This window comes from Raphanus sativus, chromosome 9 (assembly GCF_000801105.2).
Source record: "Raphanus sativus cultivar WK10039 chromosome 9, ASM80110v3, whole genome shotgun sequence".
Lineage (NCBI taxonomy): Eukaryota > Viridiplantae > Streptophyta > Magnoliopsida > Brassicales > Brassicaceae > Raphanus > Raphanus sativus.
In genome coordinates, this window is record NC_079519.1 from 6,421,003 (window position 1) to 6,481,950 (window position 60,948).

General features: G+C 36.9%; 11 protein-coding genes, 1 long non-coding RNA gene and 1 pseudogene across 26 annotated transcripts; 5 read left to right on the plus strand and 8 right to left on the minus strand.

Annotated features, from left to right (window-relative positions):
* Window positions 1-6,473: 6,473 nt before the first annotated feature.
* LOC108824610 (peptide methionine sulfoxide reductase A3-like) lies at window positions 6,474-7,630 on the minus strand (annotated as a pseudogene).
* A 333-nt stretch (window positions 7,631-7,963) lies between these two features.
* On the plus strand, window positions 7,964-9,951 carry LOC108823550 (uncharacterized). Of its 11 annotated transcripts, none has more exons than XR_001945067.2 (7): window positions 7,964-8,098; window positions 8,183-8,304; window positions 8,395-8,479; window positions 8,654-8,802; window positions 8,936-9,083; window positions 9,181-9,242; window positions 9,344-9,951. It is a non-coding gene; the product is annotated as an uncharacterized LOC108823550 (long non-coding RNA). The 11 variants fall into 11 exon arrangements; XR_008938971.1 differs by having other exon boundaries at window positions 7,990-8,107; XR_001945071.2 differs by having other exon boundaries at window positions 8,001-8,304; window positions 9,344-9,437; window positions 9,507-9,951.
* Window positions 9,952-14,888: 4,937 nt separating this feature from the next.
* On the minus strand, window positions 14,889-16,274 carry LOC108826208 (peptide methionine sulfoxide reductase A3-like). The gene is made up of 2 exons (XM_018599591.2): window positions 15,651-16,274; window positions 14,889-15,346 (listed from the first exon to the last, which is right to left on the minus strand). The coding sequence occupies exons 1-2, from the start codon at window positions 15,957-15,959 to the stop codon at window positions 15,101-15,103; spliced, it is 555 nt and encodes a 184-aa protein (XP_018455093.2). The 5' UTR covers window positions 15,960-16,274; the 3' UTR covers window positions 14,889-15,100.
* A 1,338-nt stretch (window positions 16,275-17,612) lies between these two features.
* On the plus strand, window positions 17,613-20,821 carry LOC108824611 (uncharacterized). The gene is made up of 2 exons (XM_056994360.1): window positions 17,613-19,133; window positions 19,421-20,821. Exons 1-2 carry the CDS (start codon window positions 18,021-18,023, stop codon window positions 19,985-19,987), a joined length of 1,680 nt encoding a protein of 559 aa, XP_056850340.1. The 5' UTR covers window positions 17,613-18,020; the 3' UTR covers window positions 19,988-20,821.
* A 918-nt stretch (window positions 20,822-21,739) lies between these two features.
* LOC108823813 (uncharacterized) lies at window positions 21,740-22,786 on the minus strand. Its single transcript, XM_018597095.2, has 3 exons — window positions 22,499-22,786; window positions 22,185-22,420; window positions 21,740-22,084 (listed from the first exon to the last, which is right to left on the minus strand). Exons 1-3 carry the CDS (start codon window positions 22,709-22,711, stop codon window positions 21,892-21,894), a joined length of 642 nt encoding a protein of 213 aa, XP_018452597.1. The 5' UTR covers window positions 22,712-22,786; the 3' UTR covers window positions 21,740-21,891.
* Window positions 22,787-22,875: 89 nt separating this feature from the next.
* Window positions 22,876-23,973, plus strand: LOC108823743 (bifunctional bis(5'-adenosyl)-triphosphatase/adenylylsulfatase FHIT). Of its 2 annotated transcripts, none has more exons than XM_018597021.2 (5): window positions 22,876-22,986; window positions 23,064-23,175; window positions 23,248-23,396; window positions 23,494-23,592; window positions 23,678-23,973. In XM_018597021.2, exons 1-5 carry the CDS (start codon window positions 22,924-22,926, stop codon window positions 23,795-23,797), a joined length of 543 nt encoding a protein of 180 aa, XP_018452523.1. In that variant the 5' UTR covers window positions 22,876-22,923; the 3' UTR covers window positions 23,798-23,973. The 2 variants fall into 2 exon arrangements, with proteins under 2 accessions (XP_018452523.1, XP_056850516.1); XM_056994536.1 differs by having other exon boundaries at window positions 22,943-22,975.
* Window positions 23,974-23,994: 21 nt separating this feature from the next.
* Window positions 23,995-25,988, minus strand: LOC108823742 (histone-binding protein MSI1). Its single transcript, XM_018597020.2, has 6 exons — window positions 25,593-25,988; window positions 25,191-25,517; window positions 24,952-25,104; window positions 24,653-24,777; window positions 24,454-24,549; window positions 23,995-24,358 (listed from the first exon to the last, which is right to left on the minus strand). Exons 1-6 carry the CDS (start codon window positions 25,935-25,937, stop codon window positions 24,118-24,120), a joined length of 1,287 nt encoding a protein of 428 aa, XP_018452522.1. The 5' UTR covers window positions 25,938-25,988; the 3' UTR covers window positions 23,995-24,117.
* A 1,030-nt stretch (window positions 25,989-27,018) lies between these two features.
* On the minus strand, window positions 27,019-33,106 carry LOC108827811 (formin-like protein 13). Its single transcript, XM_018601305.2, has 17 exons — window positions 32,858-33,106; window positions 31,876-32,576; window positions 31,506-31,727; window positions 29,726-31,410; window positions 29,514-29,631; window positions 29,323-29,394; window positions 29,134-29,232; window positions 28,970-29,011; window positions 28,797-28,877; window positions 28,663-28,713; window positions 28,493-28,574; window positions 28,325-28,419; window positions 28,174-28,245; window positions 27,979-28,095; window positions 27,789-27,857; window positions 27,624-27,690; window positions 27,019-27,535 (listed from the first exon to the last, which is right to left on the minus strand). Exons 1-17 carry the CDS (start codon window positions 32,928-32,930, stop codon window positions 27,297-27,299), a joined length of 3,885 nt encoding a protein of 1,294 aa, XP_018456807.2. The 5' UTR covers window positions 32,931-33,106; the 3' UTR covers window positions 27,019-27,296.
* Window positions 33,107-33,779: 673 nt separating this feature from the next.
* Window positions 33,780-39,109, minus strand: LOC108828145 (phototropin-2). 2 transcript variants are annotated; one of them, XM_018601734.2, is made up of 21 exons: window positions 38,379-39,109; window positions 38,106-38,288; window positions 37,927-38,018; window positions 37,599-37,806; window positions 37,005-37,212; window positions 36,818-36,888; window positions 36,580-36,686; window positions 36,442-36,491; window positions 36,245-36,349; window positions 36,102-36,161; window positions 35,951-36,040; window positions 35,795-35,871; window positions 35,620-35,704; window positions 35,453-35,533; window positions 35,268-35,371; window positions 35,134-35,183; window positions 34,880-34,986; window positions 34,675-34,800; window positions 34,413-34,577; window positions 34,188-34,323; window positions 33,780-34,094 (listed from the first exon to the last, which is right to left on the minus strand). In XM_018601734.2, the coding sequence occupies exons 1-21, from the start codon at window positions 38,900-38,902 to the stop codon at window positions 34,018-34,020; spliced, it is 2,706 nt and encodes a 901-aa protein (XP_018457236.1). In that variant the 5' UTR covers window positions 38,903-39,109; the 3' UTR covers window positions 33,780-34,017. The 2 variants fall into 2 exon arrangements, with proteins under 2 accessions (XP_018457236.1, XP_056849997.1); XM_056994017.1 differs by having other exon boundaries at window positions 34,183-34,323.
* Window positions 39,110-39,865: 756 nt separating this feature from the next.
* LOC108827467 (protein REPRESSOR OF SILENCING 3) lies at window positions 39,866-42,484 on the plus strand. 3 transcript variants are annotated; one of them, XM_056994019.1, is made up of 5 exons: window positions 39,866-40,131; window positions 40,219-40,404; window positions 40,524-40,898; window positions 40,994-41,588; window positions 41,628-42,484. In XM_056994019.1, exons 1-5 carry the CDS (start codon window positions 39,928-39,930, stop codon window positions 42,365-42,367), a joined length of 2,100 nt encoding a protein of 699 aa, XP_056849999.1. In that variant the 5' UTR covers window positions 39,866-39,927; the 3' UTR covers window positions 42,368-42,484. The 3 variants fall into 3 exon arrangements, with proteins under 3 accessions (XP_056849999.1, XP_056849998.1, XP_018456373.2); XM_056994018.1 differs by having other exon boundaries at window positions 40,994-41,408; window positions 41,439-42,484; XM_018600871.2 differs by having other exon boundaries at window positions 40,994-42,484.
* Window positions 42,485-42,517: 33 nt separating this feature from the next.
* On the minus strand, window positions 42,518-43,976 carry LOC108827468 (uncharacterized). Its single transcript, XM_018600872.2, has 6 exons — window positions 43,694-43,976; window positions 43,558-43,611; window positions 43,386-43,466; window positions 43,225-43,294; window positions 42,914-43,002; window positions 42,518-42,822 (listed from the first exon to the last, which is right to left on the minus strand). Exons 1-6 carry the CDS (start codon window positions 43,847-43,849, stop codon window positions 42,688-42,690), a joined length of 585 nt encoding a protein of 194 aa, XP_018456374.1. The 5' UTR covers window positions 43,850-43,976; the 3' UTR covers window positions 42,518-42,687.
* A 167-nt stretch (window positions 43,977-44,143) lies between these two features.
* Window positions 44,144-51,200, minus strand: LOC108827469 (uncharacterized). Its single transcript, XM_018600873.2, has 24 exons — window positions 51,027-51,200; window positions 50,806-50,914; window positions 50,565-50,729; window positions 50,326-50,494; window positions 50,137-50,229; window positions 49,816-49,965; window positions 49,691-49,730; window positions 49,467-49,524; window positions 49,299-49,381; window positions 48,968-49,066; window positions 48,736-48,851; window positions 48,488-48,606; window positions 48,226-48,296; window positions 47,599-47,704; window positions 47,285-47,424; window positions 47,033-47,191; window positions 46,785-46,888; window positions 46,353-46,528; window positions 45,503-45,692; window positions 45,291-45,390; window positions 44,931-45,099; window positions 44,736-44,818; window positions 44,562-44,638; window positions 44,144-44,458 (listed from the first exon to the last, which is right to left on the minus strand). Exons 1-24 carry the CDS (start codon window positions 51,093-51,095, stop codon window positions 44,287-44,289), a joined length of 2,817 nt encoding a protein of 938 aa, XP_018456375.2. The 5' UTR covers window positions 51,096-51,200; the 3' UTR covers window positions 44,144-44,286.
* Window positions 51,201-57,682: 6,482 nt separating this feature from the next.
* LOC108828553 (glucan endo-1,3-beta-glucosidase 6) lies at window positions 57,683-60,054 on the plus strand. Its single transcript, XM_018602282.2, has 2 exons — window positions 57,683-58,150; window positions 58,737-60,054. Exons 1-2 carry the CDS (start codon window positions 57,816-57,818, stop codon window positions 59,842-59,844), a joined length of 1,443 nt encoding a protein of 480 aa, XP_018457784.1. The 5' UTR covers window positions 57,683-57,815; the 3' UTR covers window positions 59,845-60,054.
* Window positions 60,055-60,948: the final 894 nt, after the last annotated feature.

Sequence of the window (60,948 nt, forward strand, 5' to 3'; positions counted from 1 at the left end):
AACTTTTTGACTTTAAACCGATTAGTTCGGTTTACACCTAGATTACAACATTGTCTTTTAAATATTTGTTATATACAATATCAACAACCAGTTAGAAATTAATAGTATAGTCTTAATCATTCAGACTAAATCATGTAGTTATTGAGTATTTATTATAACTAAATTTTCAAAAGTTTTCCACAAAGATATGTACAGATTATTATATACATTTTGCTATAATAAAACGTGATTTACTCCTAAATTAAATACTTAGTTATGTTCCCTAAAATCAAGTGTAATTAATTATAAATCTAACCTCCCATAATATAATTTCCAATAGTTTATGAGTTTAAATACAAATCGATTATATGGCAATTAATCAAACGTGATTCTATTGAAATCAAACATTCCAATTTCCAACATTAATATTACCTTAATTCTAAACTGTTTATTTATGTTTTTAAGTATTGTATGTTCCTCATTTATTTTCAATATAAAATAATATGACAGACATATAAAATTAAAAAAGAAAAAAATATTTACCATAATATATTTGTTTTAGAAAAATAAATGTATTAGTATGCACAAGGATATTAAATGGTTAAATTTATAAACAAATACAATATAAAAATGGTCAATATAGTAAAAATGATCAAATGTATTTAGATATCATTTTGGTTAATTTAGCAGCTAACCACAATATTAACAACCAGTTCATTTAAAAATATATTTAATCTATCTGTAAATCATAACTAAATCACAATATCATCTTTTATAAGTAAAAAACATCTGTGCAGATCTAGTTCATCTTAAAACAACTGTTGTTTATATACTTTTAAAGTTCATATATTATATAAATATGGAATAAAGGAGAAATTAAATTAGACTATAGCGTTTTTTTCTTAAACTCAGTTTTCGACAGTTGACATAGTCTTCCATTCGATGAAAATTTAGTTTTTTCTTAAACTCAGTTTTCGACAATTGACATGGAAGTTGAAAACAGAAACAACGATCATAATAATCATTTAAAAAGTACATTAAAAATTGCTATAACATTTCATTTTCACCTATAAATATATGCACATGTATTCAGGATATCTCTACACACTTCAGATACAAGAAACCCACAGTAAAATTGAAGCTTTCTTTTTTCGTCATTCTTGTAGAGTTTGGAGCCGGGATCTCTGTTTCACAGTGCTGCTAACTTTCTCTTTCTTGAGTACAAGAGTAAGTTGTTTGGTTTCGTTGTTTTCCTTTCTCGGTTAATTAACTAGTCATCATCTTCTTACTTGTTACGATATCTAATCCGATACGTTATATGCTTATATATACATGTATATATATAAGTTATATAAATATTATATTGTATATAATTTTATAGTATTTTTATTTACTAAATTTACTAAGTTATTTATTAGAATTTTAAAATTAATAAATTTTATTTGTAATAAAATATTATTATTATTTTATCTTACCTTGGGATTTTTGATTTATTTTATCATTTTTAATTTATTTTTAAGGATCGAATCGGATATCCGGTAAAAATCTAAATTTTTCTGGATATCCGGAATACAGAATATTTGGGTGGCTATGATTGAATCGGATCGAATAATTGATTATTCTGACAAAATAGATCAGATCAAGATATCTCCAAAAACTCAGATATCTGATTCATTTCCATCCTTACATCTATATGTACAAACGCAAAAGTGTAGCTGTAACAATAACTAATGTACGGCAGAATGACAATTATATTTAAAAAAAAAATTTCAACATCAGTTTAATGTGAAGATTAGAATATCTAGTTACTTCCTCAACACGTGGCACCTAAAAAAAAAGATAACACGTGAAGATGTGAAAGAACATGCAGAAAAATTCACCTGATATTTTTTTTCTGTTCTTGACAATAGATGAGAGAGCTTAATCACACACACACATATATATATATATATATATATATATATATATATATATATATATATAATATATATATATATATATAATTATAGTTCTTTTTGGTTTATGATTTTTTTTAAAAAAATTAGAGAGTTTAATCACATATATAGATGTGAATAGTTATAGTTCCTTTTGGTTTATCATTTTTAAATAGTAAAATTAATTATTCATAAAATTTGAAATAATATTTCTACAAATATTTTTGATTAGAATTTGAAGTAAGAGAAAGTATTATTAAACACTCTCTTATGATTTTTTTTTTATGTTTAAGATTTTAGAAAAGGACAACTATGATCAAATAATTACTATCAAATTTTTTACAATATATTTTCTTTATAAACTTAGAAAACGAAATTAGTATTAAATAAATTATTTGATAAATATAATTTTGTTTAAAATTTTAAAAATAAAAAATTAGGGAAAATTACCATTAAATAATTCTAAACATACAATTAAAAAACTATATCAAATAATATTTTACAATTATCTTTTGTTTTGGATTTTATAAAAGGAAAATTAGTATTAAATAAGTTATTATACAAATATTTTATTCTTTAGGATTTTTTAAAAGGAAATTTTCTAGAAAATTACAATTAAATAGTTTTTAAAATTAAAATTTACTAAATATTTTGAAAATTATTTGTTCAAAATTCGTCTTTTATTTTATTAGTATATATTTTTAATCATGAGATATTCTAATACATGTCACAATATTAAAAAAAATTACTATCAAATAATATTTTGCGATTACATTTTGTTTAAGATTTAAAAAAATGAAAATTCCTATATATTTAATTTATAACAAAAATCGTTTTTATTATCTTACTATATTTATTTTTAATTATGAGATAGTTTTACACATATCACAATTTTAAATATATAATTGTCATGTGTCACAATCATGAACCAAGCTTATTATAGTATTTTACAAATTATTTTTCAAATATTTTTTTTTGTTTAGGATTTTACAGGAAAATTTATAAAATAATATTATTAAATAATTTTTAGAATTTCTTTTTTTACTATGAAATAAATTTCAAAATTACTATATTCAAAATTCATTCTTTTTTTATTTTAGTATATATATTTTATATCATTATAATTTTTAACCTATTTCACAATATTAAAAGGAAAATTACTATCAAATAATCTTATACAATTATCTTTTGTTTAGAATTTTAAAATGGAAATTACTATTAGGTAATAGTAATACTTACATTAAGTTTTAACAAAATTTGTTTTTGTTATTATCTTAGTATATATATTTTTAATGATGAGATAGATTAATACATGTTGCAATCTTAAAAAAAATTATTAACACATATCACGATCATGTTAATTACTAACTTTGAAGAAACAAGATTTATATAATAAGATACTAGGTGTTTTTCCCGCACATGCGGGCATAAATTCCTTATAAATACTTATTAGTTTATGTCTTATTAAACTAAAATCAGCATAATAAATTATTATTTATGTTTTTTAAATAGTTAAATCAAACATCAATATTTATATATGTCAAATATTTTTTTATCAAAATATATACTTATTAATGTGTTAAGTTTTTTTAAAACACTCATATCTTAGAGATAGTTTAGAAAATATTTTTAGATAGTTTAGAAAATATTTTTATATTTTGTTGGTTGATTAATATTTAATTATAAATTGTTTTGTATCTTAATTTTTTTTTTACAAAAAAAAATAAAAAATATTTTTTTCAAATAGGCACACAATATATATATATGTAAATTTAAGAATTATCTTTTTTTTATTACAATATATTTGTAATCAATTATTTAATATAGCATATATCATATAAACTTTATATCATTAAAGTAAAATTCGTTTTTATTTATGTATAAATTCATTAAGGGTATTATTTAAATTAATAAATTAGTGAATAGTTAGAAACTAATAATAAATCAATAACCTATCTAAAAGTATAAAACCTGATAAAAATATGACAAATAAAAAAAACTAATATAATATATAAATTTAATATTAATAAAATAAAATTCGTTTTTATTTATATACAAGATTCATCAAGGCTACTTTTTAAAAATTAATAAATTAGTGACTCAGCTAAAAAAATAAAATAGATAAATGATATAATTTAGCTTAAACTTAATAAAAACATGACAAATAAGAAAAAATTAACTAAAATCATGGAGAACATGACAAATAAGCAAAATCACTTCATAAATAATAGTATAGATTATAATTTTTAACCTATTTCACAATATTAAAAGGAAAATTGCTATCAAATAATCCTTTGTAATTATCTTTTGTTTAGAATTTTAAAATGAAAAATTTACTATTAGGTAATAGTAATACTTACAATTAAGTTTTAACAAAAAAAACTTTGTTATTATCTTATTATATATATTTCTAATAATGAAATAAATTAACACATGTCACAAATCTTTAAAGTTTTTATTAACATATGTCACGATCATGTAAATTACTAACTTTGAAGAACCAAGTTTTATACAATAAGATTTTACTGAGTTTGAGAACTCATAAGTTGAAGAACATTATGAACCTAGATATGGATGCTCACCGACTCTAGAAGACGAAGACCATGTCTAGTGGGCTCCTATAATGATAAAGATTGGCCCACTTAAACTCTTAAAACCCAAACCGAAATCTCACGGAAATAAACAGTACATGTGTCGTTGTTTCCTTGCCCGATTTTCTGACGTGGTAGAAAGAGAAGATAGTTAAAGTGTTTTTTATAGTAATATAAATAAAAATTGTATATTATGTTTCTTTAAAGTAATCAATTTAAATATATTATATTTAAAATAAAAAATTGTTTTTTAAATGGTTTATAAAATTTCTGACGGAATATGTTCGTCGGAAATTTCTGACGGAATATTTTTGAAAATATATCCGTAAGAATTTGGTCAGAAATTTGTCATACTGTCTAACTAAATTCCGACAAAATGAAAACGACTATTTTTTTCGTCGGAAATTGATCACAAATGGCTTATTCCGACAAAAGTTCGACAAAATCCTCGATAAGATTTCACATGTTTTCTTGTAGTGTATTGTGAACTGAGAATTTCAAATCAACAACACACACATGCAAACAAACAAAGAAGGATCAGTTGCAGATTTATCTACTAGCTTAGGCTCTTCTTGAGCATACAGTTGCAGGTAAATCTACTAACTCAGGTTCTTCTTGAGCTATCAATGGATCCATTTTGCTAGATCACTATGTGAAAGAAAGGATCAGAATGGTGATTTTCTTAGTGTTGTATTGTTGTTGATGGTGAAGCAAATGGCAATAAGAAACCTTATTCATCATATTATTTTTTCACCCATAAGATTCACTCAAATCTAAACAATCAATAATTCAATAACATCAATAGACATTTATATATAGTCTCTATGAAAAACCAAAGTAACTTGTTACACTTATTAAGGATTTGGTTGATGTTCATATTGCGTAACAAACAAGTCTCTAACATCCTCTGTTTTGGTAGATAAGCAGAAGAAACTCAGCATGTTTAAGCCGTAGCTATAGCTGTAAACTGGGCGTGTCCACGTCCATTAGCCCGTATCCATTTGTCCATTTATTGTTTGTGGACAAAGAGTGACCATGTCCATTAGAACCATATCCATTAAGAACCATATCCACTAAAATCCATATTTTTATGGGCTGTCATAGAGTCCATAATAGACCATATAAGAAAACTTTAGATTTTAATTTATAAGCTTATAATTATATATACAAGTTCGTAAAATTAAAATCAATCCATAAATACAACAATATATTAGTTCACAAATACAACAATTTTGGTTTTCGCAAGAAAACTTGATTTTGCGGTTTTAACGGAAAAATTCGATTTTATGATTTTGGCGGAAAAATCTGATTTTCCGGTTATAGCGGGAAATCCCGATTTTGCGGTTTTGGCAGGAAAACTCAATTTTGCAGTTTTGATGGGAAAATCGATTTTGCGGTTTTGGCCGGAAAACCCGATTTTATGGTTTTGGCAGGAAACCCTGATTTTACGGTTTTGGCGGGAAAACCCGATTTTTCGGTTTTGACGGGAAACCCCGATTTTATGGTTTTGGCGGGAAAACCCGATTTTGGGGGAAAACCCGATTTTACGGTTTTGGCGATTTTACGGTTTTAGCGGAAAACTCGATTTTTCGATTTTGGCGAGAAAACTCAATTTCCCGGTTTTGGGGGAAAAACCAATTTTACGGTTTTGGCGATTTTACGGTTTTAGCGGAAAACTCAATTTCCCGATTTTGGCGGGAAAACTCGATTTCCCGGTTTTAGCGGAAAAATCCGATTTCTCTGTTTTGGCGAGAAAACTCGATTTCTCGGTTTCGACGGGAAAACCCGATTTTACGGTTTTAGCGGAAAACTCGATTTCCCGATTTTGGCAGGAAAACTCGATTTTTCCGGTTTTGGCGGGAAAACTCAATTTTTCGGTTATGGTGGGAAAACTCAATTTCTCAATTTTCGCGGAAAACCCCGATTTTACAGTTTTTGCGATTTTACGATTTTGACAGAAAAAATTCAATTTCCCGGTTTTGGTGAGAAAACACGATTTCTCGGTTTTGGTAGAAAAACTCAATTTTTTTTTTGAAACCCTAGATTTTTTTTGTCCATTGGACAACCCATGTCCATGAAACCCAAAACCCGTAAAGACCATTTTTTAAATGGTCATCCATATTTTATCCATTAATAACCCATGGAAAAAATGGGTGTGTCCATATTAAGTCCATTTAAATATGGACGTGGACGACCAATGGACGACCCGCCCATTTGACACCTATAGCCGTAGCAGCGCTGCACATGAGTGGACTGCTACAGGCTATGCCACAGGACTGCCCACCCTTTGACAGGTACTGCTGATGATACTCCTCAGCTCTGTAGAATTTCTTAGCAGGTAAAATCTCAGTCATGATCTTACTCTCCATTTGTTGCTGGTGAAGTTCCATTGACTCCGCCGCTAGTTTCTCCTGCTCAGGTGTGTAGAAGTATATCCCTGATCTGTATTGGGTTCCCACATCTTTTTCCTGATCACAGTTCAAGAAATTAGCCACGATAAACTACATGTATTATGTATATGTTAATATCCCTTCACACGTCAAATGTTACACGATTTGGTATTGCAAAAGAATTGAATAACTAACAGAATAAAATAAAAAGATAAGTATTGATTGTTTGTGTTATGTATTCAGTTTGAAGTTTTCAAAAAAGTTGTAGTAGCTTTTTTTTCTGACTAAAAAAAAAGTTGTAGTATTTTCACATCTTTATTATGAAACCTTAGAATGACAAATCAACAACAGAAAAAAAAAAGTCTTTATTCGTATAACGTACCTGGCGATTCAAGGTGGTGGGGTCATGCCTAGACCAGAAGACGTCAAGCAAAGACTCAAAGTTGCACTCTTTGGGTCATACCGAACCCTGACAACCTCTGCATGGTTCGTTGTGTTCGTGCAGACATCATCGTATGAAGGATTGTGGAGGGTCCCTTGGGTGTATCCCACCTCCGTATGAGTCACACCGGAGACTCTCTGAAACGCCAGCTCCACGCCCCAGAAGCATCCAGCGGCGAACTGCGCAAACTCATTTCCCACCGCCGGAGCGTCATTGTCGTTTCCCTGAGTGATAGCAGAAAGATTCATGGCGAAGTTTTCTAGAGAGAATATATTAGAGTTTATTTTTTTTACTTTTTTTAGAAAAGAGTTTATGTATTTGCATCTAGATAAACTCCATACATGACCTATATATACCACCTGTATAGTTAACCACATAGTGTATATACTGTGTAAATCCGGCCAGATACACGATCTATAAATAACACATGTATAGTTATCATTAAAGACAATATTAGAGTGTATATACAATGTACTTCCGTCCAGATACACTCCATATATCTATATATATATAAAGAAGACCCCTACTCTCTCCTAAAGGCCTCCACATCAGATCCAGCGTGGAAATAGGATCTCTACCGTACCGCCACGTCAGCAGCGCAGCGTTTCATTTAACTGCGAGATTTGTCGAGTTGGGCTTCAACTGGGCTTTATCGTGCGCTGATCTTCTTCGACGCTAGGCCCAGCGACACCATCTTCTACAGAAACCCTAAACAACGCTCTCTTCGTGTTCTTCGTCTGAGTCGATCGGCGCAGCGACCGTGTAGATTCCGTAACTGTTTGTTTGTCTTAAATCGTCTTTAATCCCCATTCTGTAACTATCTGTTTGTCTTAAATCGTCTGCTAGATCGTGTATAAATATGATGGTAATCTCACCGATGTGAACAAAAAGCGCCGTAGCTACAGAGCCGGTTAACAACCCCCGTAATAGGCTTAGACAGAGATGCCTCCAGCTCCTCGATACACATGGTTTGTGCTTCTCTTCCTCTCCTTCTTCTTACTAATCTATCTGTAGTTGTTTGGGATTGTTTGTTCTTAGACTAATTTTGACTTCTCCAGTGAAGTTCAGAGCCGACGGATCTGGTTTGTCGTCGTATTCTTCTGGGTCACAGCAGAAAGATGATTGAGAAGTTCCATCTTATTGGTAATTTAACTTTGCCATTTTGCACGTTTGATGATTGTTGTGAATAATTGTTCATGTTTATACATTCCCACCGTTCAGTCTTCCTTTTTAGATTTTGTTAATCATTTTTCACTGAGAATTTTAGCAAACTTTGATAATTTCGCTGTTAATTATTTCTGTTTTTATATCTGAAAGCGGCACACCAGCCTAACCTGAAAGCGGTTCGGTCTAGAAATAATGAAGGAAAGACGAGGATAGAGTGGTTGAGAAGAATGAAGGTCTGCCTCAGGCTTTGTTGGGAAGCTACAATGATCGTGCAGTGCATCTTCACGCTTCTTCTATAGGTATTTCCTCAAGTTTCAATCTTTTATCTCTCTCACACGTCATTTTTATCATTCAAAGGTTTTTAAAATTCTTTTTGTAATAAAAATGGAATGAAGGACTGTGTTAAAATTGATTTTGTTTTGCAAAAATTAGATTGTGTATTTCGAAATATTTTTCAAATGGAGTGATGAAACTTGCGGTTGAGGGGCCTGACATGACTGAGTAGCTTCTCATGAAGCATTTGCTCACATTTGATGGCATCAAGGGAGAAGGGGAATCAAAATTACAACGAAAAGAAGGGGTTAGTTTCTCATCTCTTGCATTCTTCTTCTGTCTGCATCATAAACTGTATTTACACGATAAGAATGTCATCAATAGTGGTGAACGACATGGATCAGGTACTTATGACTGATGAGTTATGAGGCTTTTGGATGAGTTGCAGTGATCTGATTTGACTATGGTAAGTATATCTTGGGAATCCATTTAGCTTTTGTTCAGTTAATTGTTATTGTAGAGCCTTTGATATGATACATTCAGATTTGAAACATTGATGTTTAACAGAACAAACTTTCGGGAGTAAGACAGTAAACGTTACGGCTTTTGGATGACTAATATGTAGGGAACTCTTTCTGCGGTAGCCATTGGAATGTCCATTGTACTTTTCCAGTTCTCGCAGCTGCATTGTTACTTTTCTTGGCTGAAATGCGTGAGCTCGATGTTACAGGTTAGCAACGGTAAAGCTCAAAGGTACTTAAGCAGCATGAGGAAGAAGAAGGCTATTCCTTCCTCGCCTAAGTTTCCACGTGCTGAACCTCCTACTTCGTCTGCTAGAAAGACCCGATCTTCATAACCAATTGCTGTTGTACATTATTCAGAGAATCAGAGCTGAAGACGAGGATAATGACGGTACTGACAACAATAAGAACGTTGACCAAGATACATCGCCTTTGTTTTCTTCTTATGGAGAGAGCCTTTCGTGGATAATTACTTATGTGAGAATTGTGCTTCGTATGGTTTAGCTAAGAGAGCCTCTGCTTAATTAACATTTCATCACACTGGATAGTGCAGATTTAGCTTAATATAAAGTGTTTGCAAAACAGAAAAATATACACTCATTATGGTTGTGCAGAACAAACGATTTATATGTATATATTAAGATAAGAAAAACACATGTTGAGTTATAAAAAAAAAAAAGAAAAACACATGTTTCCTCTAATTTTCAAGATCAGGGAAAGAAAGCACAAAACTAAATAATTTTTAATCTATATGTGTTTATATATGTTGATACTTAATTCCCTCTCAACGGGAATACAATGCCTACGTACGTTATGGATTTTTCAAAAAAAATTTTCAGAACAAACGAACATTTTTGTCACGAAATTTATATATATTAACATAACCAACAATGTATATATTAATGAAAGGTAAACACAAATAAGAAGCAAAAATTATTTTAAAAATATAATATAACCGAGAATATCTTACACAAAAACATAAATTCCAAACACATATAAGAAACTAATAAATATAATCCACTGACAATAATAGATATATAATTTTCTCTTTCGATCACAAATTCAAATTAATTGAATTAACAAAATATTGATACATAATAAAACCAAATTTATAGGATCTTTTTCAACCAACCAAATTAATAGATAATCACAAACTACATAAAAATATAAAATAAAATAAGAAATATAAGAAAAAATATAAAAATATAATATAATAGTTTTGTAAATGTGAAGTGTTACAAATTCCAATATAAAACTCAATAACTAGATAGATATAGATTCATATAAAGAACTCAATAACTATTTCAAACATTTGTTTAATTTTAGCATCCCGCCCGAAGGGCGGGCCGACCCTAGTGAACTATAAATATCACGTGTTAGTTAACAATCACAGGTGACTATGCATCTAATAAGTCAAGACTCTTCTTGAGCTATAGAAGGATCCATTTTGGTAGATTGATATGAGAAAAGATCAGTCTGTTGTTTATATAGAAAGAGTCAGTCAAAGATTAACACCACCTACCTAAGGCCAAATAGCTTTATTATTGGCACACAAGAAAATCGGAGATTTGTTAAAAACGACTCAAAACTAGATTTTAAATACAAAAGTATATTTCAAATTTAATCAAATGCAAAAATAATTCAAAGTCTAATGAAATTACAACAGCCCTTTTATGAACAAAAAAAGATTGTATTCAGTTTTACCATTATATCTCTTCCGTGTGAGAAAACTTTCAAATAAGTCTTCTGACATATCATGTATAAATTTTAGTTGAATTTAGGGTTCCGTCTAAATATTTAAAAGAATTTAGTTTTTCCGCCTAATAAATTGAAATCTTCCAGAAGGCTTTCAGAAATCTTCCAGAAATCTTCCAAAAATCTTCCAAAAATCTTCCAAAAGTCTCCCATGAAAATTATGCATTATAAGATATCTGGGAAAGTCTTTCCGGTGAAGAGTAAATTATGGTTTAGAAGATCTTTCTAGAAGTTTTATCTTATTTTATCCAAACCTAAACCATACCCACCCGTTAAACTTGGATCCAAACATAATAATCTAGACATAACTAAGTAGTTTTTTAAGTTTTACTCATTCTTTATATTTCTTCACTGAAACAAATCAATCTTATTTTCTTTCATCTTTTTATCACATAAGAAAGAATAATCTTCAAATAAAAGACGAATTAAAATTTTCTCAAGAAAAAAATAATGAAATAACAAATCACGAATTATCCATCGAAAGAGAAGAAAAAACGAACTCATAATGGTATAACTTAGCAAAACATGATGACTATAAAACTTTGTACAACTTAGTAAAAATTTAACTAGTTTAGATTTAGTAATACTTTGTAAACTTTATAATGATGACTTAATTTGGTAGTTACGCTTGCTCTCAAAAGAACGAAAATGAAATCATCCGACCTCTGATGGTGGAGACATAGAACAAAGTGAAAAATATGGTGGTTTAGATAGTGGAAAGATGAAAATAGAGTGTGGATAAAGGTGTAGGAGAGAAGAAAGGTAAAAGTGATAGTGAAAAAAATGTCGTGAGGATCAGCAAAGCGAGAAAGAAGCAATGAAGAATAAAATCAACCATTGGTAACTCGGTAAAAACTTTGTTATTTATATTTGTGTAACTCAGTAAAACTTTGCGAAATTAAGTTTTCCATTTTTGTTTGTCACTTTGTAGATCTTGAGATTACTTTGTTTTGTGTTTGTTTAACTCAGTATAATATATTTTCAATCTATTTTCTAAATTTATTAGATTAATTTAAACAACATAAACTACATAAATAAAACTCTACAACTTTAATCAAATCTGATATACCAATAAATATTTTATATTAATTTTAATTTATTTATATTTAGTTAAAAATATGAAAATTTATTGTTAAGATTATTTATAATATTTTTGATTTAACTTTTAAACATCTAAAATATAATGTTACTTAGAATTTACAAAAAAAAAAATTCTTTTAAAATACTGATATCCATTCATGAGTTTGAAAATTTTATCGGTAATATGAGAGCATGAAATTTCGTACGTATAAATACTTTAGTTTTTCTATTATTTTTAAAAATTAAGAAATATGAAATCAAACTAAAATTATAAAAGTAGAATTACATATTTAAGATAAAGAACTGGATGCAATAATAAAACTAACAAAATAGGTTTAACGAGAATCAAAAGTATTTTGTACCTAGATTTGAAGAAATATATGTAACTTAACATAACACTCAAAATGATAACTTAGACAATCCAAATTCTTATACTCAAAAATCAAAAGTCCAAATGCAAATAAGAAAATTAATCAAAATATTAATTTTACAGTTGAATGTGGAAAGTTATTGCAATCCAATATATCGAACTAATAACCAAATAGATTAGATAATATATAACCAAAATTATATGTCTAAATTATAAAAGGATTTAAACTAAATATTAATAAAAATTTATAATATATTTATTTGTAAATATTATATCCGTACAAAAAGACATATAACAGTATTATACAATGCATGATATCCTTTTTGGTGAATTTGTACTGTCTGTGTTCAGTTCAATTTGAGAAAACATTATTTAGGATGTCTGTTATTATAAATTTAATCCCTTAGCAGGTGATCTTTATATATCATTTTGCATGTCTTTTACTAGTTTGGTTCAAGTTTAAGTTTAAAACATCAATAATATATTTACTATATTAATTAAGAGTCCTACTTTTATCTACTATAAATAAGTTTTAGTAGGACCATTTGATTAATTAGACATAATGATTATTTTTAATCTAACAAATCTGTTGAGTAAATTTAGATTTAAATTTTACTAGGCCTGGGCATCCGGGTCTTCGGGTCGGGTTCGGGTCGGGTTTTGTCGGGTCCGGGTCTTTCGGGTCCTCGGAATTTAGATCCATATGAGTATTTATAGGGATGGCAATTGGGCTCTCCCGTCCCGTCCCGTCCCAAACCGGTGCGGGTTTAGCTTCTGGCGGTACACGGCGGGCCTGTCCCGCGCGGGATGCGGTCCTCAAACTAGCTGCCCAATCCCGTACCGCGAAATATGCGGACCTTCGCGGGCCGTCCCGCGGGACATCGAATATTACATTGCTAATTTCTATATGCACAAATAAACATAGACATGAATTGAGTTTCAGCTTGCACATGATCGAGTATACTCTTACAAGATCAATACATTAAGCTTATACAAAATAAATGTATTTATTATCATTATGATGGCTTGAAGAAGCTCCACCGGTGCAGATCAGAGGCGTTTGGGAGACCAGAAGCATCATCGGCACTGAAACCACCATCAACGGAGTTCCATAATCTCTCTCTCAGGTGAAAGCAAAAATGGAGACTTAGGATTGCCGCAAAATCCCACGGTTTAACCCGTCCCGCTTTCGGCCCGTCCCGCTTTGAACCCATACTGCTTTGAACCCATCCCGCTTTGAGCCCGTCCCGCGAGGCCCGCAATTTTGCGGGCTTATAAAATAGAGGCCCAATCCCACCCCGCAGCAAGCCTTTACGGGCTAAGCCCGCGGTCCAGGTCCTTGATTGCCATCCCTAGGTATTTATAATTTTCGGGTCGGTTCCGGGTCGGGTCTTGTCGGGTCCGGGTCGGTTCGGGTCTAGAATTTCAGTACCCGTAAAACACCTATAATATTCGGGTATTGTTCGGATCCGGGTCGGTTCGGGTATATAAAACCCCAAAAAACTCGAAATACCCAAACTGGACCCGAAAACTCGAAAAGTACCCGAAAAACCGTAAAAGTACCTGAATATTTACCTAAAATCAGACTTGAAAACTCAAAAAATATCTGAATACCCAAATTATATTTTCTGAAAATCTAAAATTACACTCAAAATTTGAAATTATACCCGAAAATACGAACCTAAAACTTAAAAAAAAGATTAGAAATACCAAAAATATACCCAATCACCCAAATATACCTAATATATAAAATAAATCTCGGGTATTTCGGGTACCCGATCGGGTCTCGGTTCGGGTCCGGGTCTTACCCGAGACCCGCGGATCCAAAATAAAAAGATCCATATGAGTACTTATAATTTTTCGGGTCGGTTCCGGGTCGGGTATTTTCGGATCGGTTCCGGGTCGGGTCCTCGGGTCCGGGTAAAATGCCCAGGCCTAAATTTTACTTTTAATTATAAAAAATCGTTTGAGAAAAAAATAACCAAATCTTATTGAAAGTTTTAAATATTTCTATAAAATTATGTAATAATTAATTTCGTAATTAGTAATTTAATATTATTATACATTAATATTAATTAAATGTTTAGTATAAAACAAAAACAAAAACAAAAAGTGTTTTCTTGTGGTGTATTGTGCACTGAGAATTTCAAATCAACAACACACACATGCAAACAAACAAAGAAGGATCAGTTGCAGGTGTATGTACTAACATAGGCTCTTCTTGAGCATACAGTTGCAGGTAAATCTACTAACTCAGGCTCTTCTTGAGCTATCAAAGGATCCATTTTGCTAGATCACTATGTGAAAGAAAGGATCAGAATGGTGACTTTCTTAGAGTGTTGTATTGTTGTTGATGGTGAAGCAAATGGCAATAAGAAACCTTAATCATCATATTATTTTTTCATCCATAAGATTCACTAAAATCTAAACAATCAATAATTCAATAACATCAATAGACATTTATATAGTCTCTAACATGAAAAACGAAAGTAACCTGTTACACTTATTAAGGATTTGGTTGATGTTCATATTGTGTAACAAACAAGCTGTCTCTAACATCCTCTGTTTTGGTAGATAAGCAGAGGAAACTCAGCATTTTTAAGCCGTAGCAGCGCTGCACATGAATGGACTGTTGCAGGCTATGCCACAGGACGGCCCACCCTTTGACAGGTACTGCTGATGATACTCCTCAGCTCTGTAGAATTTCTTAGCAGGTAAAATCTCAGTCATGATCTTACTCTCCATTTGTTGCTGGTGACGTTCCATTGACTCTGCCGCTAGTTTCTCCTGCTCAGGTGTGTAGAAGTATATCCCTGATCTGTATTGGGTTCCCACATCTTTTCCCTGATCACAGTTCAAGAAATTAGCCACGATAAACTACATGTATTATGTATATGTTAATATCCCTTCACACGTCAAATGTTACACGATTTGGTATTGCAAAAGAATTGAATAACTAACAGAATAAAATAAAAAGATAAGTATTGATTGTTTGTGTTATGTATTCAGTTTGAAGTTTTCAAAAAAGTTGTAGTAGCTTTTTTTTCTGACTAAAAAAAAAGTTGTAGTATTTTCACATCTTTATTATGAAACCTTAGAATGACAAATCAACAACAGAAAAAAAAAAGTCTTTATTCGTATAACGTACCTGGCGATTCAAGGTGGTGGGGTCATGCCTAGACCAGAAGACGTCAAGCAAAGACTCAAAGTTGCACTCTTTGGGATCATACTGAACCCTGACAACCTCTGCATGGTTCGTTGTGTTCGTGCAGACATCATCGTATGAAGGATTGTGGAGGGTCCCTTGGGTGTATCCCACCTCCGTATGAGTCACACCGGAGACTCTCTGAAACGCCAGCTCCACGCCCCAGAAGCATCCAGCGGCGAACTGCGCAAACTCATTTCCCACCGCCGGAGCGTCATTGTCGTTTCCCTGAATGATAGCAGAAAGATTCATGGCGAAGTTTTCTAGAGAGAATATATTAGAGTTTATTTTTTTTACTTTTTTTTAGAAAAGAGTTTATGTATTTGCATCTAGATAAACTCCATACATGACCTATATATACCACCTGTATAGTTAACCACATAGTGTATATACTGTGTAAATCCGGCCAGATACACGATCTATAAATAACACATGTATAGTTATCATTAAAGACAATATTAGAGTGTATATACAATGTACTTCCGTCCAGATACACTCCATATATGAACTATAAATATCACGTGTTAGTTAACAATCACAGGTGACGATGCATCTAATAACTTAAGACTCTTCGAGCTACAGAAGGATCCATTTTGGTAGATTGACATGAGAAAAGATCAGTCCGTTGTTTATATAGAAAGAGTCAGTCAAAGATTAACACCACCTACCTAACGGCCAAATAGCTTTATTATTGGCACACAAGTAAAATGGGGATTTGCTAAAAACGACTCATGATTTTGAATACAAAAGTATATTTCAAATTTAATCAAATACAAAAATAATATAAAGTCTAGTGAAATTACAATAACCATTTTACGAACAGAAACAAAATTGTATTCAGTTTTACCATTATAGTTTTTCCGTGTGAGAAAATTTTCAAATAAGTCTTTTGATATTTCATGCCTAAATTTTAGTTGAATTTTGGGTTCCGCTTAAATATTTAAAAAAAATTTAGTTTTTCCGCCTAATAAATTGAAATCTTCCAGAAGTCTTCCATGAAATCTTCCAGAAGTCTTCCATAAAAATTATGCACTATAAAATATAATTATGCACTATAAGATATCTGGGAAAGTCTTTCCGGTGAAGAGTAAATTATGGTTTAGAAGATCTCCCTAGAATCATTATCTTATTTTATCCAAACCTAAATCATACCCACCTGTTAAACTTGGATCCAGACATAATAATCTAGACATAACCAAATATTTTTTAAGTTTTACTCATTCTTTATATTTCTTCACTCAAACAAATCAATTTTATTTTCTTTCATCTTTTTATCACATAAGAAAGAATAATCTTCAAATAAAAGACGAATTAAAATTTTCTCCAGAAAAAATAATGAAATAACAAATCATGAATTATCCATTTAAAGAGAAGAAAAAACGAACCCATAATGGTATAACTTAGCAAAATTTGATATAACTATAAAATTTTGTACAACTTAGTAAAAGTTTAACTAGTTTAGATTTAGTAATACTTTGTAAACTTTATAGTGATGACTTAATTTGGTAGTTACGTTTTTCAACGAAGTGTTGCTTTCAAAAGAACGAAAATGAAATCATCCGACCTCTGAAAGTGGAGACATGGAACAAAGTGAGAAATATGGTGGTTTAGATAGTGGAAAGATGAAAATAGAGCGTGGGTAAAGGTGTAGGAGAGAAGAAAAGTAGAAGTGATAGTCAAAAAATATCGTGAGGATCAGCAAGGCGAGAAATATGATGGTTTATATATCATTTTGCATGTTTTTACCGGTTTGGTTCAAGTTTAAGAAAGTGGACGAACAGGATGTTGAGGTTCTGACCGTGATGAAGAGAAAACTCATTCAGCTTCTGACCATGAGGAAGAGAAAAGCCATTCGTCAGAAGAAGATTCCGATTTCGATGAACAAGGCGATGATAGCAGAAATATTCATCATGATGTGGCTGAGATAATACTCGGAAGTCCAGAAGCAAACCATGAGGAATCAAACATGACGGACGGAGAAACTTCTGATAAGTCAAAACATGATGAAGAGTGATAGTGGTGATTCATCCTTATCAGAGACAGAAGAAGAGATAGGGGATATTAGTGAGAATGAAACTGTAACATCCCGAGTTGTGATATGTGAAAAGGCTTAAGAGAATTGATTTGGCTACCTATGTCACCAAAGTTGACTTACCTTTTCCGGAACACATCCTGAAAGAACTCCAGAGTTAAGCGTGCTTGAGCTGGAGTAGTGGAAGGATGGGTGACCTATCGGGAAGTGATTTGCGATAGCGTGCGAGTGAGGCCAAAGCACGGGGAAAGGTCGGGTGGTGATTGCAGGGTTAGTAAATAATGATTTCGAGCCTTGGAAAATTAACGACCGACCGTCAGATGGGATGGGGCCCACGGGCCGAGAGAGCGGGCGTGGGTGGCCCATTAGCCGTGGGCGGTCGGGGCGTTACAGAAACAATGATGGTGAAAGGTGATCTTCATGATGAAGAAGTAGGTACTTCTTCCCAGCCTTCTTTTGGAGGATTAGAAATCCATGTTCCAAGAGGGGTGGATGAGGATTATAACAACGATGTAGCGCCTGCTTTCATTACTGCACGCGCCTCGCTGGAGGACTTAGCAAGTCATGATCTTTCTGGTTTGGTGGAGGACCACCACGTAGAACTTGTTTACGATATGAGTCCTCGTTCTGGCAGTAGGTTCCCATCCTTTTCTTCCGTGTCGTCTGATTACAAACCAGACCTACCTGGAAAGAGTGCGGAAGAAGTACATGAAAATGCAGACAATGGAGGTGAAACTTATTCTGAGAGCATAGGTCCTGCGGAAATTCATTCCACTTCTGATGAGATTGAGAGAAGTACAAGGGAAGTAGGAGAGAGTAGCTCACTTGTTGAAGGAGAGGTTGGAATTGATGGTCAAAAGAATTCAACTGTTTCCGGGTCTGAATCTGAGGAAGTAGTATCTACAGGGATGCTTGAACAACATCTCCCAGTTGCGCCTACAAATTCACCTTTGGGATATGGCGACACGAGGGAGCATGTGACAACACTGGAAGAATCACCTGATGTGGTACATGACATAGCTGAAACTTCAGTTAACAGATCAGTAGCTGAAGGGATAATGCACGAGGAAGAGGATAAACAAAAGGACAAAACAAATCCTCAAACATTCAATGCAGACATCCCAATAGACAGTTACTCCACTCTATCTTCTGGAGCAGTTGAGTACGCTGAGACGCATTCATTTAATGATGAAGATGTTTCGCAGTCGGAACAAGATGCAGTTCAGTCATCAGTTTCCAATCAAACTATGGATATTGAAGTAGACTCTGTGAATGCTAGTATCCAAAATGTGGGATCCGGAGAAACGACTCCTTATGAATCAGATAGAGAACTGACCTGGTCTGATAAATCTGTGGTAGAAAAATCATCATCACCTGAACATGGTGAAGATCAAGTAAGTCATGAAACTTATCTTCTCTCATAGATGCACATCATTGTCTATGTGGTATACTTAACATCATAACCTACAAAATAATAGAGGGAATATAAGAGACCAATTACTTGATGATACTCAACTTGTTTTGTAATCCTCATGTCATATTTGACAATGGTATTCATCTAGATTTGTGGTTTCTTAGCTGGAATTGGATATAACAGCAGGCTAAGACCTCCAAAATTTTGGGACTTCTTTCTTTGTTAAACAATAGATCTGTGTCTAACCGCTGTGATGCTTTATTGCAGGCACCAGCTCGTGCAGCTCCTGTTAGTGTGGTCTTTTCCTGGAACATCACTTTCCACGAGTATCATGATGCTCCTAAGGATACAGCCGATTTATCTTGTTTGACATCCGACACATCCTCATCTCCAGCAGAGTCTCCCGAGTACACAACACCTATGGTTGGTGAAGGCTCAAGGGCGGAGTTCTTCCAAGAGACTGTTTACGACGAGCTTGACCATGTGGTCGAGCGATTAGATCAGCTTACGGATTTACATGCAATACCTCAAACTCCTCCTGAAGTAATCACTGAAGAGGCAGACGAGATCAAAGAGATTGACGAAGGATTGTTGTCTGAACTCGACACGATTGGGGACTTTAGTGTTAAGGAAGTTGTGACAGATTCTGAACCTGGGCCATCTTCGATAGGATCAGACACTGCCAACGAACTGACGGAAGCTCTACCTGTTCTGGAAGCAAGATCGGTTGAAGACATAGAATCTGCCTTCCAGCAGATCCATGAAGGATCTGAGGTTGATGATGTTATTCTTCCTAGTACCGTTCAAGACCAGTTGGCTCTAAGGGAATTATAGAACCGAGTCAGACTTGACAGTTGTGGAAGCTACATCGAAGGATGATCTAGATACTGCTATGAACCAGGCTGTTGAAGAGAGCATGGGGAGGCAGCCAAAGTCGCCAGAGTCGGAAGGTGGGTCTGGAGAAACCAAGAGTGCAGTTGAAACCGAATCATCAGGGTCTTTAGTTGAAGAAAGGTCTCTTGATGAGGCACAAATGATCATCTGAACAACACACCTGAGAAAGAAGAAAAGGAAGAGGAAGATGCAACCACATCCGATGTATGGTCTATTGAAACTCGATCACTGGAGGAAATCCCAAAACCTTCTGAACCAAAAGAGGGGATGGCAACGGAAGTAATCGCTGAAAGAGTACAGATTGCCGCTGAAGGGATTGAGTCTAGTAATGTAACACTAAGGGGATGAAGTTGTCACTGAGGAACCAAAAGCTGAGACCTCAAGCAACTCTGATGTGATTGTAACGAGTCATGAGTCTAAAGAGACTCCTGAAACTTCAGAACCAGAAAGAAAAACAGAGAAGGAGGAGAAGAAGGAGAAGAGTTCCAAATCTTCAAGCTCAAGCTCTAGTTCGAGTGACTCAGATTGAGAAATGGAAGGGTATACATCTCAACTCAAGTAAAACATATGTTTGTTACGCGGTAATGATTGGCACTTCTGGGTTTTGTGTGTGTTTCATCAAACTGTGTGCTCTGTTTTTAAAAAGGGCAAGAAGAAGCCGCTTATCATTTCTCCTTTTTGTTGGTTTTTGTGTGTCTGTGTTTTCCTCTTTTCTCTTGCTTTCAGCTTTCATATTTTTCAAATTCAGAGAAAACAACAAAAAAAAAAAAGTAATCCGTCAGAAAAGCAAGCTTTTACCTCGAGAATGGTAGGAAGAACATTAAAACCATAGCTGAGAGTATAAAATTGATCAATAATTCTGTTCAAACCACCTGTTTCTCGACTAGACATGAGTAAAGACAGTTATGATGATGATGAGATAAAATGGAATGAGCGAAACTATGCAAAAGAGTAGGAGAGGAACCTCAGGTGGTAACGTTGGTCAAGATCATGTAAATGTGAGAACACCTACACAAGCAAATACGTGACAAGGTGGACCGTGTTGTCTTTGGCTTCTTCTAGGCTCTACCTTGTGAAACAACCTGTAGCAAGGTGGTATTATCCACCAGAAGTTGATTACAGGCTTTCTGCTCTTCCCCCAATTCCAATGGGACTTGTTGTTTGGATCATAAAATCAAATGTTTGTGTTTCTTTCTCATTTTGATTTAATCTGTCTCCTACATGCATGCTTGCTACATCTCATCTTACACATGTTATATATCTTATCAATCTGAACTTCAATTTCTCGCTTCACCTCCCTCTCTCCGTCGTAATGTCAGGGTTATTGCTGAATGGTAAGCATTATATACTTAATCATCTATGTTTGTACTTTGCATAACCACCAACCCATTCCGAAAGTTCATGTGGAAGCAAGCCCCTAGCAGAACTAGCTGCACAAGAGTAGCTTAATGAACTGAGGCACTAATGGAACTTGCCATGTATAGTTTTTATCAATACATCTCCCAAGTAAAATTTGAACTTTGTGATATATATATATACCCTTGTATCCCAATGGAGTAGCTAAAGTATAATTTCCACCCACAAATAAATGATTAAAATTGATGGGACACACACAGCACTGATACAAAAACTCTGATCAAGAGGAAGAAATCAGAACTCTTGATTGATCAAAAACATGTGCACTTTGCCAAGTAGAAACAGATTTTGATCGATTCTGGTCACTAGACTCAACTGAGTTGCAAGTACACAGGAAATACAAGAAGCTCAGTAATACAAAACAAGAAAAGCACTCTAAGACAAAGGCTGTTGGATTCGGACAACAATGACAAAAAAAAAGAGTACTACTATGCTAGAGATTCTTGTTTTGCTTTGGGCAAGAAGGTTTCCCACCATCCCGGTTCATACTTGGGGTACGGCGCCACCCAATTTTTAGGCTTGTCGAACTCTAAAGAAGTAGGAGTGAAGGCCAAGGCTTCATCAAGAGAGGTAGCTTCAAAGGAATCAGCTAGAACTCGATCCAACCTTAACTTCATGAACCTGCGTCATAACATAACACAAAAACAAAACATGTGAGGAACAAACAAAAGGATGTAACTTTGTAAAGATGAGGATCAAAAGGGGGTCTAGTCTCACTAACGTGATCCAGGGACCATTGGTGGAGACAAGAGCGACGGCAGGGCGACGGAGCCTTTGAGTGATGTTGGGGAACTTGTCGAGGAACTTAGGCTCGATGACGAGCCAGAAGTCTAGCTCCTTTTCATTCTCTCCGTAGTAACGAAGACGCTCGAACAATTGCTCCTGAAAGTGTTCCTCTTCGTCAAGCATGAACTTTGCGTTCGCAACCAGGAAGTAATACTTGCTGCTGCTCTCTCCCTACCAAACAATCATCGATTAAAGTAAGCGGCTTTGTTCGACTCTCGAGAATGAAAAGAGAGAAGAGAGAAGAGAAACCTTATTATCAGACTGTTGTTCAACGGAGGTGGCAGCGGTTATGAAAGAGGAGGAGGAGAAATGTGAGGATAGAGACAGAGGCTGTTGCGGAGAGAGATGGAGCTTATTCGTCTGCTTGGGAAGAAGAGTAGAGGAGACGAGTAACGGTTTCGTACGGCAAGCGGCGGCGGTTGGCACCGCTACCACGCCAAATGCTCCGGTGACGCTCCACATTTTCTGAACTGAGTAGTGTGTTTGATCGAGGCAGAGGAATCTGGAAAAATCTTATCTTTTTATCTCTCGTCATCCTCTCTCTCTTTCTCAACAGTTTTTTATTTGATTAATTAAACTTAATGGGCCAGGCCAAGTAAAGATATATGGGCCTGTAAAGCCCATGATGAATAAAGGTGTAACATGACTCAAATGGGGATGGAGGCGGAGCTGAGATGATGCTGAAGCTACAAGTAAGCGGGAAGGCGATCTTGTCGAGTGTTCGTTGTAAGAGACAGGCAAGCTAATTACACGATTTGCCATTGTCTCTAAGCTCGAACGATTGATTATTCAGTGTTTTTTTATTGGATTGCAGATGTCGACTTCTTCTTCCTTTGTCTTTGGTCCTTACAAGATCGATCCGCGTGAAGTGTTCTACGCAACTCCTCTCTCTTACGCCATGGTTAATCTCCGTCCTCTTCTTCCTGGTACGTCTCCTTCTTCCTCTCCAGTTACTCATCCTCCCCATTTCTTCTTCTGACATTGTTCTTCTTTTCAAGGTCATGTTCTTGTCTGTCCAAGACGCCTTGTGCCGCGCTTTACTGATCTCACAGCTGATGAGACCAGTGATCTGTGGCTTACCGCTCAGAAGGTTGGCTCTCGGATTGAGACCTTCCATAATGCATCTTCTCTCACATTAGCCATCCAAGTAACTACTTTCCACTTCATTCTTCATTGTGTGTGACTCTGAAACGATCTGGATCGGAATGATTGCTGTAAACTCTGGTTTCTTGATAATGGTATAGGATGGTCCTCAGGCGGGTCAGAGTGTTCCACATGTGCACATTCACGTCTTGCCTCGTAAAGGTGGTGACTTTGAGAAGAATGATGAGATTTACGATGCAGTAAGTTGCTGTGTGTTTCCATCATTATTGCTTAGCTTGGAGTTTAGCAAAGTCTTTGTCTTATGCTAGTCTTGTCGTGTTGTAGATTGATGAGAAGGAGAAGGAACTGAAGCAGAAGCTTGATCTAGACAAAGACCGTGTTGATAGGAGCATTGAGGAGATGGCTAACGAGGCTTCTCAGTACAGATCTCTTTTCGATTGCTAGTTTTAAGCAAAAGATATCCACTGGCTTCTAAGCCTTTTTAATAAGACCATTGTGACAAGCATCTCTCAAGTTGAGGTTGATGTTTCAGACTTCAATTCCAACTTGTAATCTCTTTCTTATGTCACCCAACTAGAATCATCTATGTGTTTATTTGAAGAACCAACATGACACAGATAGTTTGGTGTGTTGCAAAAAAAAAAAAGAAGGTAAGCTCGTCTCATATCTCGTTGTCCACAACTTACATTAAATATTTGAACAGATAAAGGGAAGAGATGTATAAAAAAAAATAATGTCACATAAGATATGAACCAAACAATAAGCTAAGAACCTATTGTTGGTTCTTCCCCTGTACCTGGACCATCATGATGGTCCTCGTCATGATAAATGTTCTCAGCCATTTGCCATATTTGGAGTATGTTGTCTTCAGATACACTGGATACAACCCAATCGTCACAAGGGTTCCACGAGAAATCTGAAACTTTGCTGGTGTGACCACCATGGATAAACAGCAGCTCCGGTGGGCCGTCCTCTGCGTCCTCTGCTGTCTGTTCCTCGTTGATCCTGTCATAAGACACCCTCAAACACATTAATACTGTTCCTTCTTGAGGAAACAAAGAGTATTCTATAGCCAAGCAAATAATGTCAACTGCTCCAACCTGCTGACGTCCCAAACCAAAAGCCTTCTACCAAGGCAACATGAGGCTAAGATGGTCTCGTTGTTTGGGTTCCAGCCAACTTGGAAAACCTCTTCCCTGGAATTCAAAGCAAATAATGTCGGTTAGCAATGCTGTGTTACTCGAGCTAAATTACTTCTTAGTAACATATAGTATGTCTCAAAGTAAAATGCTCTCTCACCTATGGCTATCAAATGTGTGAAGAGGGATGTTTAGCTTCCTTAGATCGAATAATTTAACAGTCGTATCAGTTGACCCTGTTGCCACGATCCACTCATTCAATGGATTGAAGGCTAAGCAGTTAACCTGAGGCATTTAGAAGAAAAAAACAATCAGAAAATACCGAGGAAGGCAGTATGATTCAATGTTTTTTTTAATGTTTAGGGAAACAAGCCAAAAGTCCAGGTCACTAACGAGAACCAAGTATACTAGCATTAGGATCAATGTTTTGTCTTAAAAGTCAGTTTACTGCAAACGCACCTCCATGGAGTGAGCTTCCACAGACTTCACCGGTTGACTGGTAGATGCAGAACGAAGATCCCATATATGAAGGTAATGATCATCACCAACGGATCCAAACAGGTGATCATGTTGCATATGCCATGCAACATCTTCCACAACGCCTTCATGAGCCTTAACTCAAACAACAAATCAGCAAGGGAAACACACATGAACTACAAACAACATTTTGTTTGAAGGACAATGAATCAAAGCATTACCTTGAAGATCCGATGAGCATCAAGAACCGCACTTTTCGGAGTACCGCTAACATCCCACAAGCAGATCTGAGCGTCATCAGCGCCGCTGAGCAAATGGCCTTCCTTGAACTTACTCCAAGAGAGGCCATACCCTTCAGAGCTGTGACCCTTGAGCCTCAAATCAGGATTGCAAACCCCATCAAGCGCTGGCTTAGAAGGGTGCTTGCTGTAATCGAACAGATACACCTCCGCACTAACCGTCTTGGTGGCAATCAAGAAAGGGTTCTGAGGCATGTATCGAGCTCGATTCACCTCACCATCGTGAACTATCTGCTGGATAACTTGCACCTAAAACACACACAAATCAATCGAGTTTCTTTAATAAAAATTCAACTAATTAAAACCCTAGAAAAATCGTTTTACCTTTCCGGAGGCGCAGCCAAAGCCACCGAACTCGGAGCGATCGTCGTCGTATTGACGCGCCTCGCTCTCGGTGTCGTCGAGGGGAAGCTGGGCCTGGGCTATCATGAGGTAATTGGCTTCGTTATCGGAAGTGTGGGTGCCGAGGATCATCTTCTGGACGGAGTAGTTTTGACCGGGGGGCTCGTCGCGGACGGGGAGCCATTCGACGGTGAGGGAAGGCCACTCGAGAGCGTGAGTGATGACGAGGTCGTATAGGAAAGGAGTGTTCTTCTTCCAGATCTTGTAGCCTTCGTTGATTATACGCTCCTCCACCTCCCCTCGCATCTCGACGTCGTCTTTCGCCATTTCCCGGCTATGAAATTCGTTTTTCCCGCCACGAAGTAGAAAGAAGACAAAAAAAACCCTAGACAAGAGAGATCTCTTCTCTGTCATATATTGGTGGCAAAGAATATGAAGTACAAGGAAAGAAATCTAATCAGACTATTTTGGAAAAGCCCATTTAAAGGCCCATTTGACAGGCGCAATTTTTTTTGTCAACTAACAGGCTTCCATCTACCGCAAAGGAATATAAAAGAAAAAATATAAAAGAAAAAGAGATCAAATGGGCAAATATCTTCAATCTATACATCAACCATATTATACTTTCGAAAAGTCCGAATAGCATACATTTTATTGGAAATTAATATTCGAAAAGAAAAAATTCCGCCACATCATAAATTTTGTTGATTTGAATGTTACGTTTAAAATGATCGTTTGGATATCCATTTGAGTTTGATTTGGTCTATTTGGATTTTAGATTTTTAGAATTAAAGATTTTATTTTCACTCGGGTATTTTAAAATTTAGTTCGAGTTTGGTTCGGATCTTTGCGGGTTTGATATAGGTTCATATAGCCTGTTTAAATTATTTTTAATTTTTTTAAATCCATATACAATTTAAATTTGCAAAATCTATAAATAAAAATAATATATAACATATAAATTTGAATAATGTATACAAAATACCTAAACTTAACAAAAAATGGTTTGTTTAAATATTTAGATGAATAGTCAATAAATATTTTAAATATATTTGGTATTTTGAATATTGTTTAACTATTTTATATTTATTTTTAACTGTTTGTAAATATTTTTAAATATTTTAGACAACTCTTAAATTATTTTATACATTTTGATTATCAATTCTAAAAATAGCTAAGATGTTCAAGTATATTTTATACATTTTGTATTACTTTTTTGAATCTGATTCTCTGCTTGGTAATTTTTTCAAATTACATGATGATGAGCGGTTCAAAATTACACTAATGTCTGCTACAGTGCTACTCCAAAAGACAATCAATACTCAATACAGAGGGAAGTTTTTTATTATATGCAAAAGTAGCCACTTTGCCTCGCGTACAATTTTGAAGAACGGAATGAGAACACACGTTGAGGTAAATCAAATGACATTGCTTATTGCAGCGAGCTAAACCCACAAGAAAAGTTTTGACCATACAATGTATATGATGTATTTGTGTTTATTGCTTTCTAGTTACATTATTTTATACCCCCTCCCTATTTTACAAGTTAGCTTTGTTGTTAGGTGACAATGCTGCCGTTAATATCCCACTTTTCATGTTGTCTGCAAACACCACGGGATTGAGTCGCACAGCCTCTTCACCTTCGCCGGTCCATTCCTGTCCATCTAAAAAATAAGAAGCAATTTTTCAAGCAGCGGTTCCTTCCTCCAGTGGTTCCTTCTTTTCTTTATCAAATCCACCTATTTTTGTTTTCTCCTTCTTAACTTGTTCCTCCAAGGACAAGGGCTTCCTGCTTTCTTTATCTACTTCACTTGTTTTTGATTTCTGCTCTTCAGCTTTCTTCTTAGCTTCTGCCTCAAGTTGTTTTCCGTTTTCTTCATGCGCACGGTTGAAGAGTCTTACAAAGTTTAGAAGGGTAGACACCACTGCAATTACCATTTTGTTAGATTCAAACAACTCTGAAGAACCTTGTTTCACATAATGCCTATATATATACATTTTGTATATGCATACCTTGTTCAAATGGGCACTTAGCTGGGTCTTCACCGAAGTAGAGAATTAAGCCATCCACGTTTCGTCCCTGCGTTACATTAATAATATTTATCCTGGCCAATTTCTCAACCAACGATAGAGCAGCAGGTTATATATCAAATGAGCACTGGATATTTAGTGACATACCACTCCCGAATAGAGTGAAGCCAAGGACCTTACTTCTGCTTCCGCATAAAGAAGGAACTCCTTCAATATCTGTTAAACAAGTCAAAAAGACCTTGATATGATATATATGATCGAACAATAAGGCAATGAATCAGTATCAACTACCTAGCTGTTCACGCAGCTGCACTGTTGATATAACCAAGAGAAATACCTTGTTAAAGGTGTGTGAGATTGGGCCATCATTTTCGGACAAGGAGAGTTCTTGTACGACTTTCTCCAGTCCCTTGTTTATAGCTTGCATCTCCTCCGCCAAAAACTTCAGTTGAACCTGTACCAAAGTTCAGGAAATTTAACACAGTTTTCAAGTTTCTTAGCAAACAGAACATGAAATGTGAAAGCTAAGTACCTTTGTTGAAGGCTCCAGTGAGGATAAATCTTTTGTGAAATCCAAAACTTCTGGCATTTTCTCAGCAAGAATCTGCAGAGAATCTATTAGACTATATGTTTCTCTTTATCTAGTGCATCCACGTAGCTACATAAGCATTATAGGAGCTTACCTTGCATAGATAATGCATCAGAGTCATACGGTTATTACGCGCCCGGGTTTCACTGAGTTTTGGTAGACTGTCAAGCTTAAAACCCACCGCAGCACCTAGACAGAAAGTACATTCAGCGAAGAATAAAAGATAGAACCTATAGTTTCTGCGTTCAATTTTCAAACCCACCTCTAGCCGTCCCCTGGTTTAAGGCGTTTCCAAGGGACAAAACTGTCTGCATTATTCTTTTAAATTTCTCAGAGTTCTTTATCTGATGAAAAGAGGAAGAACAAAGCATTTGTGAGATATGTTTAATCACGTTGGGAGACCACTTATACGACAAGTTGAATCTGACTTGCCTGTTCTGCTGCGGAGTTCACAACACTTAAACTATTCTTGAGCTCAGAGATCTAAAAAAGTGTTTCCTTGTGACCATTAGTACTAAAATCAAAGCTCCGGATAATCGTAATCAGTAGGGAATCAGTTTCCAAACCTGAGAACCGAACTGAATTTTGAATGAAAATACTCTGAGCTTTGTTTCCACTCGTGGGACTTTCATCATCTCTAAGAAGAACTGTCCGAATAATTATCAAGAAAAGTATATACGATGTTATCACTCTAATGGCTACTCCAATAGAACCACAAAATTGTTTCAAAGTTTTGTACCAGCTCGCATTTTCCAAGCTTCTCCACGTCACCAGTGTAACCCTGCAAACCAAGCATAAAATGAAGATAAACCAGAGGAACATTAAAAAGGGTGGATCACAGTGTACCCAATTTTTTTGGAATCAAAAACAGCAGAAAATTAGCCGAGAGTGCACTTCTTATACCTTAATTAATTCCATTTCTTCTCTTGTCGGACAAAACTTAATAAGATTCTCAACCTGATCAACATCAAGAGCCGATTCCTCCAGGTTAAGCACTGAGTACTGCCAATTATTTACAGAATCAATTTAGCATTTAATTGTCATTAACATTTTACCCGATTAAACTGCCATCATTACAGAACTTTATATTACCATCAAATCCTGCAGAGGTACTTTCACTTTTGAAAGCATAATTTCACAATTGTATGCTCGCCTGTGTTCGATCTGCAAGAAAGACCTCATAATAGTTAGTTTGATCCCATAGACAAAACAATCATTTTATGGGAAACATATCAGAATCGACACAAGAACACAAATCTTTAACTCTAAAATACACAATTTACCAGTTGGACTTTCTCGGGTTTAGGTCCACGAGAGGTATTCAGTCTTGACGTTCCTGCCTGATCTGGAGCAGATGCGGAGAAAAGACTTTCAAGCTCTGTCATGTCAATCTCAGGAGCCCTTAAACAACAACACGTAAGAACTAATGTTTAGAAATCAGACAATAACCGAAGGCATTAGACAGAGAAGTAACAACAAGATGAACGATGCATACTTAGAAGCTTCGCTAGACATTTGTGTTTCCGCCCATAAGCTCCCATTTACAGCTCTTGTCAACTTCAACCAGTGGTATGGCTTCAACTTTTTGGCTGCATTACTCTTTGAATTTACACGTAACATTCGCCCTTTTCCTGATGAAAGAGACCCACCTGGTAAAGCAGGTGTCGGAGGCACACTAGTACCAGAAGATGTGGATGACTTGGTTCCTAATTTTGGAGGAGGGGGAGGTGCTGATGGCGACCTCATCTGGCCTAAAGGAGGTGGAGGTGGTGCTGACGGTGCTTTCATCTGACCTGGTGGTGGAGGTGGTGCGTTTGGAGGGGCAGGAGGAGCAGGAGGCCGTGGAGGTGCAGGAGGTGAGCTTTTAATGGCAGAGTTTCCATGAGATTGTGGTATTGGGGGAGGGGGAGGAGGAGGAGAGGCAGCGACAGCTGGTGCTGGGGATGGTATAGGAGAGGAAACACTAGGGACTATATTTTGGTCTGATTGCTGCATCATCGGAGGTGGAGGAGGAGGTGGCGGTTGAAGTAGCCCATGTGTTTTGTCTGAGTTAGACACTGGAGAGGCAGGGATAGCTGGTGCTGGGGGCGGTATAGGAGGGGAAACTCCAGCGACTGTGTTCTGATCTGAATGATGCATTGGAGGAGGAGGCGGAGGAGGAGGCGGAGGCGGGGACCCATGTATTTTGTCTGAGTTAGTCACTGGAAGAGGTGGTCTGGCCGGTTGTCGAAGAGGTGAAGCCACATCATTGGGAGCTCCTATTGGAAGTGACGCAGGACAAAGAGAACCTGATGTCTCAGCTTGGGAAGGTTTGGCAGGTGTAGCAGACAATTTAGGAGATGGCAGAACTGACGACGAACTTGTTATTTCAGAAGACTCCTGAGGAGAAACATCGGATGCAGGAGGAATGAGAAGAGATGTTGGTGGCGGTGTCATGGGACGTTTTTCGTTTGGAGTTGTTTGATGAAACGCAGAGCCAGCTAATGATACCCATGAATTTCCATGTGGAAGTGTTTCAGCCGGCTGGACAACAGAATGCTGCAACTTTTCTGACGGTTGAGAAGCAACTGTTGGAATCGGAGGAGGTGAAGGAGGAGGGGGAGGTGCTGCTACTGGAGCCAACGATGTTATTGTAGAATGAGGTGGTGACGGTGTGGAGGCATTTTCAGAAAAGTCGGAAGGTTTAACTGTTGCAGAATGATGCACAAGTTTGAGAGAAGGGGACTCTTGACCTGACAACTTTGTTGCATCCTGGCTGGTGGTGTTTGCTTGGCCACTTAATTGAAGGACAGCATGCGTATTTTCTGCTATAAACTTCTTGGCTGACCCAGTAGGTTGTTTTTCCGGTGAGTCCACAGTTTCAACTTCGGACACTGAAGACAATTTTAACTTTGCATTATTTTCCATTGCTGCCTGTTTCACTATCTCTTGGATACTTTTGGGACTTAACCCTTGTGGTCTTGGGCTTGAATACCCTTCTGGTCTTTCATGGACAGCATTTGCAATAGCTAAATGCTGAAGCATATTGCGAGTGGCATCCGTCTGATCAGCCCAGTCAACTTGATTGAAGAGCTCCTGAACTTTGGAAAAAACTTCTATTGGAAGACCATCTTTCTCCTCCAAGCACGAAAAATCCATCACGTCAACAGACGAAGCAGCATCCATATCTGAGAAGAGAAGCTTCACGCAGAAAAAAATACTCTTTGTGAGTACTAAGCTAAAAAGGAGTAGCTGCATAGCATGTAAAGAGAATAAGAGCCCCATGAAGTACATACCTCGACTCTGAACCCCTTTGGGAATTGTTCTTTAAAATGCCATAATGTGTCAACTTCGTCACGGTTAAGCATCAAGATGTTTGATCTAATAAAAGCTGTATTGAAAACCAGTCGAAACAACATGACCTCCTTTACCAGGTCATCGTTCAAACTGAGGCACTCAATCACGATATCACCTTGAACATGACAATTGATGTCAATCTTTACTAGTTCACATTCTGCCTGCAAACACACAAGGGTCAATCAAGAAAACAAACCAAAAAAAAAAAAAAATCCAATGAATCATGTTGCAAGAAAGAACAAAGAAAGCACAAAAAAAAAATTATCTCTCTAGCTAAGATCTTAAGAGGTCATGCCGTGAAAAAAATACCTGCTTATAGATCCTAAGGTGTTTCCCTTTCTTCGGAGTCGAGTACAAAAGCTTGGGCTTTTTATCATCAACAAAAAGCGGATCCTGACCATATACACGGAAGATAGGGCGACAGCCTCCTTGACCACTTACATCAGGAACAAACCTCAAAATAACACAGTCCATAGTGAGAGCCCTATCCAGAGGAGGCCATTCAGAGACCAGATTCCTTCTAGACACGTACTGTAGATACCGACACTGAGAAGGAATCGGGTTCAACGGCGAGAACAACTGCAGAAGCTCACGCGGAGCCTGCTTGTAGATCATCTCCAGAGTCTTCAACTCACCACTGTACTGCTTCCTGTATATAAGGAGCGCCGCCAGCATGAAAGCCAAAACAGGCCAAGCCCCTCGCTCGCAGTGCATCAGCAGCAAGTTACTCGGGCCAAGGGAGAGCCAGCTCTCGCTCGAGCGGAGAAAATGGTGCATGACTTCCACAGGCAACAGCGAGCAGCCTTCGTAGTGGCGAGGATAATCCATTATGGTCAAGCCGTGTTCCGACAAGACATCGGCCATCACACTCCGAGTACCCACTTCACGGAAATTGAACACGAGAGAGGATGCATCGGGGAAGTGCTCCTGTAGCTGGTTCACAACTCCCGCCATGTAGACTTTGTAGTTCTCTTCTTCCCATGAATCAGAGGAGAAGCAGCAGTCAAACACTGCAAAAAATAAAGATAGAATCTTTCTCTTCAGTGTCCACATCATCTTAAAGATTAAATTTTTTAAAAAAAAATTCCTACAGACACGCAAACAAACAATTGTACAATCTTCTCTAAAGCTATCAACTTTCTCGGAATAACGGATCAATATTAAACCTAGATCACAGAAAGTAGCAATGAACATAGAAAGCGTCGATTTTTTTTTCAGACACTCAAATCAGAAGACAGGGAAGTAGAATCAACGATGCGAAACAGAGAGAGAGAGAGAGAGAGAGACAGACCGAAGACTCGGTCGCAAATCTCGAGCAAACCATCTGGAGGCTTGCGGTAGAACAATTTGCGGAACAAGGCCATTGAATTAAAACCCTAAACCCTTTTCTTCTTCTTCTCGTTTACAAAATCGACGAGCTTGTGTTAGATTTTTTTCCAGAGATTGAAATCGAAAGTTGCCGTTTTTTTTTCTGTTTTGAATCTGTTAAGAAGAAGATGTAACAAAATGGTGTGTTTGTTGGTGTGTTGTATATCCAGGAAGAGGAGATGGTCAGCTTCTTCTGGCGCGTTTTATTGACGACGTGGATCCCATTATCAGCCGCCATCTCTTTCCCCCGATTTGCCACGTGTCTTCTCATCTACGGACGAACCGGCATTAATCTCTCAGTCCGTTTGTTTTATATTTATGGGCTTTTTAATTTGGCCCATGAGTAAAAGCCCGCGTATGCTAAAGAGCAGGAGACTCCTCTGTTTTGTTTTGCTCTATTTTAGTCTTTTAGCATAACTTAGCGAGTTTGGTTATGTTTTAGCATTATTTTTTGATCTGTTAGTGTTAATAAATTCTCTGTTTTGTGTGTTTTTCTGGTTTGTAGAGATACTTGCCATGTTCAACTTCTTTAATGGCTTTGTACATATATATATCTTTTCATACTTTCGATCTTAAAGAAAATGATGTATCCGAACTCTATTTAGCTCTGTTTTAGTATAAATTTGGAAAAAAATAGCGAGTTTGGCTATTTTTATCCAAAAACTGAACCCTGATCTGTTAGTTAATAAACTACTTCGATGTGCATTCTGTTTCTCTTATTTTGGCGCACAATTAGGCGTCAGGTTTAGGGGGACTTAACAGTAGTTAGTCACACTAACAATTTGAACTTGGCCATGAAGTATTATGTATGCTTCATTTGTTGTTGATGATTTGAAGATTTGAAAGAAATGGAAAATTGTGTGTTTAATATGTAAGCAACTAGAATACAACAACACCTTTTATGTCTGATGTATAATTACATAATAATATGTAAAGCAACTAGAATACAACAGATTTTGCTTTATTGAGAAGAAGAGTCTTGCGCACTAAAATGAGTCTCAAAGGCAGAAGAAAGGGAAGAGAAGGGTTTTTTTTTTCTTTTAGAAGAGATCAATGTCGTCAATAGAATTCACAAGCACCCCATCATCTTCCCACTTTATATCTTTCGCATTGGGATCTTTCTCTGTTATATGCAACGGTGTTTCTAACGGCGGAGGTCTCTGCAAATCACACTCTACATATGTTAGCCAACAAACACGACTTGTATGGGGCTGATATATGAAAAGCTATTATTAGTTATAGTCCTACCATGCCTCGTATGAGAGGCCAATTGATGCCACGGAAGAAAGCATGCTGTTTTATCTCATTGGCCCCACCTTTTGATCCTAACCGGCTGCTCGGATCTCTATTTAGCAACATGTTGATCAACTGTCTACCTACAAGACTTACCTGAACCACAGTCCATGGTTCAGTTAGTATTTGCTTTTTTATCATTTGGGTTACATTACATGACGTTACAAGATAGATAGATAGCTCACAGGGATACTGCTGGGGAAGGTGAGATCTTTGTGCAAGATGTTGGCAAATGTCTTCTGCCTGTTCTTACCCCTGAAAGGTGTGCGACCATAAAGCATCTCATACAACAAGATACCTAGTGCCCACCAATCAATAGCACTCGTATGACCAGAGCCCGTGATTATCTCCTGAAAATGATTAGGTAAAAAACTATGATTTAGGCGTTATCCAAAATCTGACAACGCAAATGAAGTGATGAAACATTAATAAGTGCATCAACCGTACAGGAGCAATGTATTCTTCAGTCCCTACAAACGAGTTTGACTGGGCGTTTGGTTCTGCAACAAACGTCGGTAATGGTTGACTCTTGGATGATCTCCTTCGTTTGCTAGGTGTTGGTGGAATAATAAGCTGCCCAACATACTTCTTGTAAGTATATATTACCAGTGAAAAAAGTGGAGTTGAATAATAATAATAAAAAAACAAATACCTGAGGTGTGCAGGCCGTCATGAATGATAGATCAAAGTCTGCTAATACAATGTGTCCATCCTTCATGAGCAGTATATTCTCAGGCTTCAGGTCTCGGTATACTATCCCTGTGTGTGGAACATTATATACGTATTTTAAACCAAACTGCTAGAGTGATTTGAGGGAGAAAGAGACTACACAAAGCGAGTGGCTACATGCATGAACAAGAAATGCTTAGGTTAACAGAGAGAAGGATTCATTTCACTATATGTTACCTAAGCAGTGAAGATATTCTAAGCCGATAACGACCTCTGCCGCATAGAACCTGATGAATAAGAGATTAATTAGAGTCCTTCAGAAGAGCTTAGTGTCTTGTGTTACTCATATGGACTGGAGGAGAATAGGGTACCTTGCTGAATCCTCCGACAAAAATTTCATCGGTTGTCTGTCAAGCAGTGCAAACAACTCTCCACCGGGGCAGAAGTCTGTAATCAAACAAACATGCGTAGATGTCTGGGGACATAAAAGAACGCTTTAGCAATGAGACGCAGGAGCTGAAATGATAGAAACAAAAAAAAAAGTAGAAAAGTCTGCCTGAAAGGAAGCGTAGAGAGTGGGAAGGAAAGGATGATCCAGAAGAGAAATGATTTCTCTTTCGATACATGCTCGGTGAACCTGTATAAAAGCTGCATGTTGTCAATGAGAGGTATAACATAAAATTTATGATGAAAGGGGGAACTCATTCTCCATCATATTGTTACCTTGTTACGATTCAGCATCATGGTTTTCTCCATTGCCTTCATGGCATACAACTCACCTGTGCCTTTCAGTTCAACCAAATGGACACTATGTATCCCATAAATGTAAAAATCATGTTAAAGTATATACAAAGTAAAAGGAGACAAGAACAGTTTTGACTCCCAAGTTTACAGTTACCTGCCAGTATCACCAGAGCCCAACGGTTTTATTGGCTTGAAATGATGAAGTCCCACTGTTTCTCCACTCGCTTGGATCTACAAAGGAGACTATTGCCATTAAAACAGGATGACTGAGAAACAAAGTAAGAAAACAGTAATGTGGTTTGATGCATGCCTTTTGTATTGCTTTCCAGGACGTACTCTCCTTTTTATGAGGCAGAGGATAGACAGGCTTTGAGTGTACAGCCCACAGGTCTTCAGGCCGCTAAGACACATCAAAAACCGATTACATCTTTGTTAAGTAACCATGAATGAATGTAACATACCATATTAGCATCTGGAAGTTCTCTGACAGCTTCATCTACATTTGTTGCTGTAGCTTTCACCTGGAATATAATCAATGTGATAAGTCTCCTTTGATGGAAAAGAGATTTTTTTTAAAAAGCTCAGAAGGAGATGAACTTAGTACCAGTTTAGAACTCTGCATCTCTGTTCTCTCAGATAAACGATTTCGGAGAGGTTCCACATGATCACTTCCATCAAGCTGCACACCGATGAAGTATTGAAGCTCTCCCTGATGAGATGAAGAAAGTCATATTGTCAGCAAACATATCACAGTTTTCTTCAAGTATCTGAATCTAGACATAACGATAATCTCATGACTACCTTCTGATCACGCATAGGCTGCAAGTGGAATAAGTTCCAGAATTTTTTTCCTGCAAATGATTCAAAGGACTCATGAGCATCCGGAGTTGAAGACTTGCAAGAAAATTATCTGAAAATGTTCATTATCAGATAACTTACCGCTCTTCGTGTAGTTTATCAATTGTACAGTTATCTCCCTCTGCTCTCTAATTGCGTCTCTTATCTTCTGAACAGTCGCTTGATCTGTCTCTGGCCCCTGAAGAAACCTGAGGCCAACCATTTTGCATATTCATATCACGACGATAAGAAAAAAACAGAGCCGAGGAGACTGCATCATTATCCGGCATGATGAAGAATCTCATGAGTGAAAGATACAAGGAGAAGAATATTCACATACCGACAGTTTCTCCCCAATATTTCTTCACGTGTATACTCTGTCAACTCAAGAAAGCTGTCTGATGCAAATATCTACAGGGGAAACAACTTGCATCATTACTTCAAGGTTATATGCTTACCACATGTCCATGCCAACATAGCAGCAGACTTGACTAAGAAAAACTGATATATAACTCAAATGAACATACAATGGGAGTATCAGGGAGACGAGGATCACTGATGACGAAATTCTTCTCTATGCGCTCAAGAGTGGTAGCCAGATCAATCCCTTGGCGAATATCCCTTTCTCTTTCTAAACGGTCCCAACTGTCCCTCGGCTCTATTACTTCTGTGCTCAACATCAGTTCTTCAGGTTCCAGTTCCACACTAGGAACATCAAGTGATTTGCTCTTTGACCTGCACATTGCATGAGGGTTGATCAAAAATCATTCAGGGTATACATGTACAGCTTCGGAATACATTCTATGGCTTAGTACAAGGTTACAAAAGTACACACCATATAAATATTAGAAGTACATCTTAACTCTAAATTGAGGTCATACCATTATACACCGACTAGAAGTACATCTTAACTCTATACCTTGTTCTATTTAAGGTTGAGATTGTGTTGTACACTCACTATTTGGCAATGATATCAAACAAGTTGTTTTCAGCAAAATGTTGGCACTTCCATCACACTTTTGTGAGCAAGATACATGCCTTTAAGGATTTTAATTTTTCAGGTTCTTTAAGGATTTAATGTTTACGAGCTATCATGGATATGGTGGTGAAAAAAAACTCACTTCGATTGAGTAGAAACACGTCCAGGTGTTTTGGCTGACTTTGAAGCCTCATCTGGTTGTATAGCTTGTCTAACAGGTGTGGTAGTAGTAGTACTACCAGGCGTCACCATTACATCATTGCTCACGGATTCTCGCACTTGAGACTTGCGATGTCTTACTGTTTGCACGACCTCTGTGATGGAATCCAAAGCTTTCTCCTTCTGGCGAGCTGATACCAACAACAAGAGCATGAAATGTTAACATTTTGAAGATCAGCCCAAGTGTTTTTGTGTTTTTATCACACAAAACAAAAGTAATTATAGAAAGAGAGATGCAGGGAAGTAGAAACCATCATATCGGATCAGGGATTTGGAGAGTCCATTAGGCCTCAATGCTTTATCGTTTACGCCTTCTGTGTATTTGCTTACTTCAACCTGCATCCTGGAAACAAAACAATACAGAAGAAGATGTGAGAAAGGTTGGTAGAGGAGACGGTCAATTGAGCAAGGAAAAAAGACAGGGAGGTACCCAATGAACTTGATGGTGTTGCCTTGGTCATCCTTAATAGGAGTGATTGTGAGAAGATTCCAGAAGGGAGTTCCATCCTTTTTGTAGTTCAAGAGCCTCCCACAGTAACTTTTTCCATTCTTGACACAGTCTCTGATTTTGGCAACTTCTTTCTGGTCTGTGTCAGGCCCTTGCAGAAACCGGCTACCATGGGTTTCAAAAGCAAAACATCATGCTAAGTAGCCAGTTGGGGATGAAGCTATAAATATATATATGAGAGGAGAAGAGACGTACCAGTTTCTTCCAACAATCTCCTTGGAAGAATAACCAGTCATGGTGAAGAAGCCACTGCTTGCATAGACAATGGGACAGTGTGGCTGTGTGGCATCAGAGACAACAAAAGTCTGCTGCAAGGTGGAAAGAGCGGTTTTGAGCTCCTGTGAGACTCTAGGGAAGACCCCAGATTCAGAAGATGATGATTCTTCAGATGACCTCCTAGACGTCTTGCTTCGGTCCACTTCACTGGAGACCTTGAAACTAATGCCATCTTCTCCTGAGTCAGGCTTAACAGCTGATAACCCCCACTCAGCAGTTCTCTCCGCTAACTTTGCAGTATCTTGAAACTCCATCCACTTGCTGCTGCTGCTGCTTCCTTTTCCGTTTCCATCGTAAGGCTTGGATGACGATGAGGAAGAAGAAGCTGAAGCTGATCCGTTTACCTCTTTACCACTCGAGGGGTTGAACACCTCGAGGGATCTGCGTTCACTTAATGGCTCTAAATCCTTAAAGATAGAAGGAGGGGCTCTTGGCCTCTCCATATTGTTTCTTTATTCTCTTTCTTTAGGCGAAACAGAGAAATGAATAGGCTGCAAATAAAGAAAAACAAGACAAGTTCACGAGAAAGTAAGATAGGTAGATGAGGCTAACACACCTGGTTCAGGGAACATCCAATAAATGACATTGAAGTGTTTGAAAGCAATCAAGAAACACGTTAAAGTTATAATAAAAATAAAACGAAAAACAATAAAGACCAGACGTGTAGCTTTATCAGCTGCAACTCATGGATATATAGTACATGGTTTTAAAAGGTGCAAAGACGATGATTGTTGAAAACTCACAACTGTACGAAAAAAATGTTTCTGAGGCTGCAAATGAGCTATGCGGAGGATAGACATCGCTTTCGTTCTATTAAAAACTCACATGGACCCATGAGTCCCTTGTGCAGGACCACACTCTATGTTTACCCTAAATACGTGCACTCTTGTTCATCATTCCCCTCTTATGTAATTTTCTTCATCAATCGTCAATTTATTACACTCTCTATTCACATTTGCAATAATTGAATTGAAAAAACAGACAAACCGACACACCTGCTTCTCATGTTCGGTAAATGTCAAAAAAGAAAAGTGAAAAGTGATTAGAAGGCAGTAACTTACGAGTGTTGGAGTAGCACATGCGCCATCTGATTAGACGGAAGACGAACACTATGTGTATCGTCTCTCTCCCAGGATGCTTTCGCAGACGACGAAACAACCATTTATCTCACATTCACTAATGTCTCCCCTGTCTGTTTCAAATAGTGGTCGAGAAATTAATTAAGGCGGACCCCAGAAGCGAAAACCTCGTCAGGATATTAATGGGCCTAAGCCCATTGATATATTTAACAATGCGACGAGGAAAGCGAAAACCAAAGCAAAAACCTCCTCAGGATGTTAGTGCGCCTATGCTTCTCCCACCTAAAGCCCATTAAGACCTTTAAATAATGGGCCTTATCGTTATTAGTTAGGGAGACGAGGGGAAGAAGAGGGAAAGAAACTGAAAGCAGCAGAGAAAAGAAAAAACAATGGAGGGAGGCGGAAGCGGCGGCGGCGTTAGGCTTCACGTCGGAGGATTAGGAGAGAGCGTCGGGAGAGACGATCTTCTCAAGATCTTCTCTCCGATGGGCTCCGTCGAAGCTATCGAATTCGTCAGGACAAAAGGTCGCTCCTTTGCTTACATCGACTTCTCTCCCGCCTCGGAGAACTCACTCACCAAGCTCTTCTCCACGGTGAGCTGATGATTCGAATCTAACACTTCTTCTTCTCTTTCTTTCTTTCCTAGCTTTCTTAAACCCGGATTCTGATTTTTTTGGCAGTACAATGGATGCAAGTGGAAAGGAGGGAAGCTGCGGCTGGAGAAAGCGAAAGAGCATTACATGGCTCGATTGAAGAGGGAATGGGCTGAGTCAGCTTCTGTTCCCACTGATGAGACTGTTAAAGCTCCCGACAAGTCATCAGCTCCTTCCACTCACCTTAACATCTTCTTTCCCAGACTCAGAAAGGTAACAATAAGCTCATATGTGACATCTAACATGAGGTAGTATTAATGAGGTAGTATTAGTAGTAGTAGTAACTTGGATTAGGAGATTAGGGTTTGAGATTGGGTTTGGTTTTGGTGCAGGTGAAAGCTATGCCATTAAGTGGAACTGGTAAACATAAGTATAGTTTCCAGCGTGTTGCGGTGCCGTCTCTTCTTCCCAAGACCTTTTGTGATTGTGAAGAGCATTCTGCTTCTCTCACTCCTCGGGAGACTCATGCTCGTGATCTTGAAGCGATTAATGTGGGGATTAACGAAGAAGAGGTGAATATTATGAACTCTGTGATGAATAAGCTTCTTCAGAGAGATGACAGCATCATCATCAATGAGAAAGATGACAGCTTCGTCAATGAGAACGATGAGATCATCGTAGATACCAAAGATAACATCGTCATCAATGTGGTATCTAATGGGAAGGACATGATGGACACTGAGCTGGATATCTTATCAAGAAAACGGGTACTTGTAGCTAATATAGTTTTCCTTTTTACCCAATAGTGTGTCATCTACATATATTATCTCTTATCTGGCTCTTTTTTTTGATCTTAACTCAGAAATCAATGCTCGATCAAACACCAGCTGGTGAGGGAGCAAAGGGGAAACCCATTCATCCAAACAAAAAGAGGCAATCAATCATCCCAGAGGGAAGTGGAAGACAGGAAGCTTCACTTGCCATACGTGAAAAGAAGAAGCCTTCTGAAGTGGATCCGGATGAACCAAGCAGAACAACAGGTGTCAAGAGGTCGACTGACAATATTTCCTGGTCCCAAAAGTCTTCCTGGAAAGCACTTGTGGCCAATGGAACCAGCAGTAATTTTAGCGTATCAAGTTTCTTGCCTGATTTTAGCTCCAGTAAAGCAGTACAACCTGCATCAGACACTGACGTTGAAGGTTCAGACCACACAGAGTCAGAAGATACTCACGTTGAAGGCTCAGAGCACTCAGAGTCAGAAGAGTCTGACGTTGAAGGTTCAGAGCCAGAAGAGTCTGACGTTGAAGGTTCAGAGCACTCAGAGCCAGATGATAATGACGTTGAAGGTTCAGAGCACTCAGAGCCAGAAGATGCTGACGTTGTAGGTTCAGACCACTCAGAGCCAGAAGATGCTGACGTTGAAGGTTCAGACCTCTCAGAGCCAGAAGATGCTGAAGGTTCAGACCACTCAGAGCCAGAAGATACTGACCTTGTAGGTTCAGACCACTCAGAGCCAGAAGATACTGACCTTGTAGGTTCAGACCACTCAGAGCCAGAAGATACTGTTGTTGCTGACATAAGCGTGGATGCTGAAACGGTTGAACTTGCAGCAAGTACCGAGGGCGATGGTGAGGATAGAAGTCTGAACGTGGAAAAGGATGAGAACTTAGCCGAGGATTCGGATGCAGAAAAGGAAAGCTCAGAGGATAGTGTGGATCATGATGTGGACGAAGAAGAGACAGAGAGAGGAGAGTTGGAAGGCTGTAAGAAGTCAGCAGGAGGTTCATTATGGCTTCAGAAGGCTTCTTGGACTCAGCTGGTTAGGGACCAGAATGCTTCATTCAGTATTACTCAACTCTTCCCGGGTTCAGCTTCTGACAAGAGTGAAGCGGTTAGCGTGAGCGACAGTGGAGATGGCCAGTTCTCCAACTCTAACCAGAGTGGAACTGGAATGAAACAAAGGGACGACTCGTATAGCACGAATGGTGTTGAGGCTGCGGTAGTCCACGGGGCTAGCAGTAGTACCGCTCTGAGAAATTTAAAGGAGAATGAGCAGATTGTGAAGGCAAAGAATGCGAGTGGGGGAAGTAGATTGGGTGCGAAGAAGCCGATTAGGAGAGAGATTGGGTCAGGGGAGACTTGCGCTTTTATGAGAAGCGAGACTTCTGTGAATGAGTGGAAAAGGGCTAAGAAGGCATTGGGTGAGCCTGGAAGAAAGAAGAAAAGTGAAGAATGAGTTGGGACTGTTAACAGATTTATCGGTTCTTCAAACTATGTATTCTTCTGCAGTTTTGTTCTCTTTATACATTTTGTTTTCTTTTTAAAGTTTTAATAGATTTTGTTTTTAATTTAAGTTATTCACATTCACTAATATTGAAGTTAGATAGAAGACTAAAAAGCTTATTGATGAACTGAACTTGGACAATAAATGTGGAAATGTTGGTAGAACAGATGAAGCATGGATACAAGAAAAGCTGTAAGATGGGAGTGTTGTGTTTTAACAAAGTTCTCGATGCTAACAGAAAATTGCTGATATCAAATGAAAAGAAACAATAACTATCGATCTTTGAGTTCCTGCTCGAACTGAGCAAGTTTAAGGCGTATAGGCTCCAAGAACTGCTTCATATCCAACCGAACTTGCTGCTTCAGTTGCTGGGAAAGCTCTTTGTCTTCACTGAGCTTCACATTCACCTGCTTATTGGAAAAAGCGTATGCGTTTATCAGTGTCCAAATAACCTAATCATCTTCCCAGTCATATCAAAGACTCTAGAATAAATTTTACCTCAAGATCATCAAGCTCGCCGAATGAGAACTCAGGAATGTCGAGACTCCCCTTCACCTTTTTTGCGTCCTCGTTAACAGACCACTCTCCTGAGTATGCAAAAACGAGTTGTCTTTACACGAACAAACACTAGGAGAAGATAAGAATTAACTATAAAACTCGAATGCAATACATCCTAATATCAGATTTTCCCAAAGACAAAATGGTGCAGCAGGTAAACTCAAATGCATTACATCCTAATCTAACGACTTGATTTAATATTTTCACGAGAACGGACGAAAAAAGGGGTTAGGCCAGTGGCGATTCTTTACCTTGGACTTTGAGGGAAAGCTCGTAAGTGTAGCCAACTCTTTTCTTGTTCCGAACAGTGACCAAGAAAGCCTAGCACCTCAGAGGAACAACGCATTATCATCATTAATCCGAAGAACAAACATAGAGAATAAAACAAAAATGAAAAAAGGAGCAAACTCACATCTCCAACACATCTGCTAACATCTATAATCTCAGCTTTTCCAGAAGAGAATTGAAGTGAACCCACTGACACCAGCAGCTCCTGCGAGCACGGTTTCAAGTACAGAACATATTAATACTTTACTTGAGAAAGAACAAAGAATACTGAGAGGGGAAGGAAAGAAAGAAGAAACCTTTAATCGATCAGTGGCCCATTTAGTGAGATTTTTTTCCTCCCAAGTGCCAGCCTATGTAAACAAAGGAGAAGAGATTAAAGGGAATGCTTTTAAAAGACTGTTAATAGATGAAGAAAAGAAAAGAAGAGCAAACCTGATTCCAGAGGGAGCCGAGGGCAGGAGGAGCATTGGAAGCGACGTCGTTGTTGTTGTTGGTGAGCTTTTGTGGCTGAGGAGGAGGAGCTGCGTCCGCTGTGGCTTCTCTCACCCAGTACCTATACGATCCCTCTTTCTTCTTCTCCTCCTCCATTATTTTCCTCTCTCTCTCTCTCTCTCTCTCTCTGCTCACTCTCTCCTTCTCATTTAATCTAGGGTTTCTCCGATGTCTCCGGAACTTTCTAGCCTCAGATCCAAATTTTCTATTATTTTCTTACAAGTCTTTGTTATTTCGAGATTGGTTAAAGTGCTGTTCTCGTTGTCTCCAATGGGCCCCACTCATGACCCAACCACAAGTTAGCAAAGAAAATTCTTTCAGTCTTGTCTCTTTTTTTTGTCAACGTTCTTTAAGTCTTGTCTATTTACTGTTCAAACAATCTTGTCTAAATTCTAAGCACCAACTTCGTCACGTTTTATACTTTTGCAACTGCAGTAACGAATAAGACACAGATTACACTAGTTCTTTCCCAAGTGAAGATACAAAAGAAAAGGTTGTATGGGATTTTGATTCTTCGTTTAGATTTTAACACATCAGTTGATCTTTGGCTTAGGAGCTCTTGGCTTGAAGACAGCGTAAAGAAGTACCAGAACTACGAGTATGGCGGGAACTGTTGTCATGTCCATTTCCACTTTCACCTTCCTCTCTTTTGAACAGTGAATTGGGTGCAAAACCTCCACTGTTGCATTCACTTCTCTTACGAATCTGATACAAAAGAAGAAAAAAAAAAACAAGAAGCCTCACTGGTTAGCAAAACCATACCTATATATATCAGCAGGTGCAAAAAGGTTTATTACTAAGTACTAACCCGTCTGTGGCTTCCTCTAAGGTATACAGAAACCTCATGGCGTCCCCATAACGTGTTTCTCCCGCGATATTCGAAAGCTGTTAACATAACGATATTAGTATACGTATCATTTGAAGCCTTTCCATCAATACAAAGATTTCATCAACCGAAGAAAGCAAATCTATGTGTACTCACTCGTCTCCACAGGCTGATCACGTACTTGTACTTGTTCATCAGCTCACGTTCCCTCGATTTGAAAATCTTGAACGATTTTTCATCTGGTTTTTTGAGTCAAAGGATATAAACACTAGCATATAAAAACCTATAGTGGCACTACATAACCTCTACTCTTCTGCAGGCATAAAGACAAAAACAATATCGGAAGGATACTCGTTCGCTCCAGCCGCAGAAGATGAATCCCTGAATTGACTGCTTGTATCGACTCTTCAAGCACCGTAATTATATAGCTCCGAGCAATTGTGTCAGATTGAAACTGTGAAATCTGCCAACCTTGAGAAGTTGTGGAAAATGGATTGCAACCCACTGACCATGTCCAATCCTGTTAAACACATTTTTTAAAAATAGATGCTAAGACAGACCATCAGCTTCTTCTTTTAGCTGAAGATTTTAATCAGCGTTTACGCTAGGTTTCACAAGCTTGTAGTAGTTACCAGCAAACGAAAAAGAAATTATATAATTACAAAGCTATGCTATGTAGTAAATTCTGTAATCATCATAACTCTACTATACCTCAATTGCACTTTCATGAGCTACACTGTAGACAAGATGAAGAGGAAGAATTCCGGCTAGGTGTTCAGCAACAGAAGCCATGGCCGCTTTCACCGGGCTCCTATGTTACAAAAACAAGACAATAGCGAAAAACTTGTTCATGATGCGCAAAAATAATCAGGCCTATCGCTAAAAATCTGCTAATATAAAGCTGATAACATGTGTGTTAAAACCTTAGATCCCATAAAAGTGATCGACCATTGCATTGCAAATGGCTCTCCCATGAAGATGCCTCCGACTGAACAACAACGACCATATTTGAAAGCGCCTTTGCTTGATAATGTTTGTCAATCAGCAGCGGATCCCCATTGATGAGCCAAAAGATAGGGATTTCAAGAGTAGACCTGCTGTGGGCATGGCCTCCTGGGTTATATACAAGGATAGCTCACAGTGTCAATGCCAATGCCGATGTATCCACATCAACCAATGCATGAGATGCAGTAACACTTAACTTGACGAAAATTGCATAGAAGGCGAGTAAAGACAGCTTAAATGAAATTGACTGAGCAGTAGAAGAAGAGCAATTGCTCAAACGGATCAACTTTAAACGACGACAACAGTAAAAAATGCAAAATTAACTTGACCTAAATTTGCATAGAACGTGACACGGAAATGAAATTGTCGAGCAGTAGGACAGTAGCAATTGCCCAAATGGATAAGGCTAAACGAAGACGGCAGGTAAAAGATGTCACAACGTGAGAACAATGAACAATATCGTAGCTCAGATCTTATGCAGTTGTCTTATTACGGCATACTACTAGGAAGAAAATTTGAAATACATAGGTAAACGAAGAACAGTCCTCAAAATTTCTCAACACTAACCATCTATACAGATGTGTTGGCCATAACGTCTACACCACTACTTGGTAAGGAACATCAAATCAATTTTTACTGGTAGCAAATAGTTTCTAGCGTAGCATTACAGAAAGGCTTCTTTTATAGAAAGGTGTCCCAACAAAAGAAATTAATGGTAACAACTGCAAAAAACACATAACAGAGAAAAATTTCGGTTGCATAGCTGACCTTTAAGGGAAGTGTGATCGTTCAGCCTCTGTAATTGGTATTGGAGGATTGATGAATCGAGATATGAACGAACTGTCTTCCGGTAAGTCCCATTGACAAGCAATAGAGGGACAGCAGCTGCCCTTCGGGATACTGAAAACGCCATAGCCAAGGCAGGATCCTCAGATAGGGTTAACCTATCACAATTGTTAACGACATTTCATTATAGCTTGAAGATGCATTTAGAAATAAGAGGAAAAGAAGATAACATAAGATACGACTGCTAAATATGTTTCTCTCTTTTTGGTTGCCAAGACAATCTACTAGTTCTAAGTTCTAACCACAGTTTATACAGTTTATGGAAGAGAGTCGGAAAGATCAAGCCTAATGATAATAAGTTATATTGGCGGTTGTAAAGCTTATTTTCAGGACTAAACGGATTTCAGTGCATACATATGTTGGCTGAACATAGGTTTCTGAGAAGGTAACAACAGTGAAGAAAGTCCATCCATGAGGGCCTTGAGATCAACTGGCAGCTGTTTGATTTGTCGAACTTTCTACATAAAATAAAATAACCGGGTGACAACCTCTTTTCAGCATCAATAGAAACTAAACTGAAATACTCAGGCAAAGTTACGGGTAGGATGAATCGAATAGGCTTAGTAGCAAAATTATTTCATTTTCAAACATATGTTACATACCTCTTGTGTGATGAAGAAAAGCTGAAAAGAGACCTTCTCATAATGATGAAATGCACCATCGGCAACTGAGGGTGATATTATATGTCTCATGGATCCCCAGAGAGTAGCACCTAAATGTGCAAGGAAAGTATCTCGTGCAACTGTGTAATTTTGGAACTCCTGTGCAGTGCAAGTGTCACATTTCATATAAGAACCGAAACCAGTAAGGAGAAGCAGCAGAAGACAAAAACTCTGGCATGGGATGGGAAATACCTCATGTTCATCGCTAAACAAATTCCAGCTCTCCATTCGTTTGAGTGCCTCCATGGCTTTTCTCTGATGAATCTCATCATGTGCATCTCCTTCAAGTGACTGAAGCTCAGTTTTCAAATCCCGCATCCTCTCATCAAGTTCTTAGACACGAAGAGTGAAAACAGTGAGGGAAAGGCACAAAAAGAATAATCGAAACAATTACTCAAGAAAATGATGTGGCAGCCGTGCGGATTCCTTGAAATTACAGAATAGAAAATAAAAATATCGTACATGAAACTAAGACTCATAAAGCAGCTATAGAGAAAAAAAAGCACCTTCACAAAGAGCAAGCTTCACCTTCCTTCCCTTGCAGTGCTTAAAAGCAAATAGTTCATATACATCAATCTCCGCTAGAAGAATGTCAACAGCCTGATGATCTTTCTGAGAAAACAAGAGCTATATTGAGAACTGTGGTCGAAAAGCATTTCACAAGGTGAACGAAAACATAACTCAGAGACATTATACGCAGGAACACATGTGCATTTATCCCACAGGCATCAGCCTCAAGGAAAATACAGCTCAAGAATCCAGATCCTTACTTAACAAGTAATATGTTCACCTCTGTAGGTCATGAATTATAGAGAAGCTAGTTTTAGTGGAGCTTTGTCTAAGATGATTCCTCAATCTCAAGAATCCCCGAGTCCTATACCCAAATTCTATAATTGTCTAAGATGATCACTATCTTATGGTAAGCCTTCCCACTACTGTATTTTCCAGCAGCGGTAAACTTAATGTTAACCAGCCTCTTAAAGTACTAGGGATTTGGTTGTTCTACTTTATTTGTTACTCATATTTTTGTTTGTACTGGAGTGCAACAGGGCCCAAGAAAACTCCAGTACTCCCAAGATAAAGCTCCTTTGATGAAATCCGATGGTTTCTTATTTCACCAATCAAAAACACACCTCTCCAAATACAGAAAATTTATCCTGGATTGCAACTTGGAGTTTTTCTTCTGCTTCATCTTCAGATATTTCTAGCAATAAAAAATCGTGAACACAAAATTAACGGAAATTCAGGAAAATTTTTGTGCAAATGAAAGATTGCCAAAGAACGACAAAGAGGCGTCCATAAATTACTAGGATAATACGTTTAAAGTAAGGTAAATAGTCGGGAGGTTTACAGCTTAGTAGCCACAATGCAGAATATTTTTATTGCGAACAGTACCTGCAACTGCACCAATGGTCTTTCCCACATTTGGCAAACTAAGTTCCGTCCGCACTCCTTCCCCACCGACAGAAGGTCCCCATGAAAAAGGGCCAGCAGATAAATCGATGAATGCCCACCTGACAGAAATTATTCACAAAATCATGAAAATGCTTTGCCATTGTTGGCTGCATAAGATGGCGCTCTAAGCCAGAATTAAAAGGTTAAATACATGTACACACATGCATTGAGAGCTTCAGAAAATCAACCTGCCCTTTCCGATCCAAGTATCAGTCAGACATTCTGCGTTAAGATTGCTAATGTCTCCAGCTTTTAAACCCTTTTCCAGAAAAATCTTCATATCCTCATTCTTCCCGTTAAGCAACTTGAAATTTCCATTGAGAAAAATTCGAAGTTAATCACATGTACGGAAATCCATTTAGAGTAAACGTAGCTTCTGGGACCAGATAGTATTGAGCCAAAATAGAAGAAGATTGGTACCTGCAAAACTTTACTCTGAATGAGCTCGGCTGCATCTTTACCGTGGGATAGCTGTTCCAATTTGTTAAGAGCATCCTGGCATGCATTGTACCACTCGGCCTGAAAGTAAGACAACAATCAACAATGTAACACAAATAGCCAACACTGTAAGACATAACGAAACGCCAGATTCTACAGCACAAAAGATCTGGTTCTCAGATAAGAGTATAGTCACTGAAACAACCACACAGACCTAAACTACCATACCATAATAAGATTTTTCCATATCTTACAAACATTAAGGCTAATCAATGGAATAAGAAAACTTGAAGGTGCAGCAAAAATAACAAACCGTATCAGTCTCCTCCGCATTTGTCCAGGAAAATTTAAGCATTGGATGCTTCTGGTACAAGGGCTTCCTCACCATATCAAATGCTAGAACATATCCAGCATGTATCAGATAATAAACTAGAATGTACATCATCAATGGAAAATGTCGCTGTTATTTGCCTTTCTGTACCTAAAATATTTTCTGATGGTTTTCCAGACTGAAGAAGTTTTTTAATAACGTCCTTGTTCTGCGAAAAGAATAAAAAGAGTCGTATGAACTTGGCATCGACATACAAGCACTTGCCAGAAAACTTAACCGAAGAGATCATTATAAAGAACTTCTTTTTTGGTCAGAATTGTTTATGATGCAATTTGCTTTGGAGGCATGCACAGAATTTAGAGAACTAGAATCACCTCTTTCAGATAAGATATCTCTGAGTCTGAAAACCCTCTCCTGCAAAATCCTTTTGTAAGTCTATTATGTTCCTCGTCCGTAATAAAATAAAATAATATAATAACGATGATAATCAGGTGCTAACCGGTATCCATATCCGCCTTTTCTAATATCACGTTTAGGATTCAGAACAAATACATTGTATGCATCACCGAGATGAAAATATTCGACAAGGCTAGAGAAAATGAATTCCATCATGTCAGTATCAACTTGTCTTAGAGCACTTTCCTCATCTCTGTCACCAAGAACAAAAAAAGAGACAACACAGAAAATGAGACCAGACCCCCAGTTAGAAAAAAAGTTGCAAACAGCTATCACGAGTGAAATAAAGTTGCAAGAACCAATTGGTATGCGCTCTGCATATAAATTGACCAGTAAAGGACTTCCATAAGACAAACTGCATTACCTAGAAACGTCATCCTTGCGTGCTAAAACATTGATGGCACGCTCGATAACTGAAGTCACCTTTTCCCCCATTTGTATAGCATGAACAGAAAAGCTGACAAAAAGGAAAATAAATCTCCAATTTAGCGTCTAGGCAAAACCAACACCACCATCGCAAAATATGAACCGTCAAAAAAAAAGATGACTATACTTGTAGTTGAGGCGACTAATGATAGGAAGATGGTGTGTCAACTCCTTTTCAAAGTTAGTCTTGTAAAAGGGATTGGGAACTTCTTTGGTTTGGGGAACTCGTGTGTGCTCAAACACGTGATCAAGTTTACTGAACCAACGCTCAAGTTCCTCAGGAAGGAGTTTGAAGTCTATGGAAATAAAGTATTGGAGAAAATGTTAGTAATGACTCCAAATCTCAAAGCAGAGAATGTAATTCACCTTGGTTTCCTTTCCCATCAAACCCAATGAAAATGAAATTGACTGGGACGGGGAGATAGACAGCATCAACTTCCATAAGCTCTAGGTAACTCGCAATGGTTCCTGCCTTTGTGTAGTTCACCACACCCGAATTCGAGTGGACTGAAGACTCCAGATCATCAAATTCTGATTAAAAACATCAAAAGAGTCAATGCCACATGAAAATCCAAAAACGAAGCAGGAAGAGAACATAAAAGCATACCGTTACGAAAGACAGACTCGCTCCAAAACCTGCTCTTTTCCTTGAGATTGAACAAGGAAAACACCGAAGCCTTTCCTCGTGGAGCTCCATACGATAGAGATGGCAAGAACTAAAATCAATCGAAGAAATCAAGCAGACTCGATTGAGAAATGAGAAAATGCGAAATTTTCGAAATCATATGGATGGGATCGAAGGAAGGAAGGAAGGAAAGGAGGGCGTACCAGGATAGCAACGCAGATGGTGATCACGAGCTTGGAGACGGATCTGTTCCCAGCCCCGAATCTACGCATCGTCTTCGCCTTATTCTTCTTCTTCTAGTGATTCGTTCTCGTAGTAGGGTTTTGATCTTTCCTCCCGCAACAATTCCCTACACTAGCCACTCTATTTTTTCCCAAACAAATTGATTTTTTCTTCTATTCTCAGTCTTCCAACAAGTCAAAAGAATAAATAAATTAAACAAATTTAGTTAAATCAACAAAAACTTAAAACTACATATTTTAAATTTCAAAAATACATCACAACTATAATGCAATAACAACATATAAATATAAATGTAACTAATATTTTAGGTGTTAGGATATCCATTGAGGTTTGGTTCAAATCTTTTCAATTTTTAGACCGCGAGATTTCTATGTAAATTTTATATATTTTTGGATCGAATTCGAATTTTGGTTTAAAGTATATTTTGAATCCAAATTTATTTCATGTTCGATTAATTATAGTTTCAAGTTTTAGTTTTGGTATATATTTTCAAATATTACATCAAAACAAACATAAATTGAATATATGATATCTTTTTTTAGGTTTTAAATATTTATTTTGAAATTGTTTTTTCTATAGATTTAACAAATTTTTGAATTTTTCAGTTTCATTTGGATTTGATCAATGATACTTCAGATTCTCTTCTCTGTATGATTCTCTCATCTGTATGATTCTTTCGGGTAATTTTACTACTCGAATCGAATCAGATATAGTTTTGGAGTTTTTGTTCAATTTGGTTTTAAGTTTTAAGTATTGTGCTATAACAAAAATTAGATCTTGATCCGTGCGACCGCACGGGTATTAATTTTTAGTTTTAGTTTTTATTTAGTTATATTAAATAGTATATTTATAATATCTGATCTTTTTATATTGACTAAACTAGAGATGAGTATTTGGATATCTACTCGAATTCGGTTAAAATCTATTTGAGTTTGAGATTTTCGAGTTTAAAGATTCCAACTCTTTTCGGATATTTATAAACTTTGGTTCCGGTTTGATTTGGATCTTTGCAGGTTTAATAACCCGTTTAAATTATTTTTAAATTTTTTAAATTTATATATCTTTAAATATCCTTAAATCTAAAAAATATAACATGTAAATTTGAGTAATGTAAGCTAAATTACCTAAATTAAAAATTAAAATAGGTTTAACTTGAATATTTGAATGAAGAATAAATATATATTTTAAGTATTTTTGTGTTTTGATTATTGTTTATCTACTTTAGATGTTTACTTTTGATTATTTTTTATATTTCAAATATTTTAAACAACTTAAAATAGCTTATATCTTGGATATTAACTCGAAAATAGCTAACATATTGAAGAATATAAATATGATTTCAATACATTATAATATCCGAAATATTTCGTTAGGATAAGATTTGGTTATGGTTCTCTAGTTACCAAAATGGTAAATCCATTTGGATATTATCTAGTTTCAGTTCAAATTTGGTAATACTTTTTAATTCAGATTTGTTAAATGAATAGTTGATATTATAATTTCCATGAATTGTTTTTCCAATAAAAATGTATTTTTTTGAATTTGACATTGATTTAATTGAGAAGTTAATGAAGTATATTTAATTCAAATTTAATTTTAGAAAATACATTAATGTAAGTGGAAAAGAAAAAACATTAAAATATGAAGTATTATTTAATTGTGTATTTAATTCAAATTTAATTTTGGAAAACACATTAATCAAAGTGGAAAAGACAACATTAAAATAGGAAGTATTATTTAATTCTCAGTGGCATGGAAGTGTAATTAAATTTGAAAACTAAGGGTATTTCTATATGTGTACTTCTGTTTTAATAAAATAGACTAGATTTTTGACCCGCACATCCGTGCGGATATACTTTTTTATAAAATATGTTGCTATTTATTTTCCATGTCAATATTAGAGTTGGACATTATACCCGAATCCAAAAGATTGAACCGATCCCGATCCAAAAAGAAGTATTAAATTCGAACTGAAATTGATTAAATATCTAAATTATTCAAAATATTTGCATTTGGGGAACTGAACTGAATCCGATCTGAACCGAAGTATTTCAGATACCTGAATGTATTCGAAATAGATTTATATAATTATATATATTATTTTTTAGATTTAATATATATATAAAAACATCCAGAATATATATAGTACTTTTAAGTTGGTTTAAATAATTGATAATATATATAAATAGTCAAATGTAAATATCTAAAATAGTTAAAGTATACTCAAAACACCAAAATATTTAAAATAATTATTGATTTTCTATCCAAATATTTAAATCAAACCAATTTATATGTTAAGCTTAGGTATTATAATTATTTATTCTGAAAATTTATATATTATTTTTTATATATTTTGAGAAAATTAAAGTATATAATGAATTTAAAAAATAATTTAAATGGGTTATCTGAAACCGAACGAACCCGCAAAGATACGAATCGAATCAAAACCAAAATTTTGAAATATCTGAATGGGAATGAAATCTTTAACCCCGGGAATCCGAAACCGAAACAGACACGAACCCAACCCAAATGGGTACCCGAAACCCACCTCTAATTCACAATCTATTTTTTCTTTAAAAATAGAGCAAACATATAACTAATAGTATTTTATACGTACTATCCTATAAATAATCACATGTATTATATTTTTAAAATTTAATGTGAAATATAAAAATCATAATTTAAGTTGGTATATGAAATTTGAATTTTTATTGTATTTTTCTTATATATATTGAAAACATTTTTAATAATTGTTATTGGAAAATAGTTTAGTAAAATTTTTTTTTTGAATATATATATATATATATAAATATATATATATATGTTAAATCAATTTTTGATATAATTTTAAATTATTATTTTGATTTGAAATATAAGTACAATTTAGAACTAACCCTAACTTTTTCTTAATATTTACAATAGGATGCCATTGGCCTTAAATATTAAACCAGCCTAATTAAGGGTCTGACTGGTTCAACCGTAGCGGTTGCGGTTGCGAAAGTTTGCGGTTACGGATGGTTGTGATTTTTAGCGGTTTTAAGAGATTTGTACGACTGGTACTGCGTTTTGAAATTTGTGCGTTTGTGGGATACTTATGACTCGTTAACCACCAGATGCAACAACAATTAAATAATAAATTAATAATATTTATATGTTATATAATTATAAAAATATCAAAAATCATAAAACTATAATTAATATAAAATTATATTTATAAAATAATAGTTTTAAATTTTTTAAAATTATAGAAATATTTTTATGTCAAAAATTAATAATATTAATTAAATTATAATAGATATATATTAGTAATTTCATAATTATAATTTAAAATTTTTATTTATTTTTTTATTTTGAATTTGTATTGTTTTATAAAAAAGAAAAAAAAATTATACTTCCGCAACCGTCTGCAAACGCAAACGCTAGCTGGAACCAGCTTTTGAATTTTAGAGATTTGGAGCGATTTGGAGCGGTTTAGAGCGGTTTGAATGATTGTTGCAAAACGCCAACAACCGCTACCAACCGCAAAAGCTGCGTTTGCGGGTGGTAGCGGCAAAACCAATCATGCCCTAAATTGATAGACTTAACGGTATAGCCGTTTGCCGTCAAAAAAGACTTAACGGTATAACTAAAATAAATGATATTCCATAACATCTCCTATATTTAAGCAATCACACTAACTAATATTAAGATATCAGTTTGAATAAGTTAAGCTATTAAAACTAATAGGAATATTAATAATTTCAAAATACGTAATTTCCTTTTATAGAACATGTTAATTTTTATAAACCAAAACGACACTCTATGACACTCGGTGGTAATTTATCTTAAATATCTGTTTTGATTATATTGACATCGTAGAAATAGGAAAGAATTTTTGATTGTTATTTTGTTTCCAATTATTGTGAATGTTGTGTTAAGATTTGGTGATGTGGTATTTATTTTGGTTTGCGAAATTAATGGGACAGGTTGGTGTAACAAACCTTTTTTGGTTTGCCAATTAATGGACAGCAAAATATAAAATTACGGTGTTTTGAAGAGTGACATAGGTTGGTAATTATTGTGGAAAAGTCAGGGTCAAGTACTAAATGTATTTCAGTTTTAATATTTTAGATTAATAATTTCAAAATCTAATTTCAAAATACGTAATTTCCTTTTATAGAACATGTTAACTTTTATAAACCAAAACGACACTCTATGACACTCGGTGGTAATTTATCTTAAATATCTGTTTTGATTATATTGACATCGTAGAAATATGAAAGAATTTTTGATTGTTATTTTGTTTCCAATTATTGTGAATATTGTGTTAAGATTTGGTGATGTGGTATTTATTTTGGTTTGCGAAATTAATGGGACAGGTTGGTGTAACAAACGTTTTTTGGTTTGCCAAATTAATGGACAGCAAAATATAAAATTACAGTGTTTTGAAGAGTGGCATAGATTGGTAATTATTGTGGAAAAGTCAGGGTCAAGTACTAAATGTACTTCAGTTTTAATAGTTTAGATAGTTTAGATGATCAGCTAGTTAGTTGATAGATTAAAATGGTCATACTGATCAACCATGTCTAACATACGCATTAGGATACTAAAGAGTAAAGATGGTTTATATACTATTTGATAAAACTAGGATATCATTTACAGTATAAGCTAACGCTGAAAAGTAATAATGATGTGTTTAACTTTTATAAAAACATCCTGCTTAATACAATAGTATCAAGACTCTCTGAAAACCCTATTTTGGTCTCTTTTTTCGGCGGCCGCCATCTTCTATGCGCGGTCGCCGGATTCTTCTCTGGTTTAATTTCTTCTCTTCTCTTTCTTCTAGTTCCTTATGTCATATGTGTCATCTTCTACTCCGTTATGGTGGCTTTTGTGCGAAGTTCGTCGTGGTCAATCCGGTGGCAGTAGAATGGTTATGTTGGTTTTAATAGTGGTTCTTGGTGGCGTTTGTTACAAGAGTAGTGGTTCGTTTGTTATTGATGTTTCCTCTCACCTTCTATTCGTCCAGCGTAGTTGTCCCTATTAGTGAACAAAGCTCAAACAGAGCTCAAGTTCAAAACAGAGTAGTTCAAGTTCAAACCAAAGTTGAGTCTCCCGCCAAAGCAAGACTTACGCGTGAAGAGAAAGGAAAAGATAAAGTAGCAGAAGAAGACAAACCTGTTGACAGCTCAGACTCAAGTTCACAGATCCAAAATCAACGGTCACTGGCTTCAGGTCACGACAAAACACAGAGCAGAGCTCGTACGACTGAAGCCTTCGCCCTAAAGCTGTCCAACGCATTCTCAGCCCTTGATCAAGCATCTGACGTCGGATGAAGCCATCTGTCTCTTAGCTAGGGCTTTCATTATCTTGTATAAATACTCCTGCATTGTAACAGAGTTCTTCATGCTGAAATGAAATAAAGATTGAAACTTTATCTTCTCTTGTGTGTTTCTGAGGTTGCTTATAGTCCCATGTGCTTCATGCTGTCTTTTCTGTGCAGGTCTGTTTCTTACCGATTTTATTCTCGGTTTTTATCAAAGAGATTAGACCTTGCTACGTGTTTCATGTCCTCTGCCATATTATGAAGCCATGAGTCTTTGTTATGGAGAGGTCTCTCATCAGTTTGAGAGAAGATATGCATATTGTTTCTTGTCGTGAGAATCAGCTATGTATCAAACAAGGATCTTCCTTGGTTGGTTCTTTTACCTGAGAGAGATTGAAAGGCAATTCCATTGGTTTTTGTTTTATCTGATTCTTCTTCACAGTTTTACGATGCATTTACTATTAATACCCACATGTGTATGGGGTTAATTCACGGTGCCTACTGATATCTTTTCTTTTATGTTTTGTTGCTGGTCTGTTTGATTCAGTATTGTAAGAACACTTTCAACAGAAAGAATATGAATATGGAGGATATTTATCAATTGTACCGGTAGATACTTGTACAATTATACGGTGAAACAGTGTAAATTATTTAATCACATTGTCTTCTAATTCCAGAGTTAACATAGAAGTTTTAGAGCTTGTTCCTTGAATGAGTTCTTAATTAGATCAAATTATATCAAACTCTATCCTCAATAATGTTTTCCTTTCCAGTAAGAACACTTTAATAATATCTCTATATATCTAATTTGTTTTCAAGAAAGTAAATTTATTTTCTTGGATGTTTGGAGATGCTATCTTTCCCCCCCACCCCACCCCCATAAACAAAAGATGGCATATTCGAAACATTGTGACTAAAAGCAACTGTTTGAAAGGAAGTCTCAACTCTCAATAGACAATGAAAATGAATCGCAGAAACAGGGCAAATGTGATCCTTTCTTTACTAAAGTCAAAAGCAAATGGCATTTTAATCGTATGGCTGTATAGTAAGTCAAGACGCTTGGTTTTACTCATTGTAGCAGTTTGTAGAGATTCAAAGTCTCTCTACCGACTACAACGGATGATATGCATCGAATATAGAATGTACCGACTTAGTATGAACATAATCGATGGGCCTGTGATAGAGAAGCCCACATATCCGTTAAGAGCGCAAGGGACCACAAAACCAAAGACATCGATGCTTACGTGTCATTTTTGTCGTTGTCTGTTACCCAAAAACAGCGGTCACAAAGCGCAAGCGTGGTTTCTCTCTTTAATACGCACTGGTGACTGGAGCCAGACAGTACAGCTAAGCTCAAAGCTCAAAAAAAGCTCATAGTTTAGTGTGTTTGTTGTCTACCTTTTTTTTTCGTTCCACGAAGTCTCAGATCGGAGAGACCCTCGAGATGAGGTGGAGTTTCGTGGCGGTGATAGTACTGACGGTGGCGGCGGCGGTTTGTCCTAAAGCAAGTTCGATTGGAGCGAACTGGGGAACGCAGGCTTCACACCCTCTTCCACCGGATATAGTGGTGAGGATGCTGAGAGAGAATGGTATTCAGAAAGTAAAGCTATTCGACGCTGAGTACGACACTCTCAGAGCTCTGGGCAGATCAGGAATCGAGGTTATGGTTGGTATCCCTAACGAGATGCTGGCTAGTCTCGCGTCAAGCCTCAAAGCCGCTGAGAAATGGGTTGCTAAAAATGTTTCTACTCATATCAAAACCGATAACGTCAACATCAGGTCCTCCCCCTTTCTTTCTTTAACTTTCTCTTATCAACAACTTTCCCTTTTTAGGGTTTTTAGGGTTCCGCTTTTGTACTTTACTAGTTAGGAACTGGAATCAAAGGAGACTTGAGTTTGGATTTTTGTAGACAGTTGAAGTAGGTTGGATCTGTCTTTGTCTGAGATTAAACTAACACAAAGCTCATGTCTTTACTGTATAAAATCAGAAATCTGAGTTTGAGTTTGGTTTTGTTGCACACTTTGGATAAGTTTGATATGTCTTTTTTTCTGAGAGAGACATCTACACAAAGCTCATGTCTTTACTGTATAATCAAACAGCTGAGTTTGATCCTCTGGTTCCGTTTTGTTGCACTTTTGAGTTTGAATTCTTGTAGACAGTTAAGTAGGTTGGATCTGTCTTTGCTGAGAGAAATCTACACAAAGTTTATGTCTTTACTATATAATCACTACAAACTTAACTAGACAGCTGAGTTTGAGTTCTGGTAGACAGTTAAGTAGGTTGAATCTGTCTACATAAAGCTCTTATCTTTACTGTAGAATCAGATAGCTTGATTTGAGCCTCTGGTTCGGTTTTGTTGCACAGGTACGTGGCTGTTGGCAACGAGCCTTTCCTGTCCACTTATAACGGAAGCTATCTCAGCACGACCTTCCCTGCGCTAAGGAACATCCAAATCGCGTTAATAAAAGCTGGTCTCCAGAACCAAGTTAAAGTCACTTGTCCCCTGAACGCTGATGTCTACGAAAGCTCCAACACATTCCCCTCCGGAGGCGACTTCAGAGCCAACATCCGCGACCTCATGATCACAATCGTCAAGTTTTTAAACGAAAACGGCGGCCCCTTCACCGTCAACATCTACCCTTTCATCAGTCTCTACAACGACGCCAACTTCCCGGTGGACTACGCCTTCTTCGACGGCAACTCTCAGCCGGTCAGCGACGGTGGGACGTTCTACTACAACATGTTCGATGCGAACTATGACACTCTTGTCCACGCGCTCGAGAAGAACGGCTTTGGAAACATGCCGATCATAGTCGGCGAGATCGGGTGGCCTACGGATGGGGACAAGAACGCTAACGTGGAGTTCGCTAAAAAGTTCAACCAAGGCTTCATGGCTCACATCTCAGGTGGGAAGGGAACTCCGAGGAGGCCTGGACCGATAGACGCCTACCTCTTCAGCCTTATAGACGAGGACGCCAAAAGTGTTCAGCCTGGTTACTTCGAGAGACACTGGGGGATATTCACCTTCGACGGGTTACCAAAATACGTGTTGAACTTGGGGACGACCAACACGGGAGCTTTGATACAGGCCAAAGGTGTGCGTTATCTTCAGAGGAAGTGGTGTGTGATGAAGCCTAACGTGAGGCTGGACGATCCTCAGGTGGCGCCTAGCGTGAGCTACGCGTGTAGCCTTGGGGACTGCACTAGCCTCGGGGTTGGGACATCGTGTGGGAATCTGGATGGGAAGGAGAATATATCTTATGCGTTTAACAGTTACTATCAGATCAATGACCAGCTGGATACAGCGTGTAAGTTTCCGAATATATCGGAGGTGACTAAGACGGATCCTTCGACGGGTACCTGCAGGTTTCCGATTATGATAGAGCCTTACTACGGTGCGGCTGTGCAAGGACAGGTGTTCTTGTTCCCACTGATGCTGGCCGTAGCCATCGCCGTGCTCTCTATTTTTTGATGGTTTCTTGTCATGTTGTTGTAGCTTTATGTGTGATGTGTTTTATTTTATTTTTCCTTCTTCCTTTACTTGGATTCTCTAATTTCTACCTCCCAAGAACAAGTGAAAATAGTGCCGTGTTCTGGGAACTATTTGTTTCGGTTTTTTCGCACATTTGTTATCCTTGCAATTAAGAAGGAATAACTGAGAAATGAGGGTCCTTGCTGTAAATGACAACCCAACCCAACTCGAAGGGTTTGCTACTTAGCTGCAAGTATTTTGTTGCTTCCGTCTATCTTGTGTAATGATCGTGTCTGTTTCTGGAACAGAACGGAAATTGCATCATATGTGGTTGATTGATTGATTTGTCAGTGACAGACGATGGAGTCAAAAGAAAGCTTTAGTTAATGGCCCTCTCTACCTTTTACATCGTTTTGAGTACCATTCATTGTGTTGTTTTTTCTTTCCACATTGTTTTGTTTCCTACGGATGTCAATACAACAGTTGACACACTCCATAAAGAACCAATTGCTCCAATTGCATAAATTGTGTTGTTCTTTTTTAAACCTTCAAAACTTCCAATAGAGTAGTTGATGTTGTCAAGAAAAGTTCAAATCTACATTTCGATGTAAACATTAATATTGGTAGGGCCTAATAAGGGTAAAAGATTGTCAATCAAAGTGTGATTGTATGTCCCATTGTATTTGTATTCTTCTCCCACAAACCAAATGGGCTTCACTTATTTGTGAATTTAGCCGGCAAAAGAAAAACAATTGCATCCACCTCGGCTCCTTCTTAAAGACCACACAAATTTAGTTTTGCTTTAAGCCTCTTACAGACCCGTCCTCTTCAGGCCACAAATTTATTTAGTAATTTTACGGCCACACTTTGAAATGTAAAATGTAAAATGTAAATTATTAACATAATGTATCAATTTCACTTACAGTGTCATTGCATCTCACGATCGAATTAACATCATGGTCTGTGATGTATTCTTCTTTTTGCTCTTTTGATTTATTAGATCTTTCGTTTTCTTATTAGTTTTCTTTTTAAACATTATCATGTTTACCATTTAGTTATTAAAACCCTTTTTAAATAATTTGAAATTACTAATCATATTTGTTA

Excerpts from the sequence above, each read along its gene's own strand:
- LOC108826208 (XM_018599591.2), bottom strand. The coding sequence starts at position 15,959 with ATGAATCTTTCTGCTATCATTCAGGGAAACGACAATGACGCTCCGGCG. Across the intron at positions 15,347-15,650 it reads CCACCACCTTGAATCGCCAG|GGAAAAGATGTGGGAACCCA; the intron begins GTACGTTATACG and ends AACTGTGATCAG.
- LOC108824611 (XM_056994360.1), top strand. The coding sequence starts at position 18,021 with ATGATTTCGAGCCTTGGAAAATTAACGACCGACCGTCAGATGGGATGG. Across the intron at positions 19,134-19,420 it reads CTGAACATGGTGAAGATCAA|GCACCAGCTCGTGCAGCTCC; the intron begins GTAAGTCATGAA and ends GCTTTATTGCAG.
- LOC108823813 (XM_018597095.2), bottom strand. The coding sequence starts at position 22,711 with ATGTGGAGCGTCACCGGAGCATTTGGCGTGGTAGCGGTGCCAACCGCC. Across the intron at positions 22,421-22,498 it reads AACAACAGTCTGATAATAAG|GGAGAGAGCAGCAGCAAGTA; the intron begins GTTTCTCTTCTC and ends ATTGTTTGGTAG. Across the intron at positions 22,085-22,184 it reads ACCAATGGTCCCTGGATCAC|GTTCATGAAGTTAAGGTTGG; the intron begins GTTAGTGAGACT and ends GTTATGACGCAG.
- LOC108823743 (XM_018597021.2), top strand. The coding sequence starts at position 22,924 with ATGATGCTGAAGCTACAAGTAAGCGGGAAGGCGATCTTGTCGAGTGTT. Across the intron at positions 23,176-23,247 it reads TCTCCGTCCTCTTCTTCCTG|GTCATGTTCTTGTCTGTCCA; the intron begins GTACGTCTCCTT and ends CTTCTTTTCAAG. Across the intron at positions 23,593-23,677 it reads ATGATGAGATTTACGATGCA|ATTGATGAGAAGGAGAAGGA; the intron begins GTAAGTTGCTGT and ends GTCGTGTTGTAG.
- LOC108823742 (XM_018597020.2), bottom strand. The coding sequence starts at position 25,937 with ATGGCGAAAGACGACGTCGAGATGCGAGGGGAGGTGGAGGAGCGTATA. Across the intron at positions 25,518-25,592 it reads TTGGCTGCGCCTCCGGAAAG|GTGCAAGTTATCCAGCAGAT; the intron begins GTAAAACGATTT and ends TGTGTGTTTTAG. Across the intron at positions 24,359-24,453 it reads TTGGTTTGGGACGTCAGCAG|GATCAACGAGGAACAGACAG; the intron begins GTTGGAGCAGTT and ends GTCTTATGACAG.
- LOC108827811 (XM_018601305.2), bottom strand. The coding sequence starts at position 32,930 with ATGGCCTTGTTCCGCAAATTGTTCTACCGCAAGCCTCCAGATGGTTTG. Across the intron at positions 32,577-32,857 it reads GATTTGCGACCGAGTCTTCG|TGTTTGACTGCTGCTTCTCC; the intron begins GTCTGTCTCTCT and ends TATTTTTTGCAG. Across the intron at positions 27,691-27,788 it reads CTTCACTCTATTCGGGAGTG|GGACGAAACGTGGATGGCTT; the intron begins GTATGTCACTAA and ends AATGTAACGCAG.
- LOC108828145 (XM_056994017.1), bottom strand. The coding sequence starts at position 38,902 with ATGGAGAGGCCAAGAGCCCCTCCTTCTATCTTTAAGGATTTAGAGCCA. Across the intron at positions 38,289-38,378 it reads GAGATTGTTGGAAGAAACTG|CCGGTTTCTGCAAGGGCCTG; the intron begins GTACGTCTCTTC and ends AACCCATGGTAG. Across the intron at positions 37,213-37,598 it reads CGTGTTTCTACTCAATCGAA|GTCAAAGAGCAAATCACTTG; the intron begins GTGAGTTTTTTT and ends TGCAATGTGCAG.
- LOC108827467 (XM_018600871.2), top strand. The coding sequence starts at position 39,928 with ATGGAGGGAGGCGGAAGCGGCGGCGGCGTTAGGCTTCACGTCGGAGGA. Across the intron at positions 40,132-40,218 it reads TCACCAAGCTCTTCTCCACG|TACAATGGATGCAAGTGGAA; the intron begins GTGAGCTGATGA and ends TTTTTTTGGCAG. Across the intron at positions 40,405-40,523 it reads TCTTTCCCAGACTCAGAAAG|GTGAAAGCTATGCCATTAAG; the intron begins GTAACAATAAGC and ends GTTTTGGTGCAG.
- LOC108827468 (XM_018600872.2), bottom strand. The coding sequence starts at position 43,849 with ATGGAGGAGGAGAAGAAGAAAGAGGGATCGTATAGGTACTGGGTGAGA. Across the intron at positions 43,295-43,385 it reads TTAGCAGATGTGTTGGAGAT|GCTTTCTTGGTCACTGTTCG; the intron begins GTGAGTTTGCTC and ends CTGAGGTGCTAG. Across the intron at positions 42,823-42,913 it reads GCGAGCTTGATGATCTTGAG|GTGAATGTGAAGCTCAGTGA; the intron begins GTAAAATTTATT and ends TCCAATAAGCAG.
- LOC108827469 (XM_018600873.2), bottom strand. The coding sequence starts at position 51,095 with ATGCGTAGATTCGGGGCTGGGAACAGATCCGTCTCCAAGCTCGTGATC. Across the intron at positions 45,693-46,352 it reads CGATCACACTTCCCTTAAAG|GAGGCCATGCCCACAGCAGG; the intron begins GTCAGCTATGCA and ends TATATAACCCAG. Across the intron at positions 45,391-45,502 it reads TCACTTTTATGGGATCTAAG|GAGCCCGGTGAAAGCGGCCA; the intron begins GTTTTAACACAC and ends TTTGTAACATAG.
- LOC108828553 (XM_018602282.2), top strand. The coding sequence starts at position 57,816 with ATGAGGTGGAGTTTCGTGGCGGTGATAGTACTGACGGTGGCGGCGGCG. Across the intron at positions 58,151-58,736 it reads ACCGATAACGTCAACATCAG|GTACGTGGCTGTTGGCAACG; the intron begins GTCCTCCCCCTT and ends TTTGTTGCACAG.